A 72,089-nucleotide genomic window follows, 5' to 3' on the forward strand; every position below is an offset into this window, starting at 1 on the left:
CGCTAGAATTCCCTATATTTTTTGTACTGATGTGCTTTCTTCAGAGATTAACCTAGATGTTCTTGAGGCCAAGTTCACTTGTATCTGAGCCGCAGTCGTATATTACAGTGCAGCTGAGGTGGCAGTGGCAGTAACTCATTCTTTTTTATTTTATTCTGCCTCTGCATATTCCACAAACCCCCCACTGCTCTGCACTTAGAAGGTCACCTCTTTCATCAGCTATTCTATTTGCATTCCAAATCATACGAACATGAAAAATGTGCCACTGAGTTTTCACAGCGGCCCTTCGAAGGCAGATTAGATAGAATTTGCCATACAGACCTTATGCACGCTAACCTTTGCAGATGGCCCCACTATTGTGGAGAAATGGATTGCCTAATAAACCATATCATCCGACATATTTGCCGCTTGGCTGATTAAATAGAGGCGGTGTTTTTTGAACAAATTTCCTTTGTCAAATTTGTCACTGTTCATGCTGCCGTTTTAGGTTTGGGTCACTGAGAGAAGGAGGTCTATCCTGAATGTATCAGATCTCAATCCTGAGACAGTTTGGACCATTTCTGAAGATTACTTTTTTCCCCCCAAGATTTATTCTGTACAACAGAAACATTTCATATGCACTCCAATTGTTTTTGCATTCCATCTATTCCCATTTCTGGATCAGGTGTGTTACATAGTGTAAATATACTGTGTGTTAGTTATATTTGCATAGTTTTCATTCCCCAAAATTGCAGGTTATTTGCTATTTTATGTGATATCTTGATCAATCAGTTTATTGTTCTGTTGAAAGGGTGAAATGTTAGTTTGGTCTATCAAGGCTTATAAGCTCAAGTGAGATCTTTGTCGTCTTTATCATTGATCAATAAAATTGTAGTGTCGTGTCACATTCATCAACACCGGAGTAGATGGCAAGATGTAAAGCAACAATGCTGCTACTAAACTTTGCAAGGTTTTCCCCAGAAATCTAATTTCACAGAGGAGCCCTAATTCATTGCTCCCAGAAAAACCTCTTTCATCAAACTTTGCATATGAGCAGCCAAGTGATGCGCAGGCTCTTAACGGCATGCTTTGCCTCCTTTGGTGAGTTGGCCAACCAATCCATCTTCCTGAGTGTGCTCAGAGCCGAGGAGTGGGCAACCAATGCTCCCGTCATCGGGCTCCGGCGGGAGATGGATTGGGGCTCAGTCGCCCACCTCCAGTCCGGTACCAGCCCAGTGGCACAATCTGGACCTCAACATTGAGAGCCACGTGGTGGGGCTTGCAGAGCTCTTTTAGGGGGGTAAGAGAGGCCTGATGGAAGATGCTGTGTTTCAGTCAGTCATATAGCATCCAGATCCTCTGCACCACAGGAGATGGAGATGGACCTCCTGTTTGTGTTCCACAGAACAGAGTGAGGGTGTCCAAGTCATTGCTTGCCAGTGCAGTTGCTAATGCGAGCATTTTATCAATGACAAGATGTCTCAAAACAATATGATCATCAGCAGAAGAAAAGAAAACTTATTGACCTAAACAGACTTCTTTAATATATTAAAATGCAAAATCTCCAATCTAGCGAGTCAATGTTTACCTTGTCTGCAAGTTATGTCCGTCACTGAACTGTCTGACAGGACAGCACGTACAACAAATGAAACCCTTAATCTAATCAGTTTTTTTAAACGAATCCTTAAATAGCTTGTCCTTCAGCTGTGGAGTTTGTTTTATCCTTTTGTATTGTTCATCATGACTGACTTTAAAACTGAAGTGAAAGCTTCTTTTATTAATCACAAAGGGCTCAAGTCAAGCCTTTGCACTCCATCGCTTGCATCCAATTTACAGCAGCGATAATTCATGCTATGCTAAACATTTCTTGTAAAATGTCACATTGTGTTTGTAATTAATTTTTAAATTAATAAGCAAAATCTCTGAGTTATGACATCAAGTCCCTGTAAAACCTCTGTGGCTAAACAATGCACTCAAGTTGCACCTGGAATGATTAAAAAAAGGATTAAAAATGTGACTCCCCAGCATGGATGAAAATTTTACTGAAATCCATTTAAATAAAAATTTGACAAAATTACAGATAATCTATCAGTCTCTATTTTTTTTTTCAAGAAAGAAACACGGGAAACAAAACAGTCCACTCGTTTCTTTAAACAAAAACTGCCTTTGCCTCCATCTTCACTTTCAATATTAGCACTGTTATTCATTCTCCCCTCAACTCTCATTGCTAACTAGGGTGGCCTCATGCACAGGATTGCAACCATGCCTCAATGCAAGGACCTGTGTGTTAGGTTACGTCTTGTATGGGGTATCAGATGTCCATCTAATGCAAGCTATGGCCCCTTGATCAAAAGGAGAATGAACAGTGGGGGGTCCGAATGAGAGCGAGACTTTTTTATGCTATGAATTAAGAGAAACATACTTGTCGCATCGCCAACAGGTGCGTATACTGCATGTTAGCCAATGTCAGTCATCCCTTTCAACCTAGTTCAACATAACATTTCAATTTTAAAAAGAAAACAATGGTGTCTCAGCTGGAGAAGCTGAAAATCACGCATATATTATATTTTAATCTTTTAAAGCATTCAATTTTAGTTTACTGCAAGTGGGTCATCTCCACTCCTTCACTGCCATTGATGGCAACATCTATAACCTGTCCTCTGATATTTCATTCCCATATGGGTGCCATGAACCTAAGATGTAATCGATACAAAGACACACAAGCCTCCTGTGTTATTACAAGGGGGACAATGTCTGCTCAGCTTCCCGTGCCGTTACACAGTTCAGCCTTCCAATTAACCTGAGCGGATCCCCACGCCAATCACACAGGGCTTCTATCGACAAGACGCATGAAAAGAATAATGTTGTTAGGATGATGTAGCTCACGGTGGGAGGGCCGCTTCTCCCCCCTCCCTGAGCTGACAGGGAGGAGAGTGGTAGTCATTTATCACCTCTTTTCTGGTCACTGAGGGGCCAAGCGGGGTCTGCACACTTTTCACACCCTGCCTCTGCTTCAGTAGACCAAAATCTGGATAAGTCGAATTATAATAACAAACTACCCGAAATAAGACTATACCAGTTTTCTCTTTTTCAAAGTTGTTTGGATGGACTCAAAAGTTTATAACAGATGAAAGAACATCAAGGTTTTTTTTTTTTTTGTCAAAGGGTAAGGGAAAAGCATGATGATAAGCCTGGATGGCTGAGTAACCATTCTTGTGAAATTAGACGATGTTTGATTGGATATTATTGTCCGTTCATGTTCCTCATCCTTTTTTTCTCCAACTTTTTCTCTCACTATGTTCTGATTTGCAGTTCCATAAATGTGATAAGCACATTGAGAAATTATCTGCATTGTCTCTTTGATCGTCAACCATTTGCAAAACCTGTAAAAAAAAAAGTCTTGACACCATGATAACATAATTCCACAGTAGTGAACATGTTCATTTGTAAAGAATGACGCCTTTTACAAATCCTGTCTTAAAACAGATGTTGTGACTGATGGACTGGTATGAGAGATCAATCCATTTCTTTTTATCATGTCAGCAGAAAGAAAATGAATAAACTGAGACTGTATCCGGGGTAAAAATAGCAACCAAGTCAAGCTCTGAGAAATGATCGAGAATGTATTTAGATGTTCAGCGCCAAACTCTAAAAGCATTTTTACTCTGACAAGGCCAGCACAAAGACAGAATGCCTCCCTGCAGTTTTCCTCACTTCCTTGGGCATTGCTGCCATTGGCAACTTTATTACAGATTGTTTAGAAACAAAACAAAATCGACTTGAATCTAAAATGTAAATGTTCTGTGGTTATTTTATTTCATCATCACTCCACCAATATATAGTGATACCAAATATAGTGATCAGTAATATAATTATGAAGAAATAGATCAAATGCACAAGGTGAGGGTATACAGTATATTTGCCATTCCAAAATTTTACCCGTAAAAATGCAATCCATTATTTCTGTGTAGCATAGACACAGCTGTGACTTGACATTGTCATTTCAGATTCCATGTCGCTACCCCATATCTCTAAAACTTTGCATTTGTGATGTTTGCTCAACCTTTAACTCAGCATTTATTATCATTAGTGTGAGAGAAGCAGCTTCCTTCCAGAAGGAAAATAAAAATAAACCTCTATATCTTCCCATTAGACAGAGCTTCAGCGGTGCATCAGATTAATGTTCCTTTCAGAAAAATAGAAAGGGTAGGTGGAACATCAACTTCAGGGCTACAACATAACTATTATATCATGCTGTCTGTTTGTTTGCTAATTTTATTGACAGTTAACAATTTCTTCTTTGTATGATGTTACAGATAAAAGAAATTAAGAACTTGTAATTGATGGTTTTACTCTTGTCAACCATTAGTTAAGCTAGATTTAGCCAGATGATAAATTAAAGAGTTTGTGGGCAACACATTGTATACACTTTTTCTTTGCAGCGATTGGACATGAGGAATCCATAATATGGCCATTAAAAGAAAAATGAACTGAAGAAAAGATAGACAAAAAAGGTGCTATCGCAGCAATAAAAAAGAGGTGTTTCCAAACTCTAACAACAAAACCACTTTGTTGAGAATGGTGACTTCTAGATGTTCTTGTCTCAGCTACATGTCCCTGTCCTGCCCAGTGTGAATGAAAAGTAGCGAGGCCCCCAGCGAGTGGGACAGGTGTGTCGCTGATTCACACTGTATTACACCAAACGTGATTAATGGTTTTCTTAATGTATTCATGGAAGTAATAGAAGTCCCTCTCAACTAACCTTGCATAAAAATGCAAATGAACAGAGAAAAAAAAATCTGCGGAAAAACACAATGGGCAGGACTGAGGCCAGAAACCTTAGGGAATTGCTGTATATGTTTCTTCATTTCAGGGAAACGACCTTAAAATTGTTGGTCTGTCGTTGTTGTGAAGGAATAATTAGGGATTACGAGACATCATAAAAATCATTTGCGGTTTGAAAAAACAAGCCAGAACTGTTTTTATAGCTACCATCCATAAATATGGGATATGGAAGTTTTTCATTTTTCTTTATTTAAATTGAGTATAGCACAAAGCACTCAAAGATAAATATTTACTTAGTTTGTCAATCTGCAGTCAATCTGCAATTGTGCCAACAGAGAAACTGGCATTTACACCAAATAATAAAAATTTCAAAAGTTTGACATAATGATTGCTGTGGCAGTCTGTTCATCAGTAACTTTATACCCCTCTTTTATCATCATAAATAACTGTGATTAATGGGCAAGTCAAAGTCACTGAGGATAATCCATGTAGTATATATCACTGTCATCAGAACTGTATATTGCATTTACACCAGAAGCATTTTAATCATATAAGGATTAACATATTAATTAGAGCTCAGAGCAAACATAATTTAACGGAAGAATTTGAAAAATAACATTTAATTTTATATTTAGGCATGTGACTATATTACATTTTGTGTAAGTGGATTCCTCATCCACACTTCATTTAGGGCCTTTTGCTGACTTTTCTCTGTGGGAGTTCTTGTATTAATGAATGCTCAGTAATGTTAATAATGTTTAATTTTGAATTATCACACTATTCAATTCAGGTGTTCATGGTGGTGACATGGGCCAAGGAGCAGCACAGTGAAATTGTATACATCATGATTTCTTACTATTAGCACTGGAAAGTATTGCATAATAACACTGCAATTCAACAATGTATGAATAATAAACATTAACATACTGGAATTCAGTTTATACTGAAACAGCCTAATCATGAAAACAGTTTGCCACTGACAAACCATGTCCCAGATTGAGAAATAACGAACAGGTGAACATTGATATTTTTATTGATTTCTTTGACTGGATTTCTGAGAGAGTGAGTATGTGAAAGGTAATAAGTATGTATGAATTGATAACTTTTCCATAATAGATTCTATTTTGCATGTACTGACTCCACCTAAATCTCTTCCACTCACAAACACAGCAAATCTTTTTTTACATCACACATTTTCCCTGATGAAAGAGAGCACATGTTCTAGCATGTGTCATTTGCAATGCTTAAGACTTATAACAGATTAATGGTTTTGTAATAGGTCCTAGTTTAGAAATGTCTTTAAGCTCTAAAAAGCATGTATTACTGCTATATGAAACCATGACACACTCCTATCATCCTTTATGATGCCAGGAAACAGTCGTCTAACATGCAAGCCCATCAGAGCCAATCCTATCTGAAAGAACAGAGAGGAAATTGGGCTCCTTAACTCCCTGTAGCGTAACATGCTAATGCAGGACAATGACTCGCTCATCGTCAGCTATTACAGAATGTACTAGTGGCCCAACATGAGGAATATGACACAAATGATTACATGATACATGAAAATGAGGCTTGTGCCTCCTAAGACACTGAAAATCAAACTTTTACTGTCAGGTGTATTGTTGAGGAACATCTTTTGAAGTAAGGAATGAAGATTGATGTCTTGCATTGCTCTTGATAATATATTGATGGCACTGTCAAAAACATTAAAATTGCTATTTTTTTTAAATCTATATTGATATATTAGCTCAGGTAATTGATGAAAACCCCATAAAACTCCGTAATTTTCTTTCCCTACATGCTATTTGTCTACCATCTGCTCCGTTCGGAGCTCCCCTGGGGTGAGTCGTGATGGTTTAAAATCATTGCTGATGAGAGTCCTGAGTGCTTACCACTCAGCTGAGTATATTCTCGTAAGCATTAGATTGTATGCAGAACTTTTTTTTTTCTATTTATGAACATGAAAAAATTCCTGCATTACCCAATAATTAAGCTTTGAAATCCAATGGGAGCCCGATTCACCAGGCAATAAGTATTCCATCCAAAAATATGCACATTTACGGGATGGGAAAAGAAAAAAAGAGAAGTGTGTGCAATAATCTCTCTATGATCATGATAGGTGTCAACTGTAGCCACTCTCCTTGACCAGTTCGTGGTGGTCAGTGGTCCACATCCAGGAGACTGGATTGGATTTATTGCTAGTGGGCCAAAGGTAACAAATACATGTACTATAAGAGTATAGAAGGATGCCATTATGACTAGATGGATTTTGTGGCCATCATGAGAGGCAATCATATGGAATAGATTGATACTGCAAGTGATGCCTTTATATTAGGCTTATATATCTTAACTGGACAATTCACTTACAAGAAGGCAAAACAGGAACTGGTTATATCAAGCAACTCTGCAGACAAAGATATATTATGGCAGCGGAGGCATTCAGTTTTTTGTCTGTGACTTGTTCATGACTCCTTTTCCCTTAAGCTTTGAAAATTATTTCTAAAATACGGTAGAACATCGGTAACTATTGGGATTACTCAGAAACTATGATATGTGCAATCGCCTTTATCCCAGCGGCCAGGTTTGACCCAAGGTTCCTGAGGTCAAGGGAGACAAAAGGGTTACAAATAGAAAATACAGAAACCAAGCTTGCTAAATTCACAACAAAGCTTCTATAGCCAATAAGACCCACCACCTCATCTACTGTTGGAATACAGAAATGTTTTGGCCGTGGTTGCGGTGCTGTTCTGAGAGAATAGAAGATATATTTAAAACATTTGGTAATAGACTTTTAATGTTCATTTTCCTGTGCCTTGAAGGTTTGGATCTTTGACTTTTAACATAGTTGTTATTATTCAATAGGGGAACCCTGGACGGTGTATAGACAATTTGAGTAAATGATTCTGTTAGCCTGTTTATTTGCAACATCATTGCCTGAGGGGCTGCTCTAGGACAGCTATTAGCAGCTCTGACCATAGAAAGACAGGAAGGAAAGCCCAGCAATCATCCCAAAGTTAGCACTTAATGTGACAACATATCTGACAAAACTCCCCATAGTGAAAGTGAAATGAGAGCAAAGGAGCGGGGGGGGAGGGGGGATTACAGAGACAGAAATGCCAGATAGTGTAATCGCATGATAATGAAGTAGAAGTATATAATAAAATCACAATTATCTGAAGTGGCTGACATGTTAAAGGTCACATGTATATTCAGTGTCCCAAGCACCACCCCATATGTTTCGGCATATTGCACAAAGCTGTCCAATCCATGTTGGCCTGAGGGGAGGCAGGGAGCAGAGGACGTTCAGCCTGGTATTTAATGAGATGACTCTAATATCTTTTGCCTCTGGCCAGCCCTGAAGTCTTAGCTGAGTGTTTTACTGTTGTCTGTAAGAGCTGCTAAATAATCACTGCACGTCTCTGTGGACCTGAGTTCACAAGGGGATGCATGTCACTCTCAAAATGTAAAAGCAACATGAAGGATTTGGGGACATTCAGCAGGGAGGAAATGAGGAGGGAGTGAGATGGTAATGTGTTTATTGAAGGTGTAAAGCAACAACACACAACAGCACCCGCCCAAAAAACCTGGCAGTTACATTCAGAAACTCGCCATAGGTCATTAGAACAGAAGAAGCCTCTCGGATGAGGGGTGAAACGTCTCCGAGGGAAGAAATTCAAGTCCAGTTGCCAAGACATGAACACACAACCAACAATGAGAGGGGCATGATACTCACAGTATCTATTGTTATGGCATCATTATTGTATGGTGAAGGGAATAAAATGAATTCCTGATCAAATGTCAGTCATAACTAGTTACTACAGACGGAGAGTAACTGATATACTGGATTACATCATTCATCCGTGAAAGTTTCCTTTAATTGTTGAAGAAAGAAATATTAACATTATGCTTTGATATAAAAATATAAAATATGAATGTGAATTGCCTGAATACAATAAAATATGACTATAAACTAGAAAATAGCAATGCAAATTTCATTGTCCATAATCTATGTAATTTATTTTTTTGTTAAAATGAAGTTTGTTCCAGCACTAAAAATACAATTTGCATCAATAAAAATTCTGACGATTATGACCTAAACCAAAATGCTGCAAAAAAAATTGTGCCCATCAAACAACTCCTGGCATTATCTGTCTCCACCACAACTCAGGCCTGCTTAAGGATGCTTGTAATCACTTCTGGCAGGGATGGATCCTGTGGTTCAGGCTGGCTGTGGAGTGGACAGTCCCATTGTTGCCTTAAACCTCAAAGGAGGGGAGGGAGAAAGAGGAACGGGAAGGAGGTGGAAAGAAAAGACCGGGAGTAAAAGGGCATTGGGAGCAGTTAAAACAGTGCAAGTTGAGGAGTAAGCAGGAAACTTCATATTTAAATTCTTAATAATCATCATGAAACTTGGATTTTCTCATTTCAGTAATATTTCATTGTCATTTACATTGTTTTCTCATGCAAGAAACACACAATTTCTTTTCAATTTGATTTTGTTATTATTAAAGCGAAAAAAGCATTTTGTGGTCGCGAAAAATAAAAAGAAAAGATGTGACTACGGGCAATGAAATAGAGATGGAGGGACACACGCAGGATGTCACGTGTGGGTGTGTGTTTGAAGCGAGCCAAGGCAGGGATCAAGGTTTCTTAAGATTATGCTAAAGCATGGCCAGTTAGGCAAGAGGGTGGAGCAGGAGGCCAGACAAAGAGTGACATCTAAATGGGTAAAAGGATGAGGAAAGGGAAAACAAAAACAAATCAAACACACACAAAAAACAAGAGAGAGAAAAAGCGTGGAGTTTCTCTGCTATGGCAGAGACTTTCTTTGGCTCTCCAAACAGATGCTGAGGCAGATGGTGGTGAATTAACAGAAGAAGGGAGAAGAAGAAATGAGAAAGCTGAAAACGGGCCCATGGAGGGAAGACATTAAAATAGTGTGTGTGCATGTGTGTGTTTGTGTGTGTATTTGTGACAGAGAGAGAGAAAGAGAGATAGAGAATGCACAGGTCCAAGGAAGAGGCCGTTAAACAGTATCTCAGCTGGGAGGACTAAAGAGGATGGGTGGAGGATTCCCAGTCAGAGATAGAGCTCGCGATAATAATCACAAGCGTGAAATTACAATGCTGATATTTGTTGCACCCCTGGGTGTGGTGTGGTGGGGCTACCGGAGCTCGGAGGGCCCACATATCACCAAAGACCTGTGCAGGCTGACGGTCATCAATGATCAGGAGAGCGGCCCATCGCCCAAACCCCTGCCCACTGAAGATCCAAATCGTGGGATGCAAAGTGAAAGAGCTTAAGTTGCTGCGACTGTGAGAAAACTTGACAGTGTATTGGGATTATAGTTTTTTTCACCGATGTACAGTGGGTTGAATATTTAACATTAATCTTCATCAAACCCTTGATAATTAAAAGTAAAATGGGAAATAAAAAAGAGAAAAAGAAATATAATTCTCTATATGCAGATACAATTATTGCAGTCATTTTTCCACATAATTTGTATACTGGAGGGAATACACAGAGCTATAAAATTTTTCCCCAGATATAAATCAAAAGAGAAGAAAATTAATATAAATTAAAAACATAACTGATAGTTTCAGGAAATTTTTCCCGGGAATTTTCTCACCCTCTCTCTTTCTGTTTTTTTTTTTTTATCTTACTTACATGATGACGGAATTATGTTGTTTGCAAGTACTTTTGCCAAAGGCCTCTAAGCGGTTCAGTGAGGCCCCTGAACCCATGCAAACTGTACTTGCGGAACAAAACTAAATTGCAGGAGGTTGCATTTTAATTTTAACACAAAATATGTCATCCACTCAAAGGAGAGCAGAAGGAATTTGTCTTTGACTGTATTAATATTCTATAATCGTAAACAAGAGTTTTCACAAAGTCTCTGTAAATTGGTGGATTCTGTATTACATTTTCCGCAACCCTTCCATCCACATACAGTTGAGTCAGACGCACAAAAGTGGCATATTTTATTGTGGGTAACTTCCCGGCCATGAGCCAAGCTCTGACAAGACATGACACCACATTTTCTCCCATCTACTCACTGAAGAGGCACAAAAGAAGCTCATTTTCATGTCCATCATCTCTTCCTCTTGCCATTGCCTCTGTGTGGAGCCCCTCTGCCTCCCCCATTACTGAAGTGAAAGTGAAAAGTAGATGTGTTGTCAGGGCAAAAGTGATACTGGCAGCGGTACACAGACTGATCCCAATTGCCCTGCTTTCAGCCCCTGCCACCCCGACTCCCCGGCACTAAAGGGCCCACTGACAGATGGGAGGGGGCAGAGTGCTGAGTTGGCATAAAGAGCACACCGAATAGGCCTTTATTCTTGGAACAACAGCCACAATCTTTATAATGTGACTTTTGCATTGCATCTAAAATGGGACACAGTTACATTCTATGCATTTTAAAACGGCAACATTTAAACTCAAGGAACCAGATTCTAATTTGAATTCACGTCAAAGATACATCACTTGTGGCACATGTGAAGAAAAGTTCCATTACTTATGAATTTTATATGTTGTCGCATTTTGTTTGGTATCGCCATGCAGGGTTCTTATCAGATTTGGTACGCTTTCCAAACTGCATTCCAAACTTTGAGTCTGAGACCACCAGTCCAGTGCAATATCTTTACTCTGCATGTTTTTATTTTCTGCCGTTTGTAGAGAAGTCGAGTGGCTACAGTGCACGATGGTTATCACTTCACAGCCTCATTCCATTCAGATAATCTTCACCTCTCAGCAAATGTTGAGATAACTCCGGGGCTCTGTCACCAGGTGGAGTGAAAATTGAAGGTCATTATAATGTCATCACAAGTTGTCCTGCCCACCCCGAAGTCTCAGAGATTGAATATTGCCCTCTGGAGAGGAGATATAGGACATGAAAGGGAGAGAGAGAAGGAACAGTTTAGTCTATTGAAGGAAGAACATGTTGACAGACAGAAAGAATGAAAGGAAGAAATAATTAAATACAATAGTTGTAATGTAAGATTATATTTCATTGGAAGAGCAAATTCATGAACTCTGGTGAAAATCCACCAAAACACCCAGAAAGCATTATTCCATAATTAATACAGAAAACAAATGACAAATTCCGTTTGATTATCAACAAATATCAACATGGCATTCCAATCTCAATTTGATATATTTCCATTTAAGGTGTGATAAAGACTCCACCACTAAATGGCTGAAAATCATGGGAGATACATTATCATTATATATATTATGTTATCCACATACCAGACCACTGCAAGTTGCTCTGCAACAATTTTCTGTCGAATTAGGCAAGTTAAGCAACATCAAATCCACATGAGACAAACATATAAAAATTGTCATGTGGTTTTTCAAAGCCCTTCGGCGTGTGATTCAGACGGGTCTGTTGCCAAATTGAAAATCCCCTTTTTTCTGTGGTGTTTGCAGAAGAGACAGATGTCCAGTTATAGCAGCATCGTAACACAATGAGCCTCATTAGATATTAGTAATTGACCATTAATGAACTCCCTATGATAGCTCACTGAGGAATACGCACAAGGGCCCCAGGGACCGTCAGCCAGCAGAGGAGAGTGCCTCATAGCATTAGCATACTCCCAAGGCTACAAGAGGCGTTTAAATGGCCAATCAATAAAGAGCATTAGTTCATCACGCTCTTTCAGGGGCCATGGAGGTGTTTCTTGTGAGGCAAGAGGCAGCATATAAAGGGGAAAAGAATGAATGACAAATCTGTCTTCTCTGTGGTTGATGAATGTGAGAAATCAAACAACAGCCACATTTGTTGCCGGTGTTTCTCGAGAGTAAAGATAAATATATTATGATATTGTAATTTTTTTTTTCATGCTGACATAGATGAAAATGTGAAACACAAGGGTGTATGTGTAGAATTTGACACTGGAAAGCTTCATTTCTATATATCTCTCTCTACATATACATATGGATAGATAGATAGATAGATAGATAGATAGATAGATAGATAGATAGATAGATAGATAGATAGATAGATAGATAGATAGATAGATAGATAGATAGATAGATAGATAGATAGATAGATAGATAGATAGATAGATAGATAGATAGATAGATAGATAGATAGATAAATAGATAGATAAGCTTTCATATATAGAGAGAGAAAGACAGATACATATATATATATATATATATATACAAGAAGAAAAATTATATATATATGTATATATACATATATATATATACATACATTACTTTTCTTTAAAAAATATACATGTTCATCTTTAAAGTTAATGAACAAGAGGGCTTACATTTCATTTTAAGCTTTCAGGTGATAAACTATATTATTCTTAAAAAAAGCTCAGATGAAGTGTGTATTACTAGGCCTTGATGCACATGGTGGAGTTTACATTAAGATCACAATTAAGTGACAGTGATTTTAATTTATTTATTTATTTATCTATTTATTTGGGGGGATGGACAAAACTCAACCTTTCACTCTTTCTGCCCTCTTCCCAAAAGCCTGTGGTACTTTAGGAAGGCAGAGACAACATAAATATTTTTACCACTACAGTAAAACTGGGACAAGGGCATCACAAATATCATGTGACATTTACTGTACATATCCCATTAGATAGCTATGAATAAAGCTAGACCTGCTCTGCACCGAGCACTTTTATTCTTAATTTTCTCATTTGTGTTATATGGCACAATGAAATGGATATCATTACATAGAATAGCACTATCATACAAATACCACGCTGTGTCCTTGAAGGCGGCATAATAAATGGTTCATCACTGGCAACCAAATGGCAGGACAAATTTATGGCTACTGATCTCTCCCATCATCAGAGCAAAGTACTCACTAAAATTTCATTGTAACTTGCAGGGAAATAAATAAATTTGCCCCCTGACCTTGAGGAAAATTCCCCTCTCACCCATCCAGCTGAGACGACGGACCCTCTGCCTCCATCACTCCCCTTTCCTTGTTCGGGCACCTCCATACATCTTACCTTCTTTGCCTGCGTGTCCATACATAGTGAGTGGGCTAAAGATAGGTGTCCCACCTTCATATGATCTATACCTCGACCCCCTGAGGTTTGCGTTGTGTCTCTCATCCGATGAGATGCCCTGTCCCCCCGTGAGGAACAGATATAGACTATTAGAGCAGTGACAATAGAGAAAATAGCAGATCTACAAAAGGAGAAAATGGAAAGGAAGAGAGTCTATGTGTGAGGAGTGAATTTGGAAAAATGTGAGAAAGTACAGACAAAGTAATGCATTGAAGGAATATGCAGAAAGTCTCAATCTAAATTAAGAACAAAATCAGAAATAGAATCTAATAGAAGGAACAAATCCCTGGATACTGGCTCTCTAACGGAAACACATGGAGGAGGGCAGAGGGTGTCAGCGGTCTGCCTACTCACACTGACATTCCTCCTTGATAATCTGTCCTGCCATAAAATTAGAATAGCAAATACCCCACTGACAGAGATGCATGTCCTCCTTCTCTTGTTCCACCATAAACAAAATACAATGAAAAAGCTCCTGCTGGTGTCTGCTAATTCCACAAACATCAATTTTAAATTTAGAGCATGCAAAAAGATAAGTGATGTGCATTCAAAAAATTGAATATCCTATTAAGTTATGACTACGATTTCATTTTATTAATCATTTCCTTGAGGAGTACTGTCACTGCCGGAGAAAGATAGAATTTTCAAAAATGATGAATAGCACCATTAATCTATAACATTTCTATTTCAATGTTCATGAAAAATGAAGAGTTATTTTTGCTCAGACTGTCACATAATTATCTTTATATTCTTGTCTTCTCTACCAGAGGCTGACAGTCTTCTGATTGTGAGGTTTGCAATTTGACTGCATATAAAAAAAATCTCCTTTCATTTACTGTCACTCCAAAAAAGTGTTAGTGGGCTTATTCATAACAACAACTTGATTCTGCTGATGAATGAAACAGAGCTGCTGCTCAGATTGGGGGAAATCTGCTTTGTTTTCAAAGAACACGGATCTATAAATTCTGAAACATCATTTACAACCCAATGTTGGGTTTTAGCGCAGAAATGGGTTTTAAGCTGCAAAACTATTAAACTACTAATCACAACTCCACTTTGTAGAGGGTGAATGTGGGAGTGCAGCAGGGTATAATAGCTTTAATCTGTCTGTTGTTTGTCTCATGGGCATTAAACACCATCTTGATATGAGTAAGACTACAATGCACACAGGAGGGGGTCCTCATAATATTTAATAGGTCATCAAAGGGAATGAGGGGTAGACTGCTGACATTTGCTAGGATAGTTAGGAGAAACCCCAGGAGTTGTCATATGACTCATTACCAGAGCACAATCGACTTGGTGGCATCATCGTTCACAGAGACTCGATGGCAGAGAATTCATAATCCAACAGATATAACTGTTCAACTCAAAATGGCCCCATTAACTAACATGATGCTTTGATTCTTATTTCCTCCCTAAAAATAGAGACTAATCAGTTAATAAAGCTCTATTAGCTCTGTCTGCCACTGTGAATGAGATAGTAGCTGCCATGACTTTTTTTATATCCTTGGACTGGAAGAAGAAATTACTACAGCGAAAATAAATTGTGTGTCCGTCGAATTGATTTAGATGGATTTTATATTGGTTTTTTTTGCCTCTTGAGGCAACCCCCAATCAAGTATCATCAGTGCCCTCCTTGATTGTTGAGTCAATGATGCTAGATTGTCCATACTCCCAAAAAATTTTTATGGCAATGCACAAATATATAGATAAGTTTGTGCATTTTGTAGTGGGACTCTTCTGTAATTTTAATATATAGAGAGCTTTTAAACACAGCAAGAAGAATAAAGGATGTAAGGGCCTAATTACAGTGAATTTAGTGTAACTTGGTTATTGAGTCCAATGTTGGCATCTTATATGATGGGGGGTTAATGTGCTACAGACCACATAAAAGTTAACAAGTCGAACGGAAAAAAAAAAAAAAAGTTGAAACATTCGTCATATGTTATTAATGGTTAGAGACTCAGTGGTATCGTGCAGATCTCGAGGGTTGATTATTGACTTTGCCTAAAATTGCATAAAATATATTTACATATCACTTATTTGCACTAGGATTTGTACAAAGACATGTTACAAAAAAAGCATGCAAATGCTCTACGAGCTATGCAAGGCAGCCACAGCGATGTATCAATGATCATTCTTGTTTCTAAAGGCCATAAATCTGCTGTCTGCATTTGCCAAATGTCTTTCACATTTCATTTCAGACTTTTTGTCCTTTGTTTGAAAACAAAAAAAGAGCAGTTGAAAACCAAATTCAACTGTCACATTCAAGTCCCCTCAATTTTGGGACAACCTCCGTAGCCCTGGACGAATCAACACAAGAGCACTTACATGCCCCTCACACATTGATTCCCCTCCCGAGGGCCCAAACCAATTTTTCTTGTTTTCCGACTCTCTCCTTGCCTGAACCTGCAGTGGCCATCAAAGACATTCATCCATTCGGCCAGGATGACTATGACTGATCTTGCCACCAAACAATCAATTTGTATCCCTCTCTCTTTCTCCATCTTTTCTCTCCTTCTCTCCGTATGTCTTTCTCTCTGTCTCTTCTCTCTCCCTTTGTCCCCTTCACTTCATTCTGGCTATTTTGTTGATGTGCAGAATATGATGAAAAAGTGAGAGTGCAGATCGCTTTGACAATGCGGGGCGTGAGAGTAACACAATCAGTGTTTGACCTTGGAGAACAGTTAATTCACATGTTCATTTATCTATGTGTTTGACACGTGAAACTTTTCAATTCAGCGTAAAACAACAGATCATTCATGCAAGCATACAACAGCTATTAGAACAAATGACCCACTCACTAAATGTTATTTCGAATGTGTTGATCTTTGACATGCTTCAAATTTGAGCAGGCACACTGAGAAAGTACAACCTAAGTTGATAAAGAGAATGCCTGATTTGTTCTGTAGTATATGTCTCTCCTTCATTCATTAAGCTGTAATTTGACATGATTCTTATTCAGGAACGCAGCATCCACAGATTCCTCCAGGCATGCGAGGTGATGAAGGAAGTGTTGGAAAAAGCTGTTAATCCATCTTGTAATTGTACGGAGCAAACGGCAGGGCTGAGTCTAGGAAGAGGATGTAAATGACCATTATTAACCAGACATGAATTAAAGCAGCATTTTGTTTTTAGGTTGGATCTCCATGTACATTGTAAACTTTCAGAGTGTGTGATAGTGAATGGTGTATTTGTATATTGTTGATACCAGTGTGTGCAACGCATGTGTGAGGTTTTGTGTGCTCATAGTGGGTGAGTGTTTGATGGGCTCCCTTTTTTCTTGCTATTCACAGACGATTTGTTTGGCCGGCTGTTGAAGACAGGCTGAAACCCGTGGAACAGCTGGAGCCCCTCCATGATTGATAAACGTAGCGGCAAGAACTTCATCTCCCCCTGAATGAAGACAAAGGCCCTACAATGCTCAGCCAGTGTGTTACGCCTGCGTGTCGTTAAGTGTGGACCGTAGACCTGTTCCAGTCCTCAGCTGGGGGAGTCGAGGTGCCAAGAGGGAGGTCAGGACCCAAGCTAATTACCATTTTATGACAAAACGGTTCTTTTGTCGTTGTTATATAATTGATTTACCTTTCAGGGGGAGATCATTATAAAGTTGCTTTGGGGGTGTGGGACTGAAAGGGAGCAAAACAGGGGCCAAGCTTCAGTTGTACATGTTCTCAATGTCATAAAGGTGATAAAAAACATGCAGACCAAAAATATGAAGACAATGATTGAAAGCATTACATTCTTAAAATAGTAATCAAACAACAGAAAGTGTTTAGACTGGTTTCTAAAGGCAAAAGACAATATAAACTCAAGGAATCAGTGACCCAATGAGTCGACATGCTTCGAGCAGCTATGTGTATCCACCGTGAAAATGACAAATCAGCATCAAATCAACATCAAGTGCACACGATTAAAACGTAGGTCTGTATTGATCCCGGCAGGTATCAACACAATATCCAGTGAGAGATTTTAACAGAGATATGTTCTGGGGTCCATTACTTCACTGTCATAAACTTTTGCTTAGTTTGTGACCCGTGCAGGACCAGGTCAGTGACTCTGACCAGGACCAGCTCTGTCACCATCTCTGCAGGCTGATAATCATTACATTTGGGTGTGATGAATCCTGCCAGGAATACCATTCCTGTGATTACATTTGTTTTACTGACACTGATACTAAGTTATAAAAGATAAACCATAAAAAATAATGCTTGTAAAAAACCATAGAATATAATTACTTTAACTGCTGCCAATACTACTCCTAAAATTATGACTATTAATACCACTTCTACCACTGCTGAATAATAATAATAATAATAATAACAATAACGATAACAATAATAATAATAATAATAATAATAATAATAATAATAATATGGCACGGTGGATAGCGCTTTGGCCTCACAGCGCGAAGGACCGTGGTTCAATTCTGACCAGGGGACCTTTCTGTGAGTAGTTTGCATGTTTTCTCACACAGTCCAAAAACATGCAGGTTAATTGAAGAAATTGGGAAAATTGCTCAAAATCAATGAGTGAGTAAATGGTTGTTTGTCTATATATGTGGCCCTGCATTTGACTGGCGACCAGTCCAAGGTGTACCCTGCCTCTCGCCCAATGACAGCTAGGAATGGTTCCAGCATCCCCTGCAACCCTGAGTGCAGGATAAGCAGAAAAAGATGGATGGATGGATGGATGGATAATCATAATAATAATAATAATAATAATAGCAAGAATAACAGTAACAACAATAATAATTAGTACCTCTAAAAAGTCAAATGAGAAACTTAGGAAACCATAACACTTAAGTTGAAAACACAAAATTAAAAGCCAGATGTTAGATATTTTCAGCCAGGCTGTTTCAAAGTTACGAATCACAAAAGGAAATTAAGAGAAGTCGGCCACCATTGAAAAGGGCTCATTCCAACTTATAGCTTTGTACGTTGTTGCTTGTGAAAATTCTTACTCACTTGATTGTCTGCTTTGAGTGTAACCTTTTCATTGCATGCATATCCTCGCCTGTGAAACAAATGATGGCTTTCCACTGTGCTCCCAACTTCTTTGTTTAACTCAAGATACAGCCAACCTTGACCTATTTAATGGCTGGATTCTGTTGAAGACTGTTGCCATGAATTGAAAGTTTTCAGTTGCTAAGTGAAATATATGGCTTTCCCTTCAGTCTTAAAAGAAAAAAATGGGTATTGTTGTATTTTAATTTCTATTTAAAATTCAGGCATTGTCTTCGATACGACAATGTGGATTTCTGCCCCATCTGCTGCATCATGCGTGTTGAGATTTCATCTGCCGGGCTAGTTGGTCAATGAGTGAATATTGGTTAACAAAAGATGCACCCAGGCTATTTTTTCCTGTTAGTGTTGACGTAGAGGTGGCGAAAGGGAGAAAGGAGGCACCCTTTGGATCCCTGGGGACTGAGGAACCCTTCTCCATATTCAGAATATTCCCTATGAAGTTCTGAAAGAGATATCAATCTCACTTTGAGAGTCTAGGTCTTCATTTGTTTGTGAGAGATGCGAAGCGCTGCTCAGATGACTGTGCCAATTCTTCAAATCCCACTTACAGTAGGAGTTTACACACACATACACACATACACACGTATACACACACACACACTTGCTCAAACACACCCACCCACATACCAACACACATACATACACACATACACACACACACTGTAGAACATCTGCCGCTTTCTCCAATTTTTCGTCCCAGGCTTCAGAGTCTTTATCAGGTCTTGACTGAGGAAGCTGTTGCTGCTAAGACTTCGGAATAAAGACACAGCAGACTGTTTGTGCAGGAAACTTAAGTATTAGATCCGACATATGGCTGACTTTCTTTTGTCACATTATTTGAAGAAATACAGTGCGTGTTTGCCTGCATGCATGTATTTATGTGTGTTTGTATGTCTCTAAAAAGATGCTTTGATTTAGTTTTAACTGGACTTTGTGATAAAATAAAGGATGGGTCAGCCTCTAATCAGTTATTATTATGTTATTATTATGTAATTCTAAGTTATTTCAATTTAATTCAGAAAGTAGGACCGGTGAACCATTTAAATATATTATAGTTGTAGATCACCATGCAAAATTTGTTTCAACAGTAATTTGTTTTTAACACTTTTTTCCCCATTTCAATGTATCTTTTGTTCTCCAGTTAACTTTCCTTTTTAATCTCTTATTTATTGCTTGTTTTTTTTGAAAGGTTTGGTAATTTGGTCACCTTTACATTGGTATGGTTTCCCATGAGATATACCAATAATTTACCTCAAAATATTGCAAGGGATTTCCTGGCAAGTAACAAACAAAAATATTAACATCAAGAATGTTGTTTGACCAGGTTAAAGTAAAGTAAGCAAAATTATTACATTCAGAAAATTCAGAATGCACCTTTTGAAAGTTAAAATATAAGAAACCATATGTTTCAAACATTTCACTAAATAAATGCCAGTTATAATATTTTATTTTAATGCTTATGAAAGGCACACTCACCAGGGCAGACCTACTTTATCTTCGGTCATGCACCTGATGTAAAAAAAAAATCATAGCTGATTAGACATAAAATATATCAAAAAATACTCTGGGATTCATTTTTTCTATGCATTTCAACATTACTTTTTGCTCGCTATGTGTGCATGATACAGGAGGGGCTCATGATCAAATGGAAGGAACCACTTTGAGGGCAAACACGTTACATTAACAAAATGCAGTGTTGCACTGTTGGTCTGTATGTTGAAAACGGGTTTTTAACTGCCGTCAGTACTGCAAGCAGAACCAATAACGACTCTAAGAAGTAATATAATTACGTGCATCTCAACAAATACAGCCATTCTTCACCTCAATGAACATCCTCTCTCTAGGCTTTGGTAATGTGCTTTATGAGTTCCCTTGCACCAAATAAACCCTCACTCCTAATAATATTTAATAAATCCAATGGTTGACGGCTAGTGGGATTTGTATGCTCTGCTTCAATTGCTCATTGCCACGTGTATACATTTATCTCAGTTTTTCTTTCTCCAGGCCAGCGTCTTTATTAGCAATGTTTCCATCTTTCTCCAAGAGACACCAATGTGTCAGGTGTGCATATTGGCTGTGGTTTGGTTTTACCAAGGCAATGGGCCATGTAGGCCTTTCTCCCCACTGCGGGCTGAAGTCTTTGCCCTCACATTCGTTCACTTGGGCCTGCTTTACCCACACTATTGATTGCAGGTGATGTTGTGGACCAGGTCCAGCTGACCTCAGAGGGGAGTTAGATACATCATTGTCCAGACAGGACCCTCCTGAGACTAGACAGAAGTGGTACACATGTTAAACAGTCTGACTTTGCCCGCCAGCTGCACCTGTCAACAAATAGTTTGGAAACAGCAGCCTGGACTGCTGCTCATAGATCCAAATCAAGAGATTTCCATTCATTTCAACAGAAAGCCAAATGAATGGATGCACAGCAATGGATGAAAAACATTGCTACTTTAACTGCGCCGTTACTTCAGCGGCCATTCATCCACTGCAAATTCCACACCAATTTCACCTTTTCCTTCTGCTTGCTAATTAGTAAACTTAATATGCAATTATGTTAACATTGGGTCTAATTTGTGCTCTGTGCATCTTTGTTTCTTACACACCTCACAGCAATTGATGGCTATCCAATGAGACACAGAGTCCCTGCCAAAGGGAGTAGCTCTGCTGCTTGTGACACATCGCTGAAGCTGGGGGAAGAACGCCTTAAATTAATTAACATTGGACCTCGTGTAGCTGCTCACTTCTGTAAACAAACATTTTAATATGCAGTAATTAATTAAATCTGCCAAGCTACTCTGCCCCTCCCATAGATCTTCCTTCAGTCTTACTTTCCCCATCTTGTTAAAGAGTTTATTATGTGCTGTGTGAGATGAGGAGTAAATTTTCAATTTTGTGCAGGACTGTCTCAAGAGTCGTCAGATTTTTACCTTTCTAATAGATATTCAAGATCTAATTTTGTTATTTTATCCATCTACCCTTCGATATTCATATTTCATACAAGGTAAATACTAGCAAGAACAAATGTTGCTTGGCACTTGTGAGGAATGGACCGATAAATCGCATCTCGAGCCAGTCCTGCCGTCTTAATAGCAACTGGTTCCAGCTGTGAGGGAAAAAAAAATGGTACCTTGGCCTCTTTGGTGTCTTTGGCTGACCAACTGCAATGAATGATGTTTGGTCTGAAAGACAGTCATAAATGTGTTTTTTTTTGACATCCAATATACTGCATTTTTTCACTATACCTGTGAGTGTTTTACCCCTTCTGATGTTTTCATTTGACATGTTGTTTTCTTGCTTTGAGTGCTCATGGATTTGACTGGGACTGCCCGATGGAAAGAGTCAAGAGTTGGTTGTGCACACAGTCATGTCAGGTTGATAGCAACCAACACTAATTCCATAAGCAGCCATTTATTAAGTATATTCTTCAGGCCGACTACATCCAAACAAAAATGTGCCGAATATTTATGGATTAAGATTTATATATCAAGATTGCTCACTAAAGATAAATAGATTCAAATACTTCAATAAATCCTTAAAATTATCTACAGTGGATAGTTTTGCATTTATCAGAGACAGAAGAAAAAAAAAGTCGCATGAGTTTATGGAAATCCACATCAGCGGGGAATTGATGCAGACTCAAGGGGCATCACTGCACAGGTAAGCTGCTTTTGGAGGGTTCATGTAAATCCTAAAGTCCAAAAGTCAATTACTGGGGCATCTCAAGCGTGTGTTACTGAAAGACTCTGATGTTTTATTGAAGAGAGGCTTTAATTCATCAGGCCTCTCAGCTCCCTTTCATGCAGCTTGGAGAGGGAGAGCAAGGCACCTCCTTCTGATGGCCAGTGTCATATATCACACACACACATACAGAGGCATGCACGCACATGTATACACACACAGTGAAACACCCTCACACACAGAGAGAGAGAGAGCAAGCGAGAGAGAGAGAAAGAGAAAAGAGAGAGAACACACACTAATGCCGAAAAACAACTCTCAGGTGGTCTGCTTCACTCCACTGACCAGACTATTTCCTCCTACACACACACATACACACACACACCCACACATACACACATACACATACAATGCAGACCACACAGATTAAACCAGAAAGCCTGACTCATCCACACAATGTGTTGTGTTTTTTCTATGTGCAATGATCATTTCTAACAAGGCAGTGGGACACACAAAATTTTTTTATATATTCTAATCATTCAAAGTTTTATGTGATTTTTCATTCAGATCCATCAAAGGAGCCTCCTTGGAGCATCATTTAGAAAATTGCTTTATTGTCGTCAGCTGAATAGTATCCACATAAGTTATCTAAGGTTAGTGTTACATTTTACTGTAATTCCTACAGTCTCTCTCCTTCTCTCTCTGGTTTATTCTGAGAAATATTAATAAACAAATACAATTCCAAGACTGACGCCGTCCCATCACTACAGAAAACTCTTTAATGTCACCACAGCTGGAAATACGACTCATGGTGGCATTGCCCACAGTGAGGAAGGCAGACAGCTTATTTTTCCACCGTGATTAGCCAAACTGTGCCGCTCATATACAAATGGAAATGGGATGTGCATGAGTGTCCCCCTCTCCTTACCCTCTCTTCCCCATCTGTCAAGACAATAGATTTTAATCTTTAATCCATGAGCAACCATTGAATACTAGGGAATTGCAAATTACAGATGTTCTTCAATGTTTTTTTTCCTCCAATCACCTCCTGCCTGCTGCATGTCTTCCTGTTCAGGCCCCTCAGCTATCAACAGCCATGATGTTAAAGCACAAAGGTGCTCCCTACAAACCGAAACGCACTGCTGGATGGCACACACGTACACACACGGACACATGCACACACACATATGCATATCGCGCACACTAATTCTGTGCCATCATGGTACCATATGACACTGTCATCATTTGGTAATTAAACCCTTGCTGGCTTTAAATATGAAAAGCTGGCAAGAGTTGATGATGATGATACTGGCTGTCGCTCAGCCCAGATTTCCAACAAACCATCCATACATCAGACAGGAAACATATTGTTCCATTGTTCTGTTCGTTTGTCTCTCCGTTCCCCTTCCAGAGGAAAACAAAAACTATATGTTGTTATGGAGAAATAGATAGAAAAGACCCAAAAAATCTAATGCTTCTAAGCATCATGAGGAAATCCAAACACTGATTTTCTGCACTGAATTACAGGGACTTAGGAGAGAGGAGGTAGGTTGTGCCAGGCAGAGGAAAGGGGAAGAGGAAGCCAGGTGAGGGAGGTTGGTTTATTTAATGCTCAGGCTTTAAGCAAGTGGGGCACTATTTAAAAAAAAGAAGAGAGGGGTTGAGGAGGCTGTATTTGAGGATGAAGGGTGGAAGTTCAAGGGAGAACGTTGGCTGTCCACTGAGAGGAGGTAGGAAGAGATTGCTGGAAGATACATACCTCAACATTAGTCTGACCCCCTTGAGCACCCAGATACCCTCCCTCCTGTTCAGCCCCTGGCAGTCTTGGGCAGAGCCGACACCAACGACCAGTCTAATGGGCTACTCCATAAGATCTCTGCCCCCCCATAACAGCATCCAACCAAAATCACTCCTCTCCTTCAATTTTCAATCTGCCTCTCCTGCAGACTCTGGTCATAACCCATAAATGTGGTGTGTGGCTCAGAGAAGAGCTTAGGTTCCATTACTGACAGCCCACACAGCTTTATGGCCATTTAAGCTCCTCGATTTGGGTTCCTCCCATTCGGATGTTCCCACAAGCCCCCAGTGTGTCACCTGAACAGATAGAGGAACAAATGCTCATTAAAGTAGTTAATGGCGAGCTTGCCAAGGCAGATTCTGCTCCGACTGTTAAAGAATAAATGATTGCACGGTACAAGCAACACAGCGGTGCATCACTGCAGGTTGATCAGCCACTTTTCTCCAAATAGAGATTGACATAAATAACCATCATGGTTATTTTATTTTAAGGAGTTTGAAATCGTGAATGAGCACTCCACTTGGTCTTTAAAAAAAAGTGACAATAATCTATTTCAAACATTTCATTTCATTCTTATATATATATATATATATATATATATATATATATATATATATATATGATTTATCATTTTATTATTTAATGTCTATATTTTAAACATGTTTTAGTTTTGATTTTTAGACACCGTTAAGTGGAAATAATGCATTTTCCACATCCACCAGACATGACCCAAAAGTGCTGGCCGAATGACATTTTAAGCAAGGAATATATGAGTATTTTTATATAGAAGTGTTCCACAATAGCCATTACTGGTCCTTGGTCCAGTGGCGGCCTTATTGCCTCTTCCGAACTTCAAGCATTGTAAAGACTTATAATACAAAATGTTTGTTAAATAGCCGATAGAGAAGCTATAATCTTTTAATGTTGTATTTTATAGCTTTACCATGCTCTGCTGTTCGTGTGGATATTGTAATATTGCATTTTTACTGGTTACTCATCTGTTAATGTTCCAGTTACTAAGGTTTATCTTCTCTCTTATACTTTCTTTTCTTTTTTTTCAACTGACTGGCTCACTCTGTTTAACACACAAAGAAAGTTTCCTCCGTAAAGTTTGCATTTCTGTGTGCTATCTGACTAGACCTGAGGATCTGAGAGGAGCCGTATGCGACCCATGGTTTCCAGCTCAAGTCCAAGCCAGAGTAAAGTTTTGATGTGGTGAACAAAATTCAGTTAAATCAGCCAGAAGAAAAAAAAAACAACTAATCATTATGTAATAAATAAATTGATAGTAAACCATTTGTGTGTATTGTCTTTTTCGACCCTCATCCCTCCTCTTTCCTCTCTCTCGTGCATGTGTGTGTGTGTGTGAGTGTGTGTGTGTGTGTGTGTGAGTGTATGTGCGTTTGCACGCGCGTGTACATTTTTTGCCCGCATCCAGTGTATTATAACAGGCCCGTGCAGAAGATAATTACAGATAAAATTAAATTTTATATATTCATAAACCCTGAAAAATGTTTGGCATCTTGAGCCCCTGACATTTTAAGCCGAGTTTTGTTTTTTTGTTTTTTTTTCAAATGTTAATCTACATGTTAATCATTGATTCCAAAGCATTTAGGGGAAAAGTCGACTCAGTAAAATGACTTAGTCACTGTTTTTGTTTTGTTTTGTTTTTCGTTTAAAGATGACATACACACGGTATCCAGACCTACAAATGTGGACAAAACAAAAGGCTTTAAGAATGTATTCAAACACTGCTGGGTCCAGCCAGCATGAAACAGTTTTACACAAAATTTACCCTAATTTTCCAGTGTCTTTGAAGGCAGCACCGTTCACGCTTTTTTATTCTTTGATTTCTGTTTCCCCCCTCTTTTTTTATCAATCCTTAGCTCATTGGAGCAGAGTTGCTTCCTCGTTTTGTTGTCGCCTAAACCGTTTAGTTTTGGATGATCGGTCAAAGATTCTGACAACCAGCGGTGAGAAGCAAGACGCCCAGCCGGGGAGGGAGCGCAGGAGGCCGGGGAGATCTGCTGGGCTGCATCGGGGAGACGCACCATTAGACAAGGGAGAGCCATGGCTCACAGTGCCGGTCGATCAGGTAAGGATTTCTTGCCTCTTCTTCCTCACACCAATGTCAATATGTGTTTGCAGTATGCTTGAGCCGGAAGTGGGCTGAAGTTATAGATGCCAGCTGATATATTATATTCCCCAGATTAAAAAACAATAGAAAAATCACAGTGAGCTGTTCCTCTCCTACTGTGCAATGAAGTACAGAATATATTAATATTTGGTTTTGGCTTGATTTTATTAGCACAAATAAGGAACAGAAATGCATTATTATTATAATTATTACTATTATGATAATAATTATTACTATTATTATTATGATTATTATTATTATCTTACATGGATTATTAATCTATATTCTCATGGCTTTAATTGAAAACATAGATCACAATCTAATCCACTTCTCAATTTTGGATGTGAATGGAAAGATCAATGGGAAACAGTTGTAATGATCTAATTAATTATGGCAAAATTAAAAGCAAGTACAAAATCAATCTGGGATGGTGTTGAGGATGGACTCAAATTGATATCCATCTGCTCCCGTTACAGAGCACATGAATAAGCAATCTAAGGAAACAGCTGATATCCCGCAGTTTGCCATAGCCTACCCATATGGCACTGGGCATCAGGAGACACCAAATCATGGTGGGGCATTCAGGAGTGAGTCCAGATATGATGCTGATGTGTTCACTAATGGGTCCAGGAGCCAGGAGATCCAAGGGACCTGGACTGGACGCAGTGCCGCAGTTTTGTCTGCCTGATTAGCGACATGTGGAAATTAACCTTTAAATAAATCAACCCCAGGTATCGATAATAGGTGAGCGCCATAATCCCGCTGTGTCCCATAGTCACGAATTGCAAAATTACACATCATGTATATATATGTATATGTATATGTATATGTATATGTATATGTGTATATATGTATATGTATATGTATATGAATATGTCCCTCTTGAAAAAAACGCATCGGTCACTAAAAAACAGACAGTGCGAAATTGCGCAAATAATTAAAACACAATTAAAAACAAAATCACAACAGTGGGTCGCGATACCAATGGGAAAATTGTTTCCAAAGGGTTACAAGAGGGAGAAAAATAACCATGTATACAAGCACATGCCGTGATATAAAATTTGTCGGTGCGCCCTGCAAAGACACATGAGTAAATGTGTGTGTGTGTGTGTTCACGCGCGCATACACACACACACACACACACACACACACACACACACACACACACACACATGTATGTGTGTGCGTATATATAGATATATCTATATATAGTTAATATTTAAATTGGCACCGTCACCGCCATTCCTTACTTTCTGAATCGGATCAAGGTTAATTTATTCGCATTTCCTCTTATCATTTATAATAGGAGGAAATATAAATAATATAACCGTAATATAAACGATCTCGTGTGTTTAATGGTAAAATCCCGGCTGACCAAAAATAAAGACGTGAAGTGAGGGCTGCTTACAGACGCTGGAAAATGTCTCATCCAACTGAAATCAGCTGTTCTGCTGCTGCGTGACAACTGAGTCCCCATATTGTAAACGCATTTTTTTTAATAAATAAAAAACAGTACTCGGTGACTCAGGTATTAAAAGGAGTGAAGTCGCTCCCAACAGTTTCTTAATTATCACGCCATTTGTTTTGCTGCGCGGTGACACGACGACGCCGCCACCACAGTGGCGCGGGGAAGGTACGGGGGGCAAATCGGGGTGTCGTGGGGGGAAATAGCAGCAGCTTTAGGGCAAAAGAGCACTGACGTGTGAAATTACTGCCCATGGTGCTACATATTGTACCAGAAGCTCCCTCAAAAAAGCAGGAAGGCACACGCACACACACACACACACACACACACACACACAAACAACACAGAAGCAAAAAAAAAAAGAAGAGGAATCGTCCTCAAACGTGTCCAGAGGGCAGCCGGACATCTGCAGCAAATGTATTATTATTATTATCATATTGCCATTATTATTATTATTATTATTATTATTATTATTATTAGTGTTGTTATTATTATTATTGTCATTATTATTATTATTATTATGTTACTTTGACCTGTGCGTTAAGATGAAGACAAAAGCAGCACTCGAGTACTCACGTGTTTTTACGCAGAGCCGGTCTGGAGACAAGCGGCGTCCAGAGCGGACTTGTAAAAAAAATCTAATTGTTTGCATTCACTTCTTTTGTTTCCCTCTCGGATTGAGTTCGACCGGAAGAGATTAGGGGCGCATTATTCGGCTGTCGTAGCCTTTACGCGCAACCTCTGACCTCTTCGACGGAGCTCCGCGTCTCCCCCCAGCCCCAGGCCCGGCCTGGCGCGGCCTGGCCCTGCCCCGCCAAGGCGCGCAGGACGAGCGCAGCCGCGGGACCGTGTAACCCACTGTGTGAGCGCCATCTACAGAGCGCGGCCCGCACACTGGCGGCGGCGGCGATGATGATGATGATGATGATGATGATGATGATATCGGTGGTGGTGGTGGTGGAGGTGGTTGTGGCCTCCTGACTAACTCATCTCTTGCCGCACCGTGGAGGCTGAGCGGGCCCCGGCAGACTCGAGTCGTTCTCGTTTGCGCGCAAAGATGAACAGCTGTAAACAACATGTCATCCAACTTTCACGCGTGGAATTAAAGATAGGGACGAAGAAAAAGGAAAAGTGACTATTCTTGACTTTTTTTTTACTCACAATAAACCGCCCTGCTTCCGGTTCGGGCTGCTTTAAGACGCGGGGGGCTGTAATAAGATTACATTCTTTATTTCTAGGGAAGAAGAGAAAACTATGTGAGTGGTGAGGGTGATGCGCCCACGCGTTTTTTTAAGAACAGTGCTTTAAACAACAAACAAGAGGCTGCTTTACCCCCCCCCCCCCCGCACACACACACACACACACACACACAACACCCGCGCCTTTATTTTACCTGATTTCTCACCCTAAAGTCTCATCATTTCCCTTTCCGTCTCCCTCCCCTTCCCCTGGCTGTGGGATGCAGGGACCTTCCTCATTTGAGCTGCAGGTTTTCCCCCCTTTTTTCTGCTTTTTTCCCCTCCTGTACGTGGGTGAATCACAAAGTGTTGGAATCTATTGCCTTTGTCTGACAAGTCATCCATCTCTATGCGAGGGGATCCGCGGGACGGAGGCGGGAGGAGGAGGAGGAGGGTGAGGAGGAGGAGGAGGTGGAGGAGGAGGGGGAGGAGGAGGAGGAGGGTGATCCGCGGGTCCGCGGGCTTTTAGAAACAGGCGCACAAGAAGAGAGAGGCTTTCATTCTCAGCCCGGAGCTCCGCGCAAGCACAGTCCCGTTCCGGAGGAGAGGAGGACGCACCTCCGCCGCACCTCCGCCGCGTCTACGTCGTTGTCATCTCCGCCCCCTTTTTTCCTCATTCCACAGCACAGCGCGCCATCAGGAGACAGGGATTTTTTTTTTTAATTTTGTTTTTTTTTTTCTATATATATAATATTTATTTTTTTTCCTCCCACCCGGCCGCGGCGGACCCGTGGAAACTCACACCGATCCTCTTTTTCATTTTTTTTACCCCCCCACCCCCACCCCCAAATCTCAATGCCGTATTTTAAACGCTGACCCGGCTTCTAGCCCACGCCGTTCGGTACTACTGGCGGCACACACACACACACACACACGCACGCACACACACACGCACACACGCACGCGCGCGTGTGCGTGGGGTCATGCTCCGCACCTGACAGCCCCCCCCCCTTCCTTCTCACTCCAGACTTGTCGCTCCAGCCTTTTAACGGGAGGGAAACTTCGACCCGAGAAGTTTTCCACGGACTCTCCAACGCGAAAATACCAATCCGTGAATTTTATGATTATTATTGTTATTTTTTTTCTCACTACTTAAAAATCTACAAAAGAGAGACGAAACGGCGACCTCAGTCGATTACCTGTCCTTCCTTTGCTATCCAATGGATATTCACTGCAAAGCGGACCCCTTCTCTGCGATGCACCGTGAGTATTACGCATTGTTTTTCCCCTCGCGAGTGAATATTAAGTTGTTGTTTTTTTGTGAGGATTTTGTCAACAAAAAGGGACTTTAACCTCTTACGTGACTTTGTGGTGGTAATTCCTCTCACCTTGGTCAGCTTATATATATATTTATATCTATTTACAGCCATGCCAATAATGAGAACGTTAAATATATATATTAAGATGTAATTTGGGCGAACTGTTTTCTTTCATAAACAGATTATTATCCAGATGGATTTCGTGCGATTTCTCCGATAACTTGAAATTGAACACGACTAAATAGAAACTCTTTAAAAATTAATTATCTTGTTTAATTATACATTTTAACCGCCATGTTTATTGGTCCTCATATAATTTCTATTATTGTTATTTAATCATAGCTCTTTTGCTTTTTTTCGTGACGCGGATTACCCTTCAGTATTTTATAATAGGTAAAATGCAGGTGCAATTTTTACTGTCCTGCGCTAAAAGAAAACCCCTTTTAAATTTAAATACAGAGTGTTTATTACCTGTGTAATTACAGCCGGGGACCAACTGCACGTTGTTTGTAAATGAACCGCAGCCTTCGACCGCATTTCCCGCCCCCCGCGTTCCATTTTAACTGTCTGGGAAAACACACACACACAAAATAAAAATAATAATAATAATAATAATAATAATACTGTGTTTATAACAATAACACTAAAATAATGCCGCTGTTTACCCAATATCAACCACATTTTCATATGATATGCGTAAAGAAGACCCGAACCGCTTATAAATAATTTATCCCGACACATTCTTGCCACCTGCGTTTGTAATATGAGTTATCAACGGTCATTTGAATTATTTAAAATAATTGAGCGAGGGAAATTAAACGGGTCGAAACTCAATCTTTGAGACATGTGCTGGTTGCAGCGGAAAAAATACGAGCCACCGGACGGTTATTGTCATTCCTGAAGGAGAATAAGGAAAAAAAAAACATATTTTGTGAATTAAGAAGCGGCACGGTTGGATTTTTAAAATAAGGGGAAACTTCATCCATTTACATAGTAATAAACTATTAATAAACTACACAGATGCTGACCCCTCTGCCGGTATGTAATGTTATGCTCCCCTGTGCTGCTGTTGTATCCCACGCAGGGCACGGCGGTGTGAACCAGCTCGGCGGGGTGTTTGTGAACGGCAGACCCCTCCCGGACGTGGTGAGGCAGCGGATCGTGGAACTGGCCCACCAGGGCGTCCGGCCCTGTGACATCTCCAGACAGCTACGGGTCAGTCACGGCTGTGTCAGCAAAATCCTCGGCAGGTAAAAGGAGGAAAGGGGGGTGATCCATAGAAGCCCCGTGTGTGTGTGTGTGTGTGTGTGTGTGTGTGTGTGTGTGTGTGTGTGTGTGTGTGTGTGTGTGTGTGTGCGTGCGTGCGTCAAACATCAATCTTCTAGCTCGTATATGCGCATCCAGCTCTATTTCAGCCTCAGTCATCGGTTATATATGGGCAGGCCATTTTCTTTCTGTCTTTTATTTTATTTTATTTTATTTTTTATTTTATTTTTGCTTGAACGCAGCATTTTATTTTATTTTTTTTATTTATTTTTGCGTGCAGGAAATTCTATCCATCATCCGCAACTTTACAAAAAAAGAAACGCGTTACTATCGTGGGATCAATTTTATGGGGCGGGATGGGGAGTAAAGGCGCAAAAAACAACAAAGATTTAAAAATATACCAGATGAGTGTAAGTCTGCCTTAAAATTATAGGAAGTTTGCAACGACGATGAACACACTCAGTGTGTGTAGGCCTATAAATCCGTGTACCGCAAAAACACAACGGGCCTACCGCATGTTGTTCTAATTTCCAATTAAGCGATTTAAATCAATCAAACGGGTCTCTAATTTTATTTCAGAGCACGTAGTGCTGTGAGACAATATTTTGAAATCTATACATATTTGTTTTCCAGCCATCAGAAGGCACTTCAGAGGTATTTCAATTCACACACACTTTTCTGTCACCGACATCCGGGGATAGGTCGCGGTGGCATGTCGTGCATGTTGCTAGATACCCCTCACGGAAATGAGCTAGTTGTGCCCTTAAATGTGCCCTTTGTCGTGTTTGTCCCATTTTTACTGTGTGATTTTTAACGACACTGTTTTGTTTTTGTTTTGTTTTTTTCATTATTTTTTTCATTTTGTTGTTGACAACCTGCACACTCCATGGGGTAGATTACATACGTGGGTAAATTTTCGCCCTCCACGATGACTGAAGGCAGGTCGGCTGATGTGGATTTTCCCAGGAGGGATGATTTCGGGGAAAGTTTACCCTCTCTCCCCCCTTGCAGGTACTACGAAACCGGCAGTATTAAACCCGGGGTCATCGGCGGCTCCAAACCAAAGGTCGCGACTCCAAAAGTGGTTGATAAAATCGCAGAATACAAGCGCCAGAACCCGACAATGTTCGCCTGGGAGATACGAGACCGGCTCCTGGCGGAAGGCGTGTGCGACAACGACACCGTTCCCAGCGTGTCCTCCATCAACAGGTAGGCGCACGCCGGCAGATCCCGCCTCTTCCCGTGTGTGTTTTACGCGTGTGTCAAAGAAATCGTTCGAGTGGGTGGGTTGGGGGATCGTTTTTGTAGATAACCGTCCACGCAAAACGTGTTCAAACTGGGGGTGGTCTCATGGACGGAAAAAAAACACATCTGCCTCGATAGAAGCCGATCGATACCGCGTAACCGGATCCAGAGGGCGGACACACACACACACACGCACACACACACACACACACACACACACACACACACACACACACACACACACACACACACACACACACGTATGTACGCACGCGCCTCCTGTGAGATGCTGTTCGTTCTACTTCCGGTCCCCGTTGTCGTTCTCATGTGGTCAAATCAAAACAAAACAAAAAATAATGATTTGCAAGCTCTACATTTCCCACCCCAAGACGTGAGTGTGTGTGTGTGGAGGGGTTACTTTTTCTTTTTCTTTTTTATAAAATAAAGAAAAAGGCCCCGTCGTGGCCGCGGAGTGATGAACTTTGGTTAGGAGGCATCGTTCCAGAGAGCTGGTCATCGGCATTACATTTTAATGAGCTTTGGAGTCTCATAACACAAGCAAACACGGGGCAGGAATGAGCCCAAAGAGAGGAAAAGGAGAGGATGGGGAGAGGAGACAGCGGGTTTAGACATGTGAGGGTTCTTTTAAATAAGTAGAAAAAAAATTCTGTTAAAACTTCCGTTTTCCACTGGTTGTTGATATATATAAGTATGCGTGTATATATACGCATGTATATATATATTTGTATTTACATATGTGTGTGTGTGTGTGTGTTTCTGTGTGTCTGTATATATATATATATATATATATATATATATATATATATATCCATGTCTTTATTGATTGTCTCACGGATTTTAGTCATGAGGAACAGCCTATGTCCATGAACAATTGCAGACCGGCTTGTTAATAATTGTAATCGCAACTTGTGGCTGCCTTATTCAGTTTACTATTTAAAAGTTTTTTTTGTTTTTGTTGTTGTTTTTATCAGTCTCTGAGCATGAAGCCGCAATTGAAAATCTGAAATTATGCTCATTATTATCATTATTATTATTATTTTTATGAGCTATACGTACACTCAAGGCATATATTTATTACAAAGCTTTAAAACGGAGATAATTTACAAGTTTTATATTTTTTTTATATGTGTCTCATTAGCGTTTATATTTTCATTTAATGCACATGAATTTTTTCCCCCTTTTTGTTTGTGCGTGATAGGAGGGGGTAAAAAACAGTAGAGGGAGGGGGCATCAGGGGACGGGAAAGAGATAGTGGACCATTGGTGGTCTTTGTGGTTACGGGGCTGACCTCTGCTCTGTTAACTAAAGAGGATGTCCTGGCTTTAAACACATTTTTCCTGCATGAATTATTAAAGATTACACAGAGACCAGGTTTCACTTTGCTGTGTTGGCGCAGAGGGGTGTTTCCACCCGCAGCAGCATCGCCCAGGGATCTGAGAGGTAGCTATATAGTCCTAAGAGGCTTTCAATCATATTGATCCACATTTTAATATTTCTTTGGGGATATTTTTGTTTTACAAGAGGCAAACACAAAAGTCGTTAGTTCACCCATCCAAATTGCTTATTCAATATCACCAACATAGACTCGAAACAAAGTCCTTGAATTTATGAGTCTCCCTCGAGTCATGAGGTCAGATAACTGTTGTGGTGAGATGTTAGAAATTCAAATAAAATATTGATGTGTGTTTTCTGGAGGAAGCTGCGAGCCTTTGTTGTCCTGCCTGAAGGAGAGAGCGTGGAGGACACATGAGATAGTGAGGAGAATGAAAAGAGTCTGATGTACAATTTGCCCCTGAGGAAGTTAACCCCCTGGTCGCCGGAGTCAGAATTGATAGCTCATTGCTGGATGGCGTATGCACACGTAAATGTTATCTGCCTCATCTGTAGTCTGTAAAAGTCTGTTTTGTCACACCTCTCGGTCTCCCGTGTGGGAGTTCTACCTGCAGACACCACTGTTTGTTATTCAATGATCTCATGTTCATCTGTCAATCAAAAGATTACCATGGTCATGGTTTAATGTAATGCGATCAAGTCTCATAAGAGCTTAATATGTGAGCCTGTGTAAATCCCACCGTAATGTGTGGTTTGTCAAACAAATTACAACAAATCCTCATATTTACAAACCAAAAATGATCCTTAAGGCAACTCGTTTATTGGTATTTTTTTTCTACTCGAATAATTTTTTACAAAATACACACCTTTTAAATATCTTGGATTATCGCAGCATTTTTTTTTGTTATCATTAAAAAAGAAAACGTATGTGACACCGGTCTCAGGTTGAGCCAATAAGACACTATTGCTTTCCTGTCAAATATTATTTATAGATCCCTATTTGCATTCACTGTTCCTTGCTGCCATTTGTCGTCAACTTTTCTATCTCGGAGCCCAGATCAATAGACCGTGATCCTCGGTGAGCCTGCAAGATTCCTGGATGTTGCAGTGAGCTAAAAACAAAAAGACCTAAGAAAATTATACAAGAGACACCGTTGTGGCCAAGAAACGTAAAGAAGATTAAAAAAAATTAATTGAAGAGGAGGAGAGGAAGGAGGAAAGAAAACGATGAGGGTTGTGAGAGGAGCGCATGGTCGAAGTACGGGCCATTGAACAGTAAGCACATTGGACAGTGGGGAGAGGGAAAATGGGAAAAGAGGATAGCGGTGGGAGTGTGGGGAGTAAAAGATCAGGTTTTAAAGATGGAGGGAGAAAAAGAGAGCCCGAAGAAAAGAGCGAGTAGGGAGCCAGAGAGGGAGATTATTAGAGTTGGCCAGGTAGAGTCAGTGAAGCCGATCATTGAGGTGAATTGATGTGATTTCATGCTTTGTTTGCAAGATCATTCAGACCAAAGTGCAATGAAGACTTTCCCACCACATCACATCTTACTGGTATGGGGACTTTATCATATTTCTAACCTCAGAATCCAGCTAGATTGAATCCACAATCTCAGGGGGCAGCGCTTATTCAGACTCACACAGAGGCTGAGAGATTGCCCCTAAAGCCCAGAGATTGGCTATTTGTGACAAAGGCCTGAATATGAGGATACAAGGGGCCCAAACGATGGAGCACTTGTACATGCACAGGAGTAAGTGGACATGATGTGCTGTGTTTAAGCGTCCCAGGGCGGCCAGGCCGGTGTGAAATCTCCATGCTCTAGGAGCGGTATTGATTGATCTGAATCTGTTGTTCACTTTACCAGGATTATCCGCACCAAAGTTCAGCAGCAATTCCACCCATCCCCTGACGGATCTGTCACGCCGCTTTCCACGCCCGGCCACACCATAGGTGAGTATGAAAGAGGCCTGACACAGCTAGTCAAATAAGCCATTGGGGCAACTGTGTGTGGTGGAAACAAGGAGGAAAAACGCACACACGTGCACACATACACACTAATTTTGCTGTCTCTATCAGTGCCCAGCACAGCCTCTCCTCCTGTAACCAGCGCCTCCAATGATCCCGTAGGATCCTACTCCATCAACGGCATCCTGGGTATCCCCCGTTCCAATGGCGAGAAGAGGAAAAGAGATGACGGTAAAGAGAGAGGCCCTCTTGTTTTCTCTTCTCTGATACCCTCTCCATTGCCGTTCTATTCATGTTTTTTTTTCTTGTGTGGGGAAGAAGACGGCATTTATGACAGCATTGCGGCCAAGTGTGTTTCCGTATGCTGTCTCCAGTGACTTGTTATGCTGTATAACAGGCAGGGCAAGTGTTGAGAGTGTGTTGCGATTCAATCAGCTTTTGATGCCCTACATTTTACCATACGCCCACAGAGCTGCATCTCAATTTTATACCATGCTCAAACGCACTGTAGATATCCCATATAGCTGTCATACCACTCTAATCCCCCCTGGCAAGGCATTAGTGTTGCTGCTCTTCGCACTCATTTTTACAATGTTAGGAAAAGATTGCATCAGTGGTGATTTTATCAGCAAACTAGCAGTCAAGTGATAATGTGTGCAATAGAAAGACATCCAATTAATTTGCTGACAATCCTGAAGATATATTCTATATTGCTGAACAACATTATATAAATTGTATTTTTCACTGATTATTCTTAACTATACAAAGAGATCCTGATACACTCGAAGATTAAGTCGAAGCCTAACCAGTCCAAGCCACCTTTACTTATTCCTGGACAAAGCAGGAGTGTTAGTGGACACACACTGCCTGGAGGCTAATAGATTATCGGTTGTGCAAACAATTGGCTTTTTAGTGCCACTGAATTAACATGTCCCTGATGGAGACCTGAACAGGTGTAGGAACAGACCGGCAGAAGCACAATATGTGTGTGTGTGTGTGTGTGTGTGTGTGTGTTTGTGTGTGTGTGTGTGTGTGTGTGTGTGCGCATGCATGTGAGTGCAAAAGCATGCGTGCATGCTTAATTTTGTGCTATTGCTGTGAGATGGATGTTACGGTGAAAATATTTCCAAAAGAGCATTTATCAAATGAGGCCACTTCCTTTTTTATGTTTCTGTCTCTTTAGTACTCTGGAGTGGCAACCACTTGGATGGGAGGAAAATAGGACATTGTAAGTTGAAGATTAGACAACCTTCTCCTTTTTCTTGGTCAATCAGCTGCAATCTTCTTTTCTGTGTCCTACTATTCTTGCTCTTTTTGCATTTTTTTCACCAGAGTAAAGGATCTAATGCAACTTCACCTCTAAAATTGCCATGTTATATAATGCAACTTGCAACAGTAGCACACATACGATTGAATTTACTATATTGCAGAAAATAGGCTGTGCTTGTCTTACTAAAATTTAAATTTTAAGCAACAATTTTTAATTGCTCTTAAACCTGGTGCCAATTGGACTCACATATACCACTTTCTTATTCTATCAAATGGTGCATCGATACAATTCTGGATTACTAATATTTTTTTTTCATTCTGTAACATGACTGAGCGGTAGCTACTGCCAGCAATCTCACTCTTTAGGTTCCTTCCGTCAGGTGTTTATAAAATCCTTTTATTGCACCAACAGCGATTGCAAACAAAGTTCAGCTAAGGATAGAAAGGCCTGCTCCTCTCGCAGCAGTAGTCTGTTCCGTGTGTGACATCCAGTCAGAGATTTAAAACCGCAAAACATATTAGTTAATTTCCCCACAGCAAACGTGAGAAACATGGCACCAATCCTTTCCATGTCTTGATGTTGCGGGTGTGTGATTCACGTGCAGCTGAAGTTGATGGCTGCCCTTTGAGGGAGAAAAAGGTCCCCATTACTGGAGGGCTGTTGAGATAATGTAGTGTGACATGCGTTATGTACACGGGGTCCCCAACGAGCTTCAGGGACATGGGTGCCATGAGATCCATTAATCTGTCCTTGTCACGTGTTATTGCAAATTATAAGTAGCATGTTGCTTGGGATGGCTTTACTGAAATTCAGTGAGAAAAGAAAAATGGGGGGGAAGGGGTCCTGGCATTCCCAATAAGGGTCGAGGGAGGATATCTGTTTGGATTTCTGCATTGGTATACACACAGCCAAGCACAAAATTGTGTGTGCACCTATGTGTTTGAAGTGTTTCTATTTGTTTTTGTGCAACTCGAGATACTCTTCACGATGAACATAGTGACATTTAAAAGAATTTGCAATTCTGCAGAGAAAAGCTATTAATTCACAAATTAACACCCCTCCCTATATCATGGATGTGCACACTATTGAAAAGACAAAAGAAATAGCCTTAAGCGGAGAGAGGAAGGAGTCTCAGCCCTATCTGCGGAAAGATTGGTTTGCCTGTCTGCTAGCAGCGATACCAATTATGTTGGGAAAATGTGTCTCAATGCATATGCATCCCCCCACCCCAAATCTATCCATAGCCAGATTTATTTGTGTACCTCATTACAGGAAATGGAATGTTGTTCCTGCCAAATGCATTAATAGTGAAGTAGGGAAATTAGCCTGTTGTACCGTACACTCAGCCAGTCCAGACCAAGAGGATTGGGTGACAACTCTGGTGGGATCGTCAAATTTGTTTTTAGTGCTAGAAACCTACAGCCTTTTCTTTTTTTTTTTAAGTTTGCCTGACACACTGATTTCCAGTATGATCTCTGGGCTAATTATTATTTGAGAACAGAAAGAGATGTACTTGCTCTAATTTGTTCAAAATTTAAATGCTGTTTGTTTACTACTGCTGTATGTAGAAGAAACTGATGTGACCAAACTGAAAGTTTCCGTCATAGCTTGCTGACCATGCTGCGGAATATAGCTTGGTAGAGCTCTCGGGTGGACAGGCGGTGAAGAGCTTAAGTGATAAATTAGATGGAGAAAGCAAAGATTGTAACTTGTGATTGTAGCAATGATGTGCAATAAGTGTTAAGGGAGCTGATGAGTGTGTAAGTCAGGAGAAGAAAAAGATTCAATAGATCAGCTCAATTTATACCAAGCTTTTTCAAGCTTGAAGAAAAAAAAAAATGAATGCAGTCACTGTTCTGATTTGTTCAAATTTGGCAATAGCCTCTTTTTGAGATTGTCTGCGATGTAGCTTTTGGCACAAATGACCCACAGGCCGAGTTTTGATCAGTTAGTTTATAGATTTTAACTTGGGCCTACACCGGTTGGCTAGTCAAGCCAGTCCATGACAATGAGTCAATAGCGGATCACTTTAAAAAATAAATGCACCCACACTGAAAAAGAAATAAGTGGTATCATGAGCACCATGAAGACCCTGGAGGGGCGTGTATGAGAGAGAAAAGCCCGGGCCTGAGAGGGTCCACAGAGCGTAACATGGATACTAGAAGCCCTTATGGCCATGACTGTAGAGGAGGGTACAAACGGGGTCCACAATAGATTTCATTTCCTCCTCATTTACGTTATATCTGAAGTTTTTCCCCCTTCAAACACTGAATTACTCTCCCTGTCACCTGCCTCCTTTTTAAGATTCCTCTGCACGAACATTTGTATTCAGTGACATGGCCTCTTGTGACCTTGCATATAGTTGTGACTAACATACAAGATCCTTCACAAAAATATAAGGAGAGGGCATTCATTCATTGGAGAGGATTCATGTCAGAGAAAAGTCAATTACAGACAGCAATGCTTGGAATTAATGGAGCTATGAATAACTGAGCTTGGGGAAGGAGAAAAGGCAGAGGAAAAAAAAGGAATACGCTAATTGTATTTCCACAAACACTCGCCATACATGTTGGCAACGCTAAAGGGACTTATTCAGAGGAGGTTGATGAGAGTAGAAGGGAATGGTTAAGAATATCAAGGTGAAGAAATAACTAAGTCATTTGTAATCTCACATCTGGTACAAACTTTTTTGAATTTAATTATCATTTTTTAAATACATGAATTAAAAAATAATGAAAGTATTTAATAATTTTTTAAATGTGCAAACAATTTCAGAATATTCAGGTTTGCAATATTACAAATATGAAATGTATTTGCTTGCAGAATTCTAATGTCAAAAGTAGTGAGTAGAGAAATGTTGTAACATGTATATTCTTATTGAACCAAATTTAAATTGAGCTGTATATCCTGTATGAAAAAAGATTATACATTTTTTAAAAATATTTGATTGGTGTTGTTGCATTGGAATCCAAATACAATGCAACACTGGTTTGGCAAGGTCTACTTTCCCCTTTTTTCCTATTCACAAAATTCCATTAGTAAGAACAATGTCCTGCTAAAATTTGTGGTGACTTGGGGATTGAAACCACCACATTAATGGAATATTGGTTGAGAAACATCAAGTGACTTATTCATGTTATAAAGCCACCATCTATTTGGAAATAGTCATGTACAGTATGTTTGCTTTTTTTGCCACCTCATTATTTTCTCCAATGGCCTTGATTCATAATTAAATGAGAGTAAAAAGAAAAGCTGCAATGATTTAAAATGCTGAAGCCACAGCTTCAGCACTGGAAGTGCAGAAATCAGGTAGCATCTCAATTCCTGGTGATAGACAGTACACTGGTTGATGGTGCTAAATTGAATTAATAAAGCTTTTAAACATGCTGCAACATAACAGGATTTTAACAGCCACGGCGGTGTTGCTGCCGCTCTTTCTCTCATACTCACCCTCCCCACCCACCCCCTTTTCCTTTCCGCTTCAGGGGTTTCATAAATATAGCTAGCTTACAGGGAAGAAGTGTTCATCCTCCGGGTATGCCAGTTTGTTTGCACTCTTTTTCTTTTTTCAAGCTCAACTGCATTAAAAAAGATAAACAAATGATTCACCATTTGCCATATCATAATTTCACCAATCAGTGGAGGACGGATATGTAAACTTATAGCGTCTGATCCAGGGAACCCCCTGTGTCATTGATTTACTGAGAGAACAAGGCAGTGTGAAGGAATTCATTTGCCTTTCAAACAAGCTCCCACCTCTCTCTGCTGAGTTATCTTATCACTGGAACATGGAGATGAAAGAGGGACATAAAGTGCCATTCTGCCACCGCAGGACACTGACATACCCCTCGGGGATGAGGCAAAACAAAACAGCTTTCTTGTCTGTTTCATTGCAGTTTACTTATCACCATGCAAAAATATAGATCAAAACGCATGAGTGACATTATTAATTATTTGAAGGCACCACAACATCACAGAATATCAACACAGGGTGGCTTATTTCAGATTTGAGTCAAGTTTTAACACTAACACTGTCGTAACACAGCATATTCCCTTACTATACTCCTTAAAGTATGTCTGTAAGCACGTAGAGTGAATGGACTTCGTCTTATCTCTGCGTGTCTGCTCTCACTTTAGTGTTATAACTAAGAAATGCAGGCATCTGGTGCTGTGGGAGAGATAGGAGAATACCTGCTGAGACACCCAAAGGGATTGAAGAACCACTGAGAAAATGAAACCAGCCAGTCAATGAGCCACACACATATATATACACACACAAACTGACAGTTGGGCTTCACACTCCACTTGACACGCTGACTGTCAAAGGATGAGTCTGATTTATTGCAGCTATCTCATGATATATGTCAAACATGGAGCTCTAATGGTGAATTCTATAAATACATGATTGAATATAATTTCCATCTAAAGGCCTAACTAGTATTTTTTTTGAACGCTATAAATTTGAAATATACTGCCTTCAATAATTTGGTGCATTTGTTTCAAAAACAAATCCCTTGGAAAATAAGCCTATGATTCACACCAAAAAGAGTAACTTTTAAGGCCATTGTGAAGCATTAATACCCATGAGCGCCATTTATTACATTGAAAAGCATGTCAATCGGTAATGATCAGTGACAGATTGCCATGTTTACAAATTTGGTATTGGGATTCCATTATGATATGAAGCACCCATATTTGGTGAGAATGTAGATATTTTAGCGGCCGCTTGAGAAGGTCTGATTAGGTAAGATTGTTAGTGCTGAGCGTGAAAACCTACATAATGAATGACAAGCACTTGGAATTAATCAAGTTTGCCCCTTTTTACAGAGCAGCTAACATATGATAATTAATGTCTCCATTTTTTTTGTGCCACAGACAACAATTGAGTTTCATATTCCAAGGGAGTCAATGGTAAAAGCAAAATGATATGTGTAAATAATGTTAGGGTAACTGGTGGAAGGTAAAAGCCATGTTCGGGTTCCTTCATAAATGTGACTCAAAGCCCAAGCCAATATACTGTATTTTACCTGTAAAGCATACCTATCACACACACAATGTACTGTCTACACACACATATACTCATACTTGATTGCACTCCCCTATTCCATTCTCTCCATGGATCTATTTCTTGGTGAGAGTCGGGTTCATCCTCTGGCCTCAGCCATTGAAAAAAGGTCAAGCAGCCAAGCAGAATGGCAATAACGCCCCTGAAATGGTACCATCAGTGGAACATGATTGATCAATTGAATTCCATAGCACAGAAAAATGTGGGATTAAGTAGAGTATTATACGCACAATGAGTTGAGGCATGATGTTCATTCCAAGTTCATTTCGCCTCCCTCCTCTGCTGGCAGATCAGGCAATCAATAGTGGCCTTGCATATCATATATCACTGCTGGCTCGCCCAGGAGAGAACATAATCTGCTGCAAATTTAGAATGACAGATTTGTACGGGAGCTAAAGCCCTCATCCGCTGTTGGCGGCAGGGTAGGGTAGGGGAGGGTGGGTGGTGGGAGGCAGGCAGTCGAGTGGAGGTTCTTGGAATGCTGGCTGGAGGTTTCACCTGAAGATTTTTCTCTCTCTCTCTCTCTCTCTCTCTCTCTCTCTTTAAGTGTTCTAGACTTGATGAGTGTGCAGGGCCGGGGCTGCAGCGGCGGTGGTGGGCTCTGCAGCAGAGTTGATGGGGTCAGAGATCAGTAGAACGAGGGAAGCACAGGCTCATTTGTTTATATAGAGTGTGGCCGAGTGAGGAAATGCATACGCTTGCCCTCGATGCCCCGTCCTCATTCGGCCCTGGCTACCGTCCCCACTCCATTCTGCTTTCTAGGGGACAGGCAATATGTGGGGAATGGAGGAACAGAAGGAGACAGAGAGAGGGACGCATAATATGTTCAGGAGGATATAGTACAGTTAAATAATGGTCCTCCATTTCATGTTGGCACAATGAGAGGCTCTGTATGTAATCGCATACACTTTCTCCTTCAGCAACACACACACTCCATTACAAGTATGTATTTGCACTGAAGGTAATCCATCAATTACCACGGACCTATCACATGATGACTGTGCTGATGGTGGCCCCTGTGAAAAGAGGTCGGGGAGGCAGATAACTGCCGTTCTGAGGTCTGCGTATGTGAGAGAAAGATAAAAGAGAGTGAAAAACAGACAGAGAGGTACATAAAAGCAGATGTGCTGATTGCTCTTCGAAAATTTATGCAATGACAAAATAGTTTGCTTTTCCCTTGACGTATCTCCCTGTTCTTCTTGTTAGAATATAGATATGTTTAAAAACACCAGAGCCATGCCCTGAATTTGCACTTTTCTTCCTCTCCCTCTATTTTCAGGTGGCTCGGACGGCTCAGGCCCAGGTAGCGATTCTCAGGCTAGTGTGGAGAGTTTACGGAAGCACCTGCGAGCAGACGCCTTCACACAACAGCAATTGGAGGCCCTGGACCGTGTGTTTGAACGGCCTTCTTATCCTGATGTCTTCCCATCTTCCGAACACATCAAACCTGAGCAGGTCAGCCACAGAAATATCGCTTTCTAGATAGTGCCAAGTCTCATTCCTCTTTAGCCTTTCACTGGCTTTTAAAGTTTGTAAATTAAAAAAAAAAATCCAAATTCAGAAAGTGGTGATAGAAAGCTTCGTGCTACAAACCCAAAACATGTTACGGTGGCTACTTTTATTTACATCCATAATGCTGTTAAACAACAAGAGGCTGTTAATTTTTTCATTTGAACATTTGCTGGTGCCCATGCAGCCTTAGCAGTGCCCTAATTGAGTTCATTTTCATCTCTGCGCGATCGCAGGGAATTACAGCAACGATAAATCAGAGGGACAGCCCCTCAGCCGGCTCTACAGTCCCTAATGCAGCTAATTACCAAAGTGATTTCTACGGCAAGATCAATACCAAAACGAATTGGAAATGACTTGCAATCACAAAGAGTGGAGGAGAATGTATTAAAAAGGCAAGAGGAACATGGAGGAGGGGGAGAAAAATGGCGTCAGAATGGTCCAGAAAAATCAGTTTTAATTTAGTGTAATATTAATCAGGGCCACTTTGCACGCTGTGCACCTCCTTCTCGCCGCTTCCAACACACCCTCCTTTTCTTAAACTGGTGAAAAGGTGGGGTATCAGGCTATTAGAGGCTTGTCTGGTGTCTGCGTCAGGACATTAAAAAGCCATTTTGAAGAGGCCAAGCTGAATAGGCCTCATCCCTCCCACACTTCTGGCAGCCATGTGGTGAGGTCATTCAGGCCCCACTTCAGGCCCTCCACCCAGCCCTGCCCAGCCCTGCCCACAACCCATCTGCATGACAAAATGGCACTTGTGCTGCTGAGGCCCTGTGGAATAGAGAGAAACATCTAGCCTAGTGCCAGGGAACAGTTGTAAGCAGACAATTAGAGTTTATCTGGGATAGAGGCGGACAAGACCAGGGTCACAAACTCACCCTTGTGGGACCCCATCCCATTGAGACACGCAGATGCACACGCACATGCATACACACACACACGGATGGACAGAAATGCAATGCAGACACACTTATCCTCGGACAGGAAGTGTCAATCCATTGAAGAGGATTCATCAGATTAAAAATGTGCTCCCACTTCAAAGTTAAGATGGTCCTCAGATAAATAAACAAATTAAAAAACGGATAAACACAAGGATGGCATGACAGAAGAAAATAGCCACATATAATATGTTGTTACAATGGAAAACTTCTGCAGTGGCACCAACAATTAAATACTGTTAAATACTGTTATATACATACTACAATATGCACTATTTTATCATTTCATTTACCTAGTTTTATGTGTTTATCCTAGAGGCAGAGCACAAAGGTTAATTTTTAGGCTGTACGCCCCTTTGAAAAAAGCCAACCACATGCCTCTCCTGTAACAAAGCCCCTGAATGTCTCCTCCCTTGACTGGTCACAGGGATGACTGCAGTGGAGCACAAAGAGCCAGCTGACACCCCATCCTTTCACTCCTCTTCCAATCCCTCTCTCATCCCTCTTTCCCTTCCTGCCTTTTCCTCAGACAAGTCCTAATGCATGCATACATCATAGGTCTTGGTAAAGCACAGGAAGCAGGGGTGGGACGGGGCGGGGGATTGGGGGTGGCCATGAGGGGGTTTACAGAATTCACAGGCAGTGAGAATTCTCCACATAGAGTCATTTCCTTTGAGCACATTTCGTATTTTGTCAACAAACTTGTTTATAGTGGAAGAATAATATTCAAACCATGTATTTGAACCGCTCATGACACAGTTCGGAGTCTGTGATCACTGACACCTCCATCTCGCAAACTCACGCATATCTGCTTTGTTGTGTACTTGTCTGCAGGCAAATGAGTACTCTCTCCCATCCCTGAACACCGGGCTGGAAGATGTGAAGCCGAGTCTTTCCACTAGTGGCAGCTCCGACCTCGCCTCCAGCGTTTCCCAGAGCTACTCTGTTGTGACAGGTACAATCTGACTCGAGCTAGATTGATCCTTAAAAGAATACACACAGCTGTAGCAGGTCAAAAAACAAGGTTGGTGAACGAAGTTGGTCTGACAACAGGGTAGCCGTTTGAGTAACTCCACTTCTGTTGTCTCTCTATGCATTGCATTCTCACAATAAATCAACCTTTTGGATGTTGCACAATATTCGAACTAAATGCACTAAAATACCACCAAATAATGGAGGATACAGTTCTATGTTTTCTGTTTCTAAAAATGAAAACTGATAAAACTCCAAGAATTACACTGGAATGGTTTAAAGCATAGTTAATTTCAAATGAAAAGGAGAGATGTCTATTTCATGCAGTCTAAAAACAATGATATTGTGCTGTTTTATTTAATTTTCAATTACCTTATCAGGATTCTGACTCAATAGCAGACACATTTCGTAGAGATTTTATTTTCTTTGGGTCACATTATGAAAAGCATTTCAACTTTATCATGTGTATTTGTGGGGTGGGAGGGTAATATATTGCCTGAACCCAATCAATTCTGGAGGCCTTTCCCCCGCTCCTAGTGTTGGCCTGGCTTGGCCTGCAAACAGATTGTATCGGGACACTTCTAACCAGAGACAGCTGCTGTCCTCGTCTAATATTACATTGTCATCAAAGGCTATGATGGACTGTTGATTGACAGCGGCTGGGATAGTGTAGTAGTCAGCTGTTTGATTCATGCTGTGAAGAGACAAAAAGACCCCAATGGGGTTTAAAAGCAGTGAGACAAACTATGGGTGTTTTCCAACTAGTGAAACTGGTTGCTGTTTGCTGTGTCGAGATCTACTGAGTGGGTAACATCAGGTGCAGGGTATTGAATACCTTGCAGTACTAACTATCTGTGTCACATAACCCACATCAACCAACACCAGATTGCACTATGGCTTCTTTATCTCTGCTGTCGAGGTTGATCTCTGCCTGGTTAATTGAAATATTGTTTCATTGTTGCCATAGAGGCTATCTCCCCTGAGAGGTTAAGTTTACTGAATGCCATACTGGGAACAATGTGCCAGACTTTTAATAAAACCCTCACAATTATGCAGTTAGTGTGTGTGTGTGTGTGTGTGTGTGTGTGTGTGTGTGTGTGTGTGTGTGTGTGTGTGTGTGTGTGTGTGTGTGTGTGTGTGTGTGTGTGTGTGTGTGTGTGTGTGTGTGTGTGTGTCTCAGAGAGTAAGTAAAAAGGAGGACAGCATGATTGAAAACTGCAGCAGCCCTTCTCAAATGATCCCCATAGTCAAGCACTGGACCCAGAATCAGTGCTTCGGGAGAAGAAAGACCCCTTTTTTATTCCTGAATATGTGGGAGGTGGATTTGCCGCAGAAAGTTGGGCCTCAGAAGAAGAAAGGTGTGTTTCTGTCTTTTATGCTGGACTCCTCCTATGAAAGCGGTCTCGCTCTGGGGAGCACACTCATAGCAGGTGGCCTCCATGCCACCTGGGGGTCTGTGGGCCTCTTAATGCAGTGCATGTGAGGGTCAAACATTGTGTGCTGTGAAGGTGATCTAACAAAACTTTCTCTAATGTGGATTATTTTGAACACTTAACAACACTCCAAAATCATTTCACAACTATCCAAAAATATAACATGAAGTATTTGTTTAGATTTGAGTTGATAGTGAATTAGATTTTTTTTCAACAATCAGGAGACACTTTAAATTGGAACATACGCCAAGACTTAGGAATATAACAAATTACCTTCTATACTCGGGCAGGGATCCAATTATCAATAAATTATTCTGTCATCCTGGATGGAGCTGTGAGACTATATTCATTCTTTAAATGTTTTCTGCTCCCAATTATCATCTACATAGTTATTGATCTTGTTGATTTTTATGTGATGAAATTTGCATAATCTATTAAAGATGAATGAATAATGAAGTATTTAGTTTTGTGTTCCAAGGGCGGTAAGAAAAGCACCGCTGGCCATGGCTTGTGTCCTCTGTTTACCCTCCTTTATGAAAGAGATGATTATTTAGAAGAGACGTGGCTGATGATTTCCTCTCCAGCACAATAACTACCTTTAGAATGTAAAGATGCAAATGAGCATCCATCAAAATATAACTAATTGTAAAAAATAGTAAATTGCATTTTAATGCCCATACAACTAAGATAATCCTTGCAAATACATTTATTATATGCTGGTACTTCCCATCATGTAGGAAAGTAGCTGTATTATATAAGTGGGATTCTGTAAAGAAGAATACCAGAGTGTGTGTGTGTGTGTGTGTGTGTGTGTGTGTGTGTGTGTGTGTGTGTGTGTGTGTGTGCGTGCGTGTGTGTCAATCCAGCACATGAACACTGTGAGCTGCTCAGTACCTCCGTGGACAGGACAACATGCTATGATTTACCTGTGGTATCTGGCTCTCTGCCAACAGTTGTACCTCTTTGCAAATTTCTATTAACACATAAAGTGTCTAAAGAACACGCTTTAAATTTTCTATGTTCACACTGTTGTAAAAATTTGATTCAGAAACGAAGAATGTGCATTGTAGCGCTAAGCATTCCAGGAAGGCTGACAGAACACTTTTCACAGAAGCTGTGGGTGATATAGGTGTCAATGAGTAGCCCCTAGCAACTACCCAAACAATTATCAAAACAAAAAAGTTTCAGGTGAAAACATCCCATACATTTCACTCTGAATTTATAACTATTTACAATGTCACCGTCTTTATTATTTTTTCATTCAGTTTGAGTATATAAACATAACTTACACATAGTTTATTTCAGGTTTACTTGCGCCAAAAATGTACATGCCTCTCTCTGTGAAGACTTTATAACTTGGCAGCACCAGCCCTTCTCTGCTGAGAAGAAAAACACATAGCTGCTACCCAACCTGCAGTGCCTGGCGTGTGGCCTGATGACAAATGACTTCTCATAGCTCAGTTATCGCTCGCAGCCCTCGGCATGAAAATTAATGTTTATATCACCCCCCGCAATAGCACATTAACCTTTGAGCACACATTTGATAATGAATTACTTTAAACTTGTAGATGAGGATTTTAAGCTATTTCCAGCCTACAAATATACTTCACTCTTGTTCACAATGGGAGGCGGTCATGTTTTTTTTTAGCGTTTTTTTTTTATGGCGTAAATGCAGATAAATCACCACCTCCACACAATGCAAGTAGTTATGGACAAATAAATGAAATAGCTATACTTTGAGCAACCATGAGTGTGTCGCCCTAAAAGAAATCAGGCTTTCTCTAATCTTAAATGTATTGTAAAAATGAAAAAGTTTGCCATAGACTGAACAGTAGCCTTTGAAAACAAGAGCTCCTCACACAAGTGGTTTCCTTGGTGTACATTTAAAAATAAAGAGCGCACTTGAGGGAAGGCTTTTGTAGCTATATCTGAACACATCACTCAGAGGACTGCTGTACGTTCTTACAGTCCATTTCTATGGTTGATGGGGTCTGCATACCTAGTATCAGTTGTGGAGCCAAGACAGATGTTAGAGAACTCTATAGCGCATCTTCAGGCTCCCGGAGATGTGTTTGAAAGAGAGAAGGGTCCCCAAGGACCCTGAGTTTATCTTCCATCTCCATCATCAGGGCCTGTGATTTGACAGGCTCCCTTTACCCAGGCCCTGCCTCATCTCCAGGACAATAAGCAACACCATGTCTGATTAGTTTCAGAGTTCAGTGGTCTTGAACACAGCGTTTGTGTCAGTTGTTGTTGAATTGTAACCCCTGTTTGACAACAGTTGCTCAGGCATTGAAAAAAAAGAAGCCTACTTTTGCACATCTCACAAACATTGCAAACACACTGAGTTTCAGCATCATGTCTGCCAACCTCCATTTTGCTCTTAAGATTAGATGACCTGGTGTGTATGAGCTCATGTAAGGGTTGAAGTGCAGGATATGGCTAACCACTTAAATGCACTATTTGTCCAATTTGAATGGGATACCAGTGCTGGGGCTGAAGAGGCTTATCCTTCTTTAACTTTGGCTCATAAGATCAGTAATGAACTGTCAGAGGTCAAAGAGCTTGTTAAATATGTTAAGAAATGTAACGGTGGGTTGCAGAAAGTACATCTGTGTCAACTTATCAAAACCCCTCTACCATACTTCCCTTGTCCTGTAAATAACCGAAGTAAATAACGTAAAAAACAAACAAAAATAGTTTTTCCAGTTTTTGTTTTTTATACCATCATCTGTAGCAGCTCTTTCCTAGAAAGGCACTTGGATAAATTTGCTGATGATAAAACACTGGCCATCCCTCTTCAGAGAGATGAGGAGAAACCATGTTAGAGAAGTTATTCAGGTGGTTAGAGGTCCCGACATAGCATGTACCCTGCCTCTCACCCAGTCAGCTGGTGTAGAAGTAGTGTATGGATTATGAATGAATGAATGCGTCCTAGAAACTGAGAGAACAGTATTTGGAGACAGACTCATCTGTTATGTATTAGATGCCTGTTTTCTCTGTGAAAATAGGCTATGGGTCTTTGAAATCAGTTTAACTTGATTTTAACAGCCTAAATGTAGGATTTTTTTAAACAGCACTTCATTTCAGAGAGTTCTTCAGTCTATGAAACACTTGCAAACCCAATGCAAAGGTCACTTATTACAACTCCTTTATACAAGTCAGACATTCATGGAAAACATGCTCTTAATGATGCGATCTCAAATCTTGTTCACTTGGTAAAATCAGCATTGTGACTTTAACATTTAATTTATTTTTTTCTTGGAGATACAAATGTTCTGTGCAATTATATATCCACCTAAACCCGCACATGACACCCTCGCAAAACTAACATAAGGTTAGATTTAGATAACACACAAGTGTTTTCTATGAGAAAGCAAATTTGTGATTTCCTGGTATTGGGGATGTCATAGGAATGACAAAGATATGCCCCCCCTCTTCCATCGAGCAGCCCTCATTATAATGAGGAATCACAACACACTGGTTTGTTGTAAAACAACAATGATGGGGAAGCAGCTAATGAGCCTATCATGGTGCCGGGAAAGAGCCATCTCTCCCCACAGGCCCCAGCCAACAGAACAGGCTGCGCAGACATGGAGAGGTCGGACACAGACCTCACATTGATTGGATAGGTACGAGAGGCAAAGCCGGTGAAATGAAAGATGCCAAGACTCATCATCCAAATTAGATCAAAGTGTAGAGTTTTGAACTGTCTGTGAGGCAATTGTTTGGTTATTTGTTGGAATGATTCTGTTGTGAGCAGGCTGCCATGAGATTATGCTGTTTGTTTTCGCTAAACCTTTGGGAAATTGTTATGCATTTGAGCTTGATTGATCAGGCGCAATGTTTTGCTGCAAGATTTCACTGGTGTATGTTTCCGCTTAGTTGGATGAATTACGGCTGTGTACATGTTAGATTACTATTATAAGCTTCATAAATAACAAATCACTTTCAAAGTCTACTAATCGTGATAACATCCCCGGTTCTTTACATTTTATAGCAATAAATTACATAAATTTTGCATTTCTTATAAATCAGTGTTCTTCTTCGCAGATCTGTAGTTCAAAGGCTTCAGGCTCCCATTGGTTCTTTTACACAAATCTGCTGAGCATTTGAAGCCCCCGTCTCAGAATAAAAATTTGTTATTTGGTCACATGGGAATAAATTTGAGTGGCAAATCACAGAAATGTTTATTTGCTGCTGTAATATCAGAATGCAAAGGTAGTGTTTCATTTTAGTTTTTATTTTAGTTGGTGGTCACCCAGATAACAGCTCATCTCACACCACAAACGTCTGAGTAAAACAAGGGCATGTATGTGTGGCATATCTACATTGTGTCTAGAAATTTTGTTCTTTTTTTTCACCCAGCAGAATCTCACCCATCATATCCACCTACCATGTGTGTAAAGCAAGAGCCCCATGAGGCATCCTTTGCCCCCTTCACCCCCTCCTCTGTTGGGGACTCTGCTCTAGCTGACATCTTGTCTCACCAGTCCAGCCTCTCTGTAGATGCCTCTACTCCCAGCTACCCTGCTCATGCCCATGGCCCCTGCTACAACCAGTATGCCAGCCAGCAATTGATAGCAGGTACAACTTTCCTAGAGGCCCAGTGACCAGATCGAGGTTAAATCAAGATAGGTTTTTGCACTTGATATTTCCATTTTACTTTAAATTATGCATACAATTCAAGGGGCTTCCACTCGCACTGCAAAGGCAAGCATCAATCCCATCCATACTTTTTTTCCTCCACCGTTGTTTATACAGAAGCAAAACTGACTGCTTGCCCCTCATTAACAGCAGCTGCTCTCTCCCTCTTTCACCCTGCTTTTTCCCCAGTTCTGACCTCTCGCTGGTCTCTGGAGTTAACAATAGGACCCACGGTCCTTCCAGCCTCGTGACAGGCCCAAGGTCTGAGGGGCCAGAGGAGGCCAAAATGGGGGTTGCAGAGGCAAAGATGTAGGACTGATGCTCAGGCCTGCTTTGGACCCACAGCTCTCTGTCCCATGTGCCTCTTCATCCAGCCCGACCTGCTGCTGTCACTGTTAATTAAGGAGCTGAATGTGGAGCAGAGATCAGAGAGTGTTCTCAGTGGCCTGATGCTCTTGTCAGTTCTAAACCGCTTCAAATGCTGGTCTATTAATGTTTCAGCTGTAGCGGTCGTACATGGAGATCATTTCATTAAAACCTAATTTCAGTAACTCTTCCTAAAATCATTTTGACCTGTACAGGGCAGGTTGGAAAACCTCCAACCAATGCACTTCAACTCACTTTAGGATAGGAAAACAACTGAAAAGGGACCAACAACGTGTATTATCATTCATAATCATGGATCATGTATGTATGTATGGATGTATGGATACCGTGAATATATGATGAAGTTCATACTGAAGACTTCAGCAACATATACAACAACAGTCAGTTTCAGTGGCTATCGTTGTGATACTTCCGAGCACTTTCTACCCTTCATTTTAGGGAAAGTATCATTACTCAGGAATAGTTTCATGACTTCTGCAATGTGTAGTTTTATAGTCTGAGAGTGTTAAATTGTAAGGGTGTGTCAGAGTCTCCCTCTTGGTCTTCCCTCTTTCAATATGAATTCTCTGCATAGCAAACAGTTTTGTCTTTCAGCCTTGAAAAATAATTCAGAGAATGTAGACATCTATCACAAGATTCTCTTGGGGGAAGGAATAAATGACATGTTTCAGTTTCGTATGTCTATTGAAACTTTTTATTGTTCAAGCACCCTAGTGACCATTTTGCTTTTATCCTCCTCTAGGTAGAGACATGGCAAGTACCACCTTACCTGGATATCCGCCTCATGTCCCCCCAACAGGACAAGGCAGCTATCCCACTTCTACACTTGCTGGAATGGTTCCTGGTGAGTGAAACTCCAATTAATTTTCACAGTAATTTAGTATGAGGTTGATCAAAGTGATAATGGACATGCTTTTCTGTGATGTTTTTGTAACAGTACATTCATGCTTGTAGCTTTGACAACAAATTTTGTATTAAGAGACTGAGTAACCTTATCGAGCTACTTCTGATTCAAGTTTGTGGCAAGCTTGTTGTAGCTGTGTTAAACTGCGGTTAGCATCTGCGGACGAGGACATTAGATGAACTCAATAGGAGATCACCACAATCAGTGGCCGTGAGATAGGACAGTTCCTCTCAGTTACACTCCAGCTCCCAGCGCTCATTACCCTCGTCGTGTCCACACAGCGCACTCTCAGCAGCCCCATCGATAAACACACTGCTTTTGCTCCTCTCCTCGCCTCCCTGGACACCAGGGCTGCAGAGCGTATCTCTTTCCTCTCTACTTAACCTGCAGTTCAGGTTCACAGCAAACAGTTAAGGGTCAAAACACAAAGGCGTGGAGGGCCTGTAAATATTTAAATCACTATCTCTCTCAGGGATGAGCTCCAGTTACAGGACAAGCTGTGTAGATGCTATAGCTGCCAACGTTTCAGGTTGTCCCCTCAAACAACTAAAAGCACAATTCCTTTTATTGCCCTCTGACACACACCTTTCACACTGACCAATAATCAAAACAGACTGGCTTTGTTTACAGGTGAGACCGGTATGCCTGAAAGTAACATTTGACAATGTAAATGGGAGTAAGACCCGCTTCGGAATTATTGAGTTATATGGTGCATAAACCACAAAGCAATACACATACACAAGCACCTTTTTAATCCAGGGGTTGTATTTTTTTTATCTGCCAGAATGGATGGCACCCGAAGAAAGCCATCCATTCTTCGGCAGCTACACATAAAACCCAGCCTTTATAGTCTCATAAAAGAAAGAAACGTGTGGACCAACAGCATTGCTCTCTGACATCCCATTCCCTCCCTCTCACTGACCATTCCAGAGGAGCCTGCACACTAAGACAGAATGTGATTCTGAAAGTTTGCATATAAAGCAATCACGTTTTCACATATCGGGATAACATATTTTTACCAATGAATAGAAAGTTAGAAAAGAGTGAAAGGATGCACTCAGAAATGGGCTGTGACTTCCATGTAGCAATTTTGACAACTGAATATTTAGCAAAAGCTGCCAGTAATTCATTTGTTAACCTTACAATGATTGTTTTTTATTGATTTGATCTCTAGGAGGGGACTTTTCTGGAAATCCTTATTCTCATCCACAGTACACTACTTACAATGAAGCATGGCGGTTCAGCAATCCAGCATTATTAAGTAAGTAGAAGTCTTAAATAATAATAACGATCACATATTCACATTTACCTTAAATGTTTTAGCTGTCCTCTTTATACACGAAGACCATAATATTAAAAAAAATCTCTGCATATCTGTCCTTGGAGATTTGCTTGCATATGTCCTACATCATGTTTGACCTCATGGTTTCCAACGGCTCGTTCTTCTGTTAACTTTCAGGTTCCCCTTATTATTATAGTGCCGCATCCCGTGGCTCCGCACCTCCCACTGCTGCCACTGCCTATGACCGCCACTAGTTACCATGGAGACCAGCTCAAACTGCAGGGCCAGAGATTTGGCCTCCATATTGTCCCCGCCTGAAAAAAAACACTGAGGTCAAAGGAAAGGGAGAAGGAATCCTAAAGGATCCCCACCGAGTTATGTGGTGTAGAGGAAGGATCTGCAAGATTGAAGCCAGTGCACCTAACCCAGTTTCTGCGTGACACACTGGGCCAAAGGAGCTGCGGGTGTTCAGAACTCAACCATCATGCACTCACTGTCATACAGGCCTGAACATTTCCAGAATGACTTTAAGAGATTATATAAATATATATATTATAAAATATAAATTGAAGAAAAAAACACTGCAAAGATACCATGTGGAATAATGTTGTGGTTTTATTTTATTTTTTATTTTTTTTCTCTCTGTTGCTGTTGTTGGTGGTGTTATTTTATTCATGGATACTCGCGTTCTGTTTCAAAATGAACCGCTGTATTTTCTGCCCTGAAGTCTAGGAGAGGTGAGGATGCGTCCATAGCTTGAAAATAGAGCGAAACAAGTTAGTGTTGTGGGGCCCCTCTGACACGTAATGAGATCCTGGCTCCACGCTATAGAGCAGGCTTTATTCTGGTGCTTTGACTACATCTTCTGTTCCCTAAATTTTCAGCCCTACATATTAACCAACAAACACAGCATGTGTGACATTTTTCTGACACAAATATCACCTTTCATTGTTGCAACCAATCGGATTTAAGACAAAAAAAAACGGGCTGTGGTCTTAACAGAATTTTGAATACTTATTAAATTATTTTTTTCCTGCTATTTTTAATCTCTAAAAATGAAAAAAAAACAACATAACTTTTAACAGAAACTGCTGCATTTCCCTAATTTTCCACTCATGTTCATGTCCATGCGTGATCTTGGCTCTTTATTTTTTGCACTATGAACTTTGATCTATTTTCCGCAAAGTCAACCTTTCCTAAAACTATCAAGTTAAAGTTGAAATATTTATGTTGCTTATTGAAAACACAAAGTAGACAGACATATAGATGTGTATTTGTGTGTAGACATCATCTTCATACAAGTCAAAGTGATGCTTTGCAGTGTCTTTGTAAGCCATTAGCTTTTTGGCTACACACAAAATTTCAAAGTCTCCTGGGTTAAAGCTACTTCATTCAGCTTCTTCTTCATGCCACTAGATGCCTACACATTTTAGAACCTGTCAGCAGTTGAGCACACCAACTGTAAATTGCCTTACAAACCTATTTTCAACCTAAATTCAGGCCTGTTCAATGAAATTAATTGCCTTTTCCAACACATATTCACTGCCTTCCTTAATTTACATTCAACTCTCCTGATGGACTGAAAGAAAATAGTGATTCTGTTTTTGGGAAGTTCTGTGAATGTACTTTTGACTACATTTGCCAAAGACTTAGTTTGATATTTAATATTTTATTTACAGTATATGTATGCATAAATGAAGCAGTATTATCTTTTGAAGTGGTCAACACTGAACATATGCCGTATGTTGTTTCTCTACAACAGAAAAGCAACATGACTGTAATTAAAAAGGTGAAATTCATTGACTCAGTATCCCATCAGCTGCAACAAATGCTGCTTTGTAGATTGATTTGTGAATAATGTGAAGACAATTCTTCTCTGTAAATAATATCACACAAACACACACGCACACACACGCACACACACGCACACACACACACACACACACACACACACACACACACACACACACACACACACACACACACACACACACACACACACACACACACACACACACACACACACACCATTGCAGTATCATGAACTGGCTCCCATTGTAGATATACACACTAAAAACATGCATCATATTTGTGTCTCAATGTATTATTGTGCTGTAGCGAAAGGCACAATTCAGTAACCTGTGGCTACAGAAGTGGCAGGTTTCAAATGCTAACAACACATAGTTTGTCCTTGTCATTCTATTTTATTTTCATGATAATGTCATGATGATGTTTTATGTCACTATGCAACAAGTTAAATGTTTTTGTATCATCTTTTGTTGGTGGATTTCAACTAAATAATCCCCCATATTCCTCTCGTGGAAAAAACAGAGAACAGCATCAAAGTTACAAAAGATCTCCAGTGTGAGATGGTTTCTCTGTTTTCACTTTTGTTGCACAGATTTTCTCAAAGGAGCTGATCAAACTGAAGTCCTTGGCAACAATCAAAGATATTGTACTGTTTGCTGTTAATAGATGTTGTGATCATTTCGTTAATCCAAATTAGTCATCTGTGCCTCCATCTATAGAGACATATCCAAGTCTTTTCTTGCTCACCCATCTTCCATCTCTCCCACCCCTCCACTCTCAGTCCTTCTCAGCCCCTCCATCGGCATATCTGTCTCACATAGATGAAGTTTACTTTAACTCCACACAAGTTAGAGAAACAGGCTGCCGCCCTGCTCTCTAGGAGAAGCTATCCTCTACAAATTGCACTTGGGATTTGCCCATTTCTGTCTACGTGGAGCTCGACATATCTGAGAACAAGACCCTGGCGCAGAGTGCACGCCACCATCATTCAGGCAAAGTCTTTGCTTTTGCAAGTGGAGCACCTCTGAAGGAATGGGTCTTCTGCTGTCGTAAAGATGATACAGGAGACATGTCATGGACATAAAAAGGATTTCTGATGAAAATCTTTATGGAAAGCCTTGTGGCCTCAATCATTGTTCTGTTTCAGTTCTGTTCAAATTCTTTTTGTGCACATGAGAAATAAATTCTTTTATATGTCAGTTTCTGACTCTGTTGCTTCATTATTAACCCCATAAGAAAATGATTCAGAGTTCAAGGTTGCCCTGTCGTCAGTCGGCCGCCGCTGTATTGATGTTTGGTTTTATGAATATGGCTGTAGAATGGAGCTTGAACAGCTCTCAAATATGAAATAGATGATGGCTGCAGAGAACACGGTTAGGATGAAGTTCTAGATATCTATAAAAATCATTATGATTTCTCTTTAGCATTTACTAAATATGATTTTTTAAATTATCATTTAAACTTATTAGAATATATTTGACCTGCAGAGATGCAGAAATTGAGAAGCAAAGAGTGAAATAGTCCTGGGAGCAGGGCAACACGTAAGGCAGGAATGTTTTGGCCCTGCTTCTGACTCCTGCATCTATAATGATGCATTGGTCTCACCCTGCTGCCGCTTCTCCTCCTCTCCACATTCTCTACTCTGAAACACACGAGCCCAGTCCGTTGTAATTCAGTTTCTCTACTTCCTCTGCCTATTGTTTATTTCATGGATCCCCTGTGAAGCATCAAAAAGCTACTGTTTCTGTCAGCCCCTAACTGTCGTATGTGTTTGTCATTCAGACCTTGTTAAAACATAGAAAAAAAAGCACACATACACACCGACACCCTCTTCTCCCTGCTGAGAATTCCCAGTGGTAAAATTATTCCATTTAGATGGGAACTTTTTGTCACTACCCTGTCTAAATTGGCATATCTAGCTCTCTCGTAGAAACCAATAAACTGTGAACCCAGATGCATCTGTCAGTCAAGCTCATCTTGACTTTAGCAGGCCAGATGACAACAACAGCAGAAGAGACACACACCAGCAGAATAGGGCACACTGATTGGTTCTCATCAGTTTGGCATTATAGAAAGCACCTGTCATCCTTGGGGCTTCTCAGGCCCGTTCAGAAAGGCCCTGCCACAGGAGCCAATGGGGTTCGTGCAAAATATACTGAAACAATTCACCCTCATTGTCAACTCGGCTTGGCAATGCCCTAAAGCTCGGCCTCTCACGTCTATCACAGATAACATATACAGTAAGGCAGGCTTATTTTAAAGAGATGGTGAGAATGGAAAAGTTTGATACGGTTCTAATTTCACTTGATCACAGTTTTGCATTGTGAAACTTTTTCTTCCAGTTATTAGCATCACAAATAAGACTGATAGTCCACAGGGTGACCAGAGTAAACACTGCCAACTGAAGTGTGAACACCTAAAACAAAATGTGAACACCAGCAAGGAATCACTTCTCCTTGTGTAAACATCCATGAAACTACAACAAACGAAGAGTTTTGAATCTTAAAGTGCGGCATGCAGTGTTGTTCAGGGACGAGGTGCCATGGTGGTCGGGCGGTAACGCCCTGTCATCGGCCTGCGTGGTAGTCTGTCATCAGCCTCATCATGTGGCTGTCATAGTTGATGCTGGCAAGGGGAGAGGCCAACCCTGCTGTGTCAATCAGTGAGCCCTCATTAGAAGCAGCTTTAATTAGTGGCTGCACGGGCACAGTATAGTTGCAAAGCTGCCTTCGTTAGCTCTGATAATCCCAAGTGGTCTGGTTGGAAAGAGGCGGTACAGTGCACCAGTATTATAATATGAAGTGACTTTACGCGTCACAGCTTAGAATAAATCTTTTTTAATATTGTTCAGAGTTAATGTTTTATATATGTTATATAAACTCTTGAAATGCAGTCACTGTGTCTTCATTATCTATTTCTAATCTGGAGCAAAATTAAAATCACAATTATGTGAAGGTCTATCATTCCACAATCACATTCTTGCCATGTAGCAAAAACCCATTCACTGAGTATTCTGATATGACAGAATGATGATTATGAGGTTATTTTCACTGTCTGTGGGTGAGACCATCCAGGCGACAAGAACACGACTTTGTGTTGTTTGTAATGAGTGAGCATTGATTGATTCAACACTGCCTAAAGAGGTTTTCCTCATGTTCAAGCTCAAAGGCTTTGACTCTGTGTGTATCCTGTACTGTAGTATAGTTTGCAATTAAAATAATGAGCAGTCAGAGAGCTGTCTGGAGGAATGCAATGGCTGTGTATCTCAACTAAGCCTCATCTGCCTGCTATATTGTGCTCTACCATCCCCATTTCTGTTAGATCAGTCAGCAGAGCAAAGCAAGTTCCCTTAAAACGTTATATTATTACATTGCATGGCCTTTGTATAATGCATTGTGTAATTAGCACTAAATATGCTCTGCTACCTGACCATATCACTCTCCGAAATTCCTGAAGAGCTGTCAGGAGAGGTTTGGTGTTTTTGTGTTTGTGTGTGCACAATGAGCAGCAGGGAGGAATTGGGGGTTAAAGAAATATTTTAGGGAATAACAAAAGGGCCGAAATCTATAGAGTGGGATAGCACTGACTTGTGCACACCCTTCCAGCTGAATAGAAATCCTCTTTTGACAGAAGTCAAGCCCAAATGGACTTGGTTTGTGAGAGTCCCAATCATTTTGGCAAAGTTGTCCAACAAGAGCAAGCAGCTTTCTGTAGTTTGAGAGAGATGAGGGATACCAAGAGTCAAGGCAAAGAGGTGAGGAAGAAAAGTGATAGGCTACAATCAGCAACCCCCACCACCTTGGACTAGATCCCCCCCACACACACACACACTCTCTCTTTTGCGCTCTCTTGCTCTTTCTCTCTCTTCTCTTCCTCCCCAACAACTCTACCCCCTCCCCTACCCAACTCCCAGTCACTGTCAGGCCAAACACATGATGAATTGCCCTGTCAACAGAATTCATTCAGGGACCAATTAATTCAGCAGAAATGAACTAGAGCCATCAGTCGCTGAAAAACTCAGTGCAAGGAGAGCAAAGTAGCTCCACTTCAGAAAACGTGGAAGCTGGGGAGAGGAAGACGGAGCAAGGGAGAGGGGTGAGGCGGGCTGGAGAGCGCTTTGGAGACGAAAGGGCAAAGCAAAAGAGAGACAGAAAAAGAGAAGGAGAGAGCGTGGTGGAAGTTAGTCTGACAGAAATTGGTCATTTAATGCTTTAGCGCACTGGAGACAGCCCCTGTCATAGACAAAGGCATGGCAGGGGCTCCCCTGGTATTTTATTTATTAATTATCCTATGCAGCAAGGGGCCTTTAACTGTCTTAGTCCAGCCCTGTCAGCCTGACTCCCTGTCATTTTCTCTCCACAAACAGATCCTTTAACACCGTGCTCCAGGTTAATGGAGACAAAGCCAATATCCAACCAACCTTGCCTTCTCCCCCAAATACACTATTCATCTGTAACTTATCCAGGTAATTATGTCCTGAATATGTCGTTGGGATGCTAATAAACCACTTTAGAGCCGGCATGCAGAACACGTCTGACCTTTTCAACTCACCGCTTCATAGTGGCTACATCTCCTGAGGAGGGCAGCAATTATTTACACCATATTGAAAACTGCATGTCATTGGGAATAAATACAGTTCCAAATAATTTAATGATGGCTGAATACATTTTTTAGGAAATAACCCAACTGAGCTTGGACTTACTTCAAATTATTGACACAGGATAATATGCAACGCCCTTTTAAGTACATGTTTTACCTTGTTCAGATAGATGTTAAAAGGATTATACTCAAGAGATATACATATTTGTCATCAAAAACGCGCCACCTAGTTTTTCTTTTTTTGGCTGTTCTGACAATATGCAACAGAACCAGCTTGCAGGAGGCTGATTTGTTGGTGGCGACAAATTAGCCCTGTGAAGGGCGATATCAACACTAGCTAATTAAGGTGTCGTGTGATTTTGGGCTTCAGATCAAGAATCTGCTGATTCATCCCACGGGTGATTATGATGTCCATATGGTCAACATACAGAGAGCTATGCTGGGAAACACTATCAGCCCTCTGCCATTGCCAAAAGTTTGATCTTGTCTTTTGTGGCGGTGTTAGGTGGTGTTTACTGAGGCGCTGAATTATTAACAACATCTTTTCTTTATGCTCAGGATCCTCTAGTGGAAAATACGGGATGCAGAGCAGCTGGAAAGCTGCCTGAACCTGCCTGCCACTCTTCTCAGACATCAGGAAGTGAAATTTAACACTGTTTCCACTGTCATTCATTGATAGGCCAGTGTACCTTGGATGCCCCCTTCTTACTGTCACTTTGTTTGAAGGAATAATCAAGCCAAAAATGAACTGTGGAGATGCTGCTGTTGGTAATATAGCTGAATTTAGCCGGTTGTTTCAGCTTGACACTCTCTAGTATTAATATCAGAATCAAAAGTATCTGTCCGCTAATATCACATGGACTCTAATGGATTTAAGTATCAGCATCTCTGTCAGCAAATATCAAAATAATGCAATTTTCATTGGATTGTCAGTTTTACAACAGACTTGTTAAGAAATTGATATTTTCGTGAATGTTTTCACATGCCAAAGTCAAAAATTGTATCTGGACATTGATCTCCGATGGCATGTTCATTGTTTTTAGGTTGTGTCATAAATTAACTGAAATATCAAACATCATCCTCACTTTCACAAGGTAAAACTTGATGGCCTTGTAATATAAATAATTTGTTAAAAAGACTATCTAAGATAGCTATGTTTAACTGTTCCTCATGTATAACTGCTGTTTGAAATAAATTATATTGCTAATAAACTAATTGGGACACAATGTAATACTACTTTCCATGTCACAATTACTGATGGTTCTTATTATAAAACTATATATCTCAGATAAAGAATATAGAATTAATCTGTCTGATTAAAAGGGAAAATGAATGGTAAATACTCTACGGATTCCAGTTAATTCACTTATTTTCCCATCTCTATCATTTCCAGCCATTCAGTCATTTATTGTGGTACGAAGCACACAGAAAATACACCTAATGGACAACAGTGGCATACAGCCCAAGTGAACCTGACAAATGGAACAGAAAAGCTAACAGAGAAGAAAGAGGTGCTTAGGCCAACTGTCACAGGTAAAGTGCTTTCCTGATTTCTGTTTACTCACTGGGCTTGAAACTTGACTTGTTTTCCTGCAGCTTACTGAGCAGACTGTCAGCGAACCAGCTGGCTATCAACGTCTTTGGCAAAATGCACACTTAGCTAGAAATTTTAAAAGGAGGAAAAGTTATCAAGAACAGGAATTGATTGTGTAACACTGTGGTCAAAAAAGCAAGAATTATATCATTTCAAATATTTTAGTTCACAGGAAACCATCTGTCATATTATGGAGGATTGCTGAGTTTAACCATGGGGCTGTTGATTATTTTCAAGAAATGTAACCCTCAATTAGCACCATGGAAATGCAGACTAGAGAAGGATTCCTTGTTTAGACAGCCAGGAATAAGGAATTCTAATAATAAAACGATGGGAGTGAAATCCAGAAAAAAAAAATGCATAGGCTGTGAACAGAAAGGAGACGTGCTGTAGAATATAATTAATTAAATGAAACTAATTAGGAACATGAGAGCAGGTGCCAGGCTATGAGCTGACAGAGAAGACAGCGACACAACATGCCACAACAAAAAAAAAAGAAAAAGAAAACACGGACTCACACACACACGTAATTGCACACACAAACATACATGCACACAAACACGCAGCTGCGGTTATGAGGGTGTATCATGACAGGCACTGGGACAAAACAAGTTTCTGCGTTTTGTCATATGAATTCTCACAGGAATACTCATGACAGGAAGCAGAGACCCAGGCGCTGTGGGGGTCTCTTTCCTTTGTCTGTTATACACATTCTCTTTATTATTTTGTTCTGCAATGGTGGTAAGAAGTTTGCACCAGTCAAAGATTTCTATCCCCTAATTATTTCACCCCTTGCTCAGGACTGCAAGCTGTGCAAATTCACTGACTTCTTCTCCTTTAGTCAGACCTTTTAAAATGCCCATCATTCTAGGACTGCTCCAGCAGGAAACAGTTATATAGCATTCAATAATGGATACACTGAAATTTATATTAAAACAAATACAAAGGGAACTGTATTTGTTACCAGATCCAGTATTGTGTAGATTCATGCATTATTTGACAATAAAATGGAAGATTTTATGACAATTCTGGATTTGTTTTGACAGCTATACCAAACAATAGTCATGGAACAATATTGTAATTCTGACCATGATAAAAGACCCATCAGGTATAGAGCTTAAATGAGTATATTTTCCCCTGTGGAGGATCATTTATTTAAGATTAGACAAATCAATGTACAGAGCACCTCATTTTGCACATTGTAACTGTCACTACCTTTAAGGTAGGTAAGCTTTATTTAACCTTGTTCTCAGATCAAACATTTCCATCTTTCAGCACTTTTAAATATTGAAATATTCTCTAACTTTTGTTCAAACTTAAAACTTTTAATCAGTTTTAACCGAAGGCTCTTCCCAAGTGTGGGCTAGACTTGATGTTTTATGTTTTATTGTTTATTTTTCAAACTACTTAGTCTCACCAGGTTATGATTTTATTAAAGTTTTGCCTAATGTAATTATAATAATGTTTGCATTCCAGCACAATTTCCTTTCAAAGAAATTACAACCCTGCATAAAATAGGTCAACAAGACATTGCAAAAGATTTCAATACTGTAAACAATATATGCAACTTAACAAAATCATTAGTTCAAGCTCAAGTCAAACAGTAAATGGAAGAACTACATGAAACCTTAGGTTCCTCTACAATCATTCACACACACATACCAAAATCCATGTCTAACTTTCTTTAGAACACAAGAGCGGATGTGTGTAGTCCTGCAGCCGAGCTTCTGCAAAGCAGACAGCTCAATATCTAGCCTTTAGTGTGGCTTGTCAATGCAACACCAAACCCAAGACGGAGGGAGATGGGGGTGGATGTGGGGAAGGCTTTTTTAATTATCTGTGGTTGGGTCGGACTGTGCATCATCATTAGAGAGACTAAATAGCAGTGGTCACTGACTCAGGTAGTGGTAAACGGCGCAATTAACAAGCTGAGGAGGGAGAACTGTATTCAATTTGAAAGCCTTCTCTCCTAATCCATCTCCAGTGATCAGCAGTGCTGCTGAGCTACGCCCTTTTACATTCAATTACATTAATCAGGTTATTACACAGCAAAAAGTCAACATTTTAATCAAGAACTGGTAATATAGGGCAGGACATTATACCTAAATAACAATCGGATGAGAGGAGAGATTTTACTCAGCTGAAGAAAATTATTGTGAAAATCTAATCAGATGAAATAGAGAGGTTTGATACATATTAACATTTTTTAAGGATTTGAAAATAGTCATGATTTGTCAGCCTTTACCAGAATTTGTCTATAATTCCGTCTTCATTTGTACTGGTACTGAATTAATCCCATTATTCGGTGGGAACCTCATGAATGTGTACAGCACAGGTCAGGAATTCAAGCACTTTTTTTTCAAGCTTCTATACAGGCTGCAAATCCTCTTGGAAATAATCCGTACAGGGGTGGTGTTAGCACAGCAGGTGTCTATGAAATGTAAAAACACAGCTGCAGGGTTCACATCCCAATCACTATCTTGATACTCTGAATGATACTCTTTGACTCACACTGTAAGGAAACTCCTTACACATTCAGATAGAAACAATTTGTCTACATGTAGAGCCCACCATGAGATTATTTAATTCACAGTAAGAAAAAAAATGCCAATTATGTGAATATGTGCTTACTTCACAACCAGTTGAAGTTGACTTTGCTGACTGATCACTGACTGCACACACAAGTGAATCTAATTTAGTAGAACCTCTAGCTAAGCAGTAGTTTCTCGCCCATTTTGTCTCACTAACAGGGAAGAAATCAATTCCCAGGCATCTATGACATTCAGGAGCTGCTTATCTTGTTTTTTTTTCATTATTTTTTTATGCTCCTTTTATTTCTCCATTACTTTTTGCATTTTGTCTTGTTAAGAGTTCTGTGATGGTTGACCCTCAGAATTGGGAACTGATTAACAGATGGAAATTCTTGTTGTCCAGCCTATAATAAGAGAAGACAGAGGTGAGAACAGCTCAATAGGTGAGATAACCACTCTTTGATCCAAACAGTCATGCAGAACCTATACGAGCTGCATCATCAGAAAGTGCACTGTCAAGCCCCTCACTTTTAAATCTCCTCTCATGAAGTTTAACAGGGAAAAAAGTGTTTGAAAAGGGTAAAATAAATATCATGTAAACCCAAACAAATTTCAGTTTTTTGGAAGTTTACAATTATGTGACTCTGTGTACAGGATAAGCGTCCGACAATGGATGGATGGTGGATGGATGGATAGATGGATGCAAGTTTACACTTGTGAATAACAGAGCTGACAAATGATAGCATCTCATAGTGTCTTTCCATTTGCAGTTCATAGCCCACGAGCTATTGACTTCTTGCACAAACAGCCCTGCAACATGGCACCTTCAAACATTTTCTTCAAACATTAAACTGTCTAAATGCCATTCCTGAGTCTCCACTAACAAGACCCATCTTAGCTTAAGATGTCTGGTTAAGTGAGACCTTGTTTCCCAGTGGACTTACATGTAAGACATATCTCTACCCTTGACAAGCAGTGTTAATCCATTTAGTGTAACGAACTAACATGTCCCTAATTAAAATATGCCTTTTAATGATACATACTGACATCCTGAAAAACACTGTCACGCTTTCCTCATTTAATACAGAAATATGCTAATTGCTTCAGTAGCACTGGTGTTCAAATCCCAAGGATACTGCCAGCTCCTCGGGGAGTTTGTGCTGGGTTTGAAACCTCTGCTCAAAATAGAGGCCCTTTAACAGCTGTTTCCTGAAGATGGTCAGTCAAAAATGTTTGAGCGCTCATGGGGCCAACACTGTTGATTTTAATTCATTTACTGACATTCAATTCACCATTCAGAATTCCCTAGAGCTTCTCTCAACAGCCATTCAGTCCACTAAGTCACTCACCTGAAGGTGCTGCGGGGCAGAAGAAGTGAGTCCACCCCAGCTCATGGCAGCTCATTTAAAACAAATCAGCTTGATTGCTGAGTTGCTGCACTCACAATGCCCAGGTGATAAAGCAATTAAAGACTTCTAATTCTTTGGATCGGAGAGGGCCAGTAAGTAATTACTGTATATAATGAAATCTTTTTGTTACCTTTTTGTCTCTCCATGTTTTGATTTAAGTTTTGCAGTGAGTGCCGTTGTTCATTTGATGGGCAGTGTCGGAACAGGTCCATGTGGGCGGGTCTGTAACCCTTTGTGGCAGTGACCCTGGATGAGAGTGGGGTTTTAGCAAATAGGGTGTCTCTGGACAGATGAGGTCCATTAAGAGGTTAATTTAAAAATGAATAGAGGACATAAAGGGAAAAGAGGGGATAGAGGCAAAGCATGGCCTAAACAACAATCCAGATAGTGGAGAGACCAAAATAGTGTAGATACTAAAATATATGTTTCTCTGTGGACCAGTGTCATTAACTATGCATGTAACAAGCAAATACTGGGATCCAGCAGATGTGTAAGCATGCTTTTGAAGCCATCAAATGAAAATAAGAAGGCCTCAATCAGAGAAAGCGTAAGTGAATCCTATCACTTCCTATCCACAAGGCCATTTTTAAAACATTGAGGCATTGTTCAGATGCATGGACTGCAGCCCCTGACTCCTAATTTCCATTCCCCCCCACCCCCAGCCCGCAGAAAGGCTGAATCTGATCCGGACTCATTGGTGTGTGGATAATGAAGGGGTTACCAGGAGCAAGGAGAGGCCCAGTAATTCCCCACACCGGGGGACTGGGTTTTTGGATGGGGTTTGGATGAGTACCCCTGCTCCGTGATGCATGCACTCATGTGAGCTTGTGACAACCTTACCCAAATCCAAGTCCAGACATAGACGCTGCATGTATTATAAAGAGGTACGCTACAGGGCTTAGCTTGAGACATGATGCAGAATTTTTTTTTCAAAGGACTGGAATTGATGTCGATGCATTTCTACTTCTGTTACTCATCCTCTTGGGCAGAAGAAAATATCACAGTCAAAAATCATAGTGAAAGTTAAAGGTCCTTTCCCAATACCTGCTGCAGGATGGCCTGAAGACAGCGTAAACAGCCAAATGAAATTCAAATTAAAACCATGCAAATTAAATCTCTTTCTAGTACATGTCTTGCTGAGTTCATCATCTACGTGCCTGCGATGGACGTAGGAGTATCACAGCTCAATATAAGGTCACAAAAATTAGCATATCATCTGACAAAATGGTTAGACAATGTGTGGGCGTCTCCCTTAGGAGGTCACCTTACACATCATTGTTAAGGCACAAAAAGATCCCCATGTACTCCAGGGTTAAATATCTCCATTTCATTATGATAAAGATGTGAACAACTACCCAAACTACCAATGCTATCAATAGACACTGCGTCTCGGCTCCATCGGCCTGATTCAGCCTCTCTCAGGACCCAGTATGAGCTGCCATCCATCATCTGAATACTCTGAGCCTGAATCATTGCAGATCATTATGGTAACAGGGAGAGTGGTGGTGATTGGCTGTGATTGCTAGATCACAGGGATCTGAGTGGTGATCCATCACACTGGGTGGCACACTAACACCTCTGTGTGATGGGGTTCACCTCAGGGGTCAGGGCCAGGTCAGTGAGAGGAGAGCCCTTCCACGGAGAATACCTCCAACTCAAATGCAGAAAGGTAAAATATTTTTGGCAATTAAATCCTAGAGAATCAGAAATACTTTATTGATCCTGGAGGAAATTGAGTGGTCTCAAATGCTCCATACAGCGAGAAATAATGAATAATCAGAATAAGAAAAACTATTTGGGGGCAACTGGGGGGCACATGGGGTAGCAGCATCAAAATTCTGAACATCAAGATAAAATAAATAAATAAGTGTGTGTGTGTGTGTGTGTGTGTGTGTGTGTGTTTTAAGGTACCTGCTCGCTCTACATTTATATGATAAAATAAATCTAGCATGAGCAGCATCACACTCAGCAGGGGGTGGGTGGGGCGTGACAATGAGGGGTTTGCGGAGTTGCTGGAAATTGAGGAGTTGGTCAGGTCTTTTAGGTTGTTTTTGATATTTAGGAAGAGATTAGCAGGAAAATATGTGCAACCAGTAAAAGTAAGCAGTTTGATCTGATGAAGTTCAAATATCAGTAGATATTACAGAACTGACACCAGCTGGATTCTACGCCATCACTTGCACATAAGAACTCTTTTCTTAGCTTCACTGAGCTGCTGACCCCATCCGACTTGTTTTTCAAAACTGGTGCAACACTACCTAGCCTGAGGCAATGGGTTGTCATCCAAATTAGATAAGTTTATTTTCTGTAGACCAGCATTTGTCCCATCAGCCTGTGGGGTTGCAGACCACACTAAGAAGCAGTAGGGAGTCCTTCTTAGCACCTGCAGCTCTAGCAAGGTGGCCCGCTAGCGGGTACAGGCTTTGGCTGCTGCCCAAATATCTGGCGGTACCTTCTGTGCAAATGCACCAGCCTTAGGAAACCAGGAGGCAGCAATATTGTGGAACAAATGTCCTCTAATCTCAGCCTGCTGGTCGAGGGTCCTGGGTTGGGCCTCCTTGTTGTCTCATCCAAACACATTGCCATTATATTCTTAAAGCCTGATGCTTTATGGTAGAGTAATTAGTGGACGAATACAGCATACATAGCACTGTTCAGAACAGGAAAGATACCAAGACCAAAGCAAAGGTCCATGTTCCTTGCTCCTACAAAAAGGCTCTTACAAAAAATGGCCATGGTGTTTACACAAGCCCAAAAAATTGTTAATCTTGAAATTGTAAATTAACTTTAATTTAACCGATTAACAAAAAAACTAACATAAATCATCCTCTTGTTGATTTCACCAGTCCAATAATGGCCAGGCTGGGTCAATATGTCTTCTGACTTCATCATTGGATACTGTCAACGATTTTGAGAAATAACTTAAGACATCTCATTTCAAGTTAGAATTCTTAAGTGAGATTAGCTCTGAGCTAAAGTTAAAGCCTTTCAGTTCTTAATTTCTTGCAAGTATCCAACTCTGAGATGAAGTTCATTTTTAAATGATTGAAGATAAAAATGAAAAATAACTACATTAAGACAAACAACACCCCTGTGGTTTTCCCAGGTTTGAATTAATCATTTATAGATCATTCCTACATGGCAAATTCCGGTCCATTCTATCATTGTGAAGATTTGTGTCTTATAGCCTAGAACACAAGATGTTGTCCTCTCGAGTGTGTTATTGCAAAATAATATTTGAAATTATTTTCCTGATCACTGGCTTATCTCTTGGAATTATTCCAGCGGCAGTGAAAAGTTCTGCAATTTGAGCAAAACAAACAGAAATTCAGCCATCTCTGGTGACAGAAATGTATTTTTTTTGTTCCAAAAACTGACTTTCCATTTTTCCTAATCAGTTGTATTAGATAACAATTAAATCTTAGAGAGCATGGAGGGAACGTTGTCTTTCTTTATAAGCATAGATCATGTTCAACTATTGGCTATTTATGTGTGTTTATTCTACATGAGCAGTTGACTGGGTGGCGAAGAATGTATCTATGGCAACTGTCTGGTCCCCAGCTGTCATGCTAAGGAAGAAGATGGGTACCAGGAGAGAGGAGACCACTTAACCTCAGCTGCTCCGCAGCTTAGGGGAGTCAAGATGCTGCTGAAACCATGAGAGATTCTCACTTTATATGTAGACAATGACATCTCCCCTCACCCATCCCACACAAACAAATACACACACCACACACACATGCACACATGCATGCACGCACGCACACACATGCACACAAACACTCACACTAACATCACATGCACACATTCAAAAGATAACTTCAAACCTGCCGCCGGTGAAAAGAGGGGTCGGTCTCATATGACTGTCATTTAATTTAACTTAATTAATTAATTTAACTTCCAACACACAAGATGAAAGGTTTATTGGGGGGAGGAAAATAGGCAAAATGTATTCTATTAAACGTTAACTTCGGAAACAATTTAGCCACCTTCCTGCCAATTTAAAAATTTTCTGAAGTAATCTGAAAAACTCACATCAACCTATGGAAAATGGAACTTGAGAAACAGGCAAGCATCTGTGGGACTTCTTTAAAATATGAATCTTTTCCATCATCTGTCTTGTATAAAACAAAATAATAAACCTACAGCTACTATAACTTTTCAAATCTTTTCAAAGCACATTTTTACAATGAGAAGCATCAAATCCTAAAATTTATGGAGAATACTCTCTAAGGCACTGCGGTGTCACAGTGTTAGCTACATACTACTCTGCCTTGGACTGAATTAAGCATGAAAAACTGCAAGATAAAGCAAAACAAGACCAGAAAATAGATAAAAGGAGGAAAATAAACATAATATCACCTTTGCACCTACAGTTGTGAATAATTGGGCTCATCAGCTGACAAGGTTGAGATGCAGAAGGAAGGGTGACAGACTAAGTGAAGTAGGGATGTGTCTGACAGGGTATCATCGTGTCTGTGGCACACATAGTCAGTGACAGAGGTTAGGGGTCAGACAGGGAGGTCTGTTTCCATGAAGTCGAAGCATACTGCATTGTTCACAGCCACCCTCCTCAGTGATCGCATACTCCATGACTGTGCAACCTAAATTTATTTTTATATCTCTGAATGTATATTTCTGTATTTCACCGAACATACCGTGCTTTCCATCCGTGTAATCAGTCATTATTTTCATTTCAAAATGGCTCTATAGATATTATTTGTTTTTTTTCTCTGTTCATTTTTTTGTCATTAAAGTATTTATTTTGCCTCTATTTTGCAGATTTTTCTCTCTCCAGTATTGCATGTACGTGTGTGTGTGGAGTGTGCATGAGTGTGTTTGCCTCTGGTCATCCCAAGACAAGCTTCACAGTGTTAAGAGGCCAAACGAGTTGCAAGTCTATTCAAAAGGCATAGCCAGTGTGTAAATTCTTAATTTCCACTTGATCAACAAAGATGATGTGCAGAAGTGAACACAGAGAGGAGGACAGATAAGCATTAATGCACACCCGCACAAACACACAAAACAACACAATACAAATATTATACACAGGTGTGTGTCTGTGTGTGTGTATTCCCATTTTAAGCATTGAGTAGCTACAGGAAGGTCTTGAGTGGGGCAAAGTGACACAAGACACAAGAGCCAGGTTACAACAGTCTGTCAAGGCCAATTATAGGTGAGTCTGAGTGTAGCTTGCATTGCTAAAAAATGTAATTTGCTATTGATTTGATACTTAAATAGTCTATGTCCATTCCAATCACTATAACACAGAAGCAGGTCTGACAATACAAAACCTCCTCTGCTCTCAAAGTGACTTCAAAGATGTGTAGGGATTTTGTTCAGCCTCAGCTCCCTTCACAAAGTTGCACCGATAGACCATTCCCTGAATACTATATAATACCATAAGTCAGGAAGTGATTGTCACAAGTGAAGTGAAACTGGTACATTCAACAACACTTTCAGCAGCATGAACAATAGAGGCTAAGTAAATAATCCCCCATTCCTGA

At 40.4% G+C, this 72,089-nt stretch overlaps 1 protein-coding gene across 1 annotated transcript; it reads left to right on the plus strand.

Annotated features, from left to right (window-relative positions):
• Positions 1-29,851: 29,851 nt before the first annotated feature.
• Positions 29,852-57,569, plus strand: pax2a (paired box 2a). Its single transcript, XM_086161992.1, has 11 exons — positions 29,852-30,351; positions 31,492-31,657; positions 32,685-32,882; positions 36,133-36,218; positions 36,345-36,464; positions 37,417-37,461; positions 43,848-44,023; positions 45,850-45,970; positions 53,197-53,298; positions 54,533-54,619; positions 54,818-57,569. The coding sequence occupies exons 1-11, from the start codon at positions 30,309-30,311 to the stop codon at positions 54,892-54,894; spliced, it is 1,221 nt and encodes a 406-aa protein (XP_086018118.1). The 5' UTR covers positions 29,852-30,308; the 3' UTR covers positions 54,895-57,569.
• Positions 57,570-72,089: the final 14,520 nt, after the last annotated feature.

Source organism: Fistularia commersonii, chromosome 2, assembly GCF_037954325.1.
Source record: "Fistularia commersonii isolate RoL2024-O1a breed Wild chromosome 2, RoL_Fcom_v1.0, whole genome shotgun sequence".
NCBI lineage: Eukaryota > Metazoa > Chordata > Actinopteri > Syngnathiformes > Fistulariidae > Fistularia > Fistularia commersonii.

Excerpts from the sequence above, each read along its gene's own strand:
- pax2a (XM_086161992.1), top strand. The coding sequence starts at position 30,309 with ATGGATATTCACTGCAAAGCGGACCCCTTCTCTGCGATGCACC. Across the intron at positions 30,352-31,491 it reads CCCCTTCTCTGCGATGCACC|GGCACGGCGGTGTGAACCAG; the intron begins GTGAGTATTACG and ends TATCCCACGCAG. Across the intron at positions 37,462-43,847 it reads TGGGAGGAAAATAGGACATT|GTGGCTCGGACGGCTCAGGC; the intron begins GTAAGTTGAAGA and ends CTCTATTTTCAG.